Raw genomic sequence first — 72,089 nt, forward strand, 5'->3', positions numbered from 1 at the left:
TGGTAACGTCCACATAAAGTGTCTTAACTACCATAAAGTCTACTTAACTACAGGCCGTTGCAGTGCAGAGTGCCTTTTGACCTCCTGGTAGTCGAGTGAGTCTTCGTGGTCGAGTCCTTCAAGTCAGTCGAGTGAATCCCTCGTTGGTCGACTGGAAGGTGACCTCTTCTAAGGGTGTCCTTGGGCAGGGTACTTAGATCAGGTCTGTGACCCTACCCTAGGTACATGACTCCATCACTCCCCCTACCTCGTGGCCACCTCGTGTGCCCAACAAACTCTATTTTCTTGCACAATACTTCTTTTGGTCGGTAAAAATTCATTATATAATCTCCCGAAGGTTTTGACCACCGTACCACGACAAAATCCTCTGTTTTTGTTTTGGGTTGTTTTTGCCACAGATTTAGAGCAATATGTCGTCCCAGGATTCGGAAGGAGAAAGCTATGTGGTTGATCACCTTACAGACCCCAATGTATGCGGGGACTCGAAGCATTGTGGTTGGACCACGGAGGAAGAAGAAGACTATGATCCTAAGGGAAGGGAGGAGACAAGCTTAGATGAAGATGAAGTCCCACTACCTCAACCTGGGCACATGCATGTGGAGTTTAAAAAGTCAAGTCTCCCTGATAGAGCAAAGAAACCAAAGATCAAGTTTAGCCCTTTTCATCTCTTGCAAGAAAATAAACAAGAACTATATAAAAAAATACTAAGCCTGGAGCAGAAGATCGATGACTTAAGGGAGCAAAATTCTATCCTCATGCGCAAGCTAAGGAAGAAGCCTACTACATCAACAACTCCATCATCACCACCTCCTAAGAAAAGAACATAAATACATGGGTAAGGGCACTCCCCTTGGCAACTTCCAAGTTTGGGGGAGGTGCCCCGGTATCGTATCACCATCACACTTCTATCTTTACCATTTTTCTTAGTTCGATCCTTTTGGTTATATCTTGATCTAGTAGAATAAAGTTTTAGTATGATCTAGCTTTGAGTTTTGTTTCGATCTCTATCTATGTAATCAAGTCCGCGAGTTATATATATATATATATATATATATATATATATATATATATATATATATATATATATATATATATATATATATATATATATTAAAGAATAGTTTTGAGTTGAGGGCTTTTGCTATCTTGCTATGATTTTGGGGGAATTAAAGAAAGAATAAAAAGATCATATTGATCTTATGGAGAATAATGACTTCACATATAAAGAGTATGAATAAAAGTTATTGAGAGTAACATAGGTTTGGTCATCGTTGCAATTAATAGGAAGTAATAAATAAAGAGAGGTTTTCACATATAAATATACTATCTTGGACATCTTTTATGATTGTGAGCACTCATTATAATATGACATGCTAAAAAGTTGATGTTGGACAAGGAAGACAACGTAATGGGTTATGTTGTATTATATCCAAATATGTTATATTGTCATGGATCATCCAACATGTTGAGCTTGCCTTTCCCCCTCATGCTAGCCAAATTCTTTGCACCAAGTAGAGATACTACTTGTGCTTCCAAACATCCCTAAACCCAGTTTTGCCATGAGAGTCCACCATACCTACCTATGGATTGAGTAAGATCCTTCAACTAAGTTGTCATCGGTGCAAGCAATAAAAATTGCTCTCTAAATATGTATGATTTATTAGTGTGAAGAAAATAAGCTTTATACGAGCTTGTGATATGGAAGAAATAAAAGCGACGGACTGCATAATAAACGTCCTTATCACACGTGGCAATATAAAGTGACATTCTTTTGCATTAAGATTTTGTGCATCCAACCGTAAAAGCGCTTGACAACCTCTGCTTCCCTCTGCGAAGGGCCTATCTTTTATTTTTATCTTCTACCCTCATACAAGAGTCATGGTGATCTTCACCTTTCCTTTTTACACTTTATCCTTTGGCAAGCACTATGTGTTGGAAAGATCCTGATACATATATCCACTTGGATGTAGGTTTTCATAAAGTATTATTGTTGACATTACCCTTGAGGTAAAAGGTTGGGAGGCGAAACTATAAGCCACTATCTTTCTCTGTGTCTGATTGAAACCCCGTACCCATAAGTATCACGTGAGTGTTAGCAATTGTAAAAGACTAAATCATGGTTGAGTATGTGGACTTGCTGAAAAGCTCTTATATTGAATTTTTTCGATGTTATGATAGATTGCAATTGCTTCAATGATACAGATCATAGTTTGTTATTTTTCAATGAAGTTTATGATTCATACTTTACCATGTGAATAGATTGTTACTTTAAGAATAAGAAATCATATGACAATATTTGTTGTTGTTCTAAAGATGATCATGATGCCCTCATGTTCGTATTTTATTTTATCGACACCTCTATCTCTAAAAATGTGGACATATTTTTTGATATAGACTTTCGCTTGAGGACAAGCAAGGTCTAAGCTTGGGGGAGTTGATACGTCCACTTTGCATCATGCTTTTATATCAATATTTATTCCTTGGGGGAGTTGAGACTGCTGCTTCCATTTAGCTAATAATTTCTTAAGATCAGATCTATCATTGCAAGCAAGAATTTCCATAGCAGCTTTTTCATTCATCACATAACCCGTAGGAACAACTGGTAAAACATAATCATTGGGGGAACGTTCATCATCACTATCATCAATAGCATCTTCAATATTTTCATTCCCCCTAACTCTAGCAAGTTATTCATCAAGAAATTCACCTAATGGCAAAGTTGTATCACGCACAGAAGTAGTTTCATCATGCATAGCAGAAGTGCCATCATCAATAACATGCGACATATCAGAATTCATAGCAGTAGCAGGTTTAGGTGTCGCAAGCCTACTAATAACGGAAGGAGAATCTAGTGCAGAGCTAGATGGCAGTTCCTTACCTCCCCTCGTAGTTGAGGGAAAAATCTTGGTCTTAGCGTCTTTCAAGTTCTTCATAGTGATCAACAGATATAAATCCCAAGTGACTCAGAGAATAGAGCTATGCTCCCCGGCAACGGCGCCAGAAATTAGTCTTGATAACCCACAAGTGTAGGGGATCGCAACAGCTTTCGAGGGTGAAGTACAACCCAAATTTATTGATTCGACACAAGGGGAGCCAAAGAATATTCTTGAGTATTAGCAGTTGAGTTGTCAATTCAACCACACCTGGAGAACTTAGTATCTGCAACAAATTATTTAGTAGCAAGAGTGGTATGATAGTAATGGTAACAGTAGCAACAGAAAAGGTAAATGTTTTTGGGTTGTTGTAGTAGTTGTAACAGTAGCAACGGAAAAGTAAATAAGCGAAGAACAATATGTGAAAAGCTCGTAGGAAATGGATCAGTGATGGATAATTATGCCGGATGCGATTCCTCATGCAACAGTTATAACATAGGGTGATATAGAACTAGCTCCAATTCATCAATGTAATGTTGGCATGTATTCCGTAAATAGTCACACGTGCTTATGGAAAAGAACTTGCATGACATCTTTTGTCCTACCCTCCCGTGGCAGCAGGGTCCTAGTGGAAACTAAGGGATATTAAGGCCTCCTTTTAATAGAGAACCGGACCAAAGCATTAACACATAGTGAATACATGAACTCCTCAAACTACGATCATCACCGAGAAGTATCCCGATTATTGTCACTTCGGGGTTGTCGGATCATAACACATAATAGGTGACTACAGACTTGCAAGATAGGATCAAGAACACACATATATTCATGAAAACATAATAGGTTCAGATCTGAAATCATGGCACTCGGGCCCTAGTGACAAGCATTAAGCATAGCAAAGTCATAGCAACATCAATCTCAGAACATAGTGGATACTAGGGATCAAACCCTAACAAAACTAACTTGATTACATGGTAAATCTCATCCAACCCATCACCGTCCAGCAAGCCTACGATGGAATTACTCACGCACGGCTGTGACATTATGAAACTGGTGATGGAGGATGGTTGATGATGACGACAGCGTCGAATCCCCCTCTCCGGAGCACCGAATGGACTCCAGATCAGCCCTCCCGAGAGAGATTAGGGCTTGGCGGCGGCTCCATGTCGTGAAACGTGATGAAACTTTCTCCTTGATTTTTTTCTCCCCGAGACGGTATATATGGAGTTGGAGTTGAGGTTGGAGGAGGTCCGGGGGGCCCACGAGATAGGAGGGCGCGCCCCTAGGGGGGCGCCCCCTGTCTCGTGGACAGCCCGTGGCCCCCTGACCTTGATTCTTTCGCCAAAAATTCTTATTAAATCTGAAAAGTGCCTCCGTGGATTTCCAGGACATTCCGAGAACTTCTCTTTTTTACACATAAAATAACATCATGGCACTTCTACTAAAAACAACGTCAGTTCGGGGTAGTTTCATTCAAATCATGCAAGTTAGGGTCCAAAACAAGGGCAAAAGTGTTTGGAAAAGTAGATACGTTGGAGACGTATCAAGGGCATCCCGTAGGGCTTCTTGTAGAGGTGGTCGCGCTTGGGGTTGCAGTTGGCCACGGGAGTGACCGGTGACGGTGATGGCGCGCTCTCCGGCGTGCTTGCGGGAGAGGTCTAGAGGGCGGGAGAGAGAATGAAGGCCTAAGGGGCGGCGAGCTGCGGCATCAAGGGAGGCCAGCAACAGCACAATGCGAGCTAGCAGCAGCGGCGGCGACCAGGCTAGGGCTTGTGGTTCGCCGGAGGTGAGAGATGCCGCGATGGAGGAAGAGAGATAGAGGTGGGAGAGATTTTTTATTTTCTTTTTTGTAGGCCCACATGTAAGTGATACAAAGAGAGAGGTTAGAGAGAGTTTTTTAGTGAAAGGGCCCAGCTCTCAGGAGGGGTAAAATTGTCTAGTAAACATCAGGTAGACGGTCAAAGGCCTTTGACCAGACGGAAATGGAATGGAAGGACATTTCTGTAAGGCCACTTAACGACGTAGGGGCAAATTTGAGCATGCTTCAAAATTAGGGGCAAATCTGACTAGTGGGTTCGAGTTAGGGGCACAAATGTAAATGGCCCTACTTATAATGTTGATCCAGTTGTTCCAACTTCTTATATTGAGGAACCACATTTTCCTATTAGGATAAAAGAACATGCTAAAGCTTCAGCTGTGGTTCATAATAGTTATACTAGAACACCTACACACCCTGAAAAAATTAAAGTTGAACCTAGTATTGCTATGGTTAAGGATCTCTTGGTCGATAATATTGATGGGCATGTTATTTACTTCTGTGATGAAGCTGCAAGAATTGCTAGACCTGACAATAAGCATAAACATAGACATGTGGTTGGCATGCGTGTTGTTTATGTTAAGATAGGAGATCATTGATATCATGGCTTATATGATTTGGGTGCTAGTGTGAGTGCAATTCCTTTTAATTTATACCAAGAAATTATGAATAATATTGCACCTGCTGAAATAGAAGATATTGATGTTACTATTAAGCTTGCCAACAGAGATAATATATCACCAATTGGGATTGTTAGATATGTTGAAGTCTTGTGTGGGAAAATAAAATACCCTACTAATTATCTTGTTCTTGGTTCCCCACAAGATGATTTTTGTCCCATTATATTTGGTAGACCTTTCTACACTGTTGATGCAAAAATAGATTATGAGAAAGAAACTGTCAGTGTAAGTTTCACGGATGTGTCTCATGAGTTTAACTTCTCCAAATGAGTTTAACTTCTCCAAATTTCATAGACGATCCCATGATAAAGAATTGCCTAGTAAAGATGAAATTATTGGTCTTGCTTCTATTGTCGTGCCTCCTACTGATCCTTTAGAACAATATTTGTTAGACCATGAAAATGATATGTTTATGAATGAAAGAAAGGAGTTAGATCAGATATCTTTAAACAAATGACTGTTTTGAAACACAATTTTCCTGTTGAGACTCTTGGAGATCCTCTACCACCCAAGAGTGATCATGTGTTCGATCTTAAACAATTGCCTGATACTCTGAAATATGCTTATCTTGATGAAAAGAAGATATATCCTATTATTATTAGTGCTAACCTTTCAGAGCATGAAGAAAATAAAATATTGAAAACTCTGAAGAAGCACTGTGCCGCTATTGGATATAGTATGGATGGTATTAAGGGCATTAGTCCCACTCTATGTCAGCATCAAATTAGTATGGAACCTGATGCTAAACCAGTTGTTGATCATCAACAGCGGTTAAATATTAAGATGAAAGAAGGCAAGAAATGAAATATTAAAACTTCTGGAAGCAGGTATAATTTATCCTATTGCTAATAATAGATGGGTAAGTCATGTTCATTGTGTCCGTAAGAAGGGAGGTATTAGTGTTGTTCCCAGTGATAAAAATGAATTGATTCTGCAAAGAATTGTTACAGGTTATAGAATGCTAATTGATTTTAGAAAATTAAACAAAGCAAGTAGGAAAGACCATTATCCTCTACCTTGTACTGATCAAATGCTAGAAAGATTATCCAAACATACACACTTTTGCTTTATAGATGGTTATTCTGGTTTTTCTCAAATAGATGTATCACATGAGGATCAAGAAATAACTAATTTTACTTGCTCTTTCAGTACCTTTGCTTATAGACGTATGCCTTTTGGTTTATGCAATGCAATTGCTACCTTTCAAATATGTATGATTGTTATATTCTTTGACTTTTGTGAAAAGATTGTTGAGGTTTTCATGGATGATTTCTTCGTTTACGTAACCTCTTTTTGATGATTTCTTTAGTAACCTTGATCGACTTTTGCAGACATGTGAAGAAACTAATCTTGTCTTGAATTGGGAAAAGTGCCACTTTATGGTTAATGAAGGTATTTCCTTGGGGCATAAAATCTCCGAAAGAGGTATTGAGGTTGATAAAGCTAAAGTTGATCCTATTGAAAAAATGTCGTGTCCTAAAGATATCAAAGGTATAAGAAGTTTCCTTGGTCATGCGGGTTTCTATAGGAGATTTATTAAAGGCTTATTTGAAATTTCTAGGCCTCTTACTAATCTCTTGCAAAAGGATGCTCCACTTGTTTTTGATGATGATTGTGTAGAAGCCTTTGAAATTCTTAAGAAAGCCTTAATTTCCACACCTATTGTTCAACCACCTGATTGGAACCTACCCTTTGAAATATGTGCGATGCTAGTGATTATGTTGTTGGTGCTGCTTTAGGACAAAGAATTGATAAGAAATTTAATGTTATCCATTATGCTAGTAAAACTCTAGACAATGCTCAAAGAAATTATGGTACTACTGGAAAAGAATTTTTAGCGACTATGTTTGCTTGTGATCAGTTTAGATCTTACATTGTTTATTCTAAAGTAACTGTTCACACCGATGATGCTACTATTAAATATCTCATGGAAAAGAAAGATGCTAAAGCTAGACTCATTAGGTCGGTTCTCTTGATACAAGAATTTGATTTGCATATTATTGATAGAAAGGGGGCTGCAAACCCCGTAGCAGACAACTTGTCTAGGTTAGAAAATGTTCTTGATGACCTACTACCTATTGATGATAGCTTTCCTGATGAACAATTAACTGTCATAAATGTTTCTCATAGTGCTCCATGGTATGCTAATTATGCTATTATATTGTTGCTAAATTCATACCACCTAGTTTCACATACCAACAAAAGAAAAAGGGATGACCCAAACCTTTATAAAGGAGTAGATGGTGTTATTAGACGTTGTGTACCTGAGCATGAATAGGAACAAATCCTACGCAAGTGTCACTCCAAAGCCCATGGAGGACACCATGCTGGAGATAGAACTGCACACAAGGTATTACAATCTGGTTTTATTGGCCTACTCTCTTCAAAGATGCTCATAAGTATTTCTTGTCTTGTGATGAATGTCAAAGAATTGGTAATATTAGTAGACGTCAGGAAATGCCTATGAACTATTCACTTGTTATTGAACCATTTGATGTTTGGGGTTTTGATTATATGGGACCTTTTCCTTCCTCTCATGGGTATACACATATTTTAGTTGCTGTTGATTATGTTATTAAGTAGGTAGAAGCTATTTTAACTAGTAGTGCTGATCATAACACTTCTATTAAAATGCTTAAAGAAGTTATTTTCACGAGGTTTGGAGTCCCTATATATTTAATGACTGATGATGGTTCACACTTTATTCATGGTGCTTTCCGAAAATTGCTTGCTAAGTATGATGTCAACAATAGAATTGCATCTCCATACCACCCTCGGTCTAGTGGTCAAGTAGAGTTAAGTAACAAAGAAATAAAATTGATCTTGCAAAATACTATTAATAGATCTAGGAAGAATTGGTCTAAGAAAGTTGATGATGCATTATGGGCTTATAGAACTGCATATAAAGACCCTATGGGTATGTCTCCATATAAGATGGTTTATGGAAGAGCATGTAATTACCTCTTGAACTAGAACATAAAGCTTATTGGGCAATTAAGAGCTCAACTATGATTTCAAACTTGCTGGTGAGAAGAGGTTATTTGACATTAGCTCACTTGATGAATGGTGAACCCAAGCATATGAAAATGCCAAACTGTTTAAAGAAAAAGTTAAAAGATGGCATGCCAAATGGATACACTACAAAAAAATACACTTTCGTTATGATACATGTTTGTCACAGTAGGTCGCGTTTTTTCATGCATGTACATCCATGACGATTTTATGACAGAATCAAGATAGTCATGTGCTGTCGTAGAAGTGTTCCATGACATTACCAAAATTATCATCACGGAAGTGTCCACTTCCATGAAGATAAATCGCGCGTCACACAAGTGCTTTCATCAAGGGTGACCGACACGTGGCATCCACCGTAACGGAACACCGTTAAGCTATCGGGTCGGGTTTGGGATCCGATAACCCGTTAACAGCCCGGACCTACGGGAAATTTCCACGTGTAAAATTCTGATTGGCCGAAGGGAACACCTGTCAGCTCGTCAGTGGGCCAGATGTCGCCCGTCCATTGGAGGAGACATGCCTATGATACGTCGACACGTGGCTGGGCCCAACAGAGGCCCATATAGGTTAAAAATGCCGGCCCAGTCAAAGCCCGTAGTACTTAATCAGGTACTAGTGGGCCAGCCCAATAACGGCCTGCTTAATAAAGGCCCATTTATGCCCGAAGCCAGATCTGGCCCGTTAATTGTTCGCCCAATATTTGGGCCCATTTACGGCCCGAAGCCCGAACTGGCCCGTTAATTGTTCGCCCAATATTTGGGCCCATTTGCGGCCCGGAGCCAGATCTGGCCCGTTAGTTGTTCGCTGAATATTTGGGCCCAACTACAGCCCAGTGACTTTCAGCCTGTTAAAGGCCTGATGTAGACATGGGCCCATTTCAGCCCAGTGTGACTTTCGGCCTGGCAATGGCCCATGATACCCATGGGCCATATATGGTCCGACGGGACATCGGGCACACTAACGGCCCGTGCTAAAGGTGGCAACAGTTAAGCCCAACGTGACTTTGGGCCTGTTAAAGGCCTGCCGCGGAATTCGGCCCGTTGATGCATGCCCTAAGCTTTCGGCCTCTTAAAGGCCCATGATATCAGTGGGCCAACTAAGGCCCGAGATATGTTTCGGCCTGGTAACGGCCCGTGAGCTAACTGGACCCAAAAAGGCCTAGCTACATTTCAGCCTGCTGAAGGCCCGTCGACGACTAGTGAAAATTGAGGCCCAACATGCATTTTGGCCTGCTAAAGGCCCGTGGTTTCATCTCGGCCGTAATAGGCCAGTACAATATTCAGCCTGTTAATGGCCCAACGCTACATGTGCCAAACTAAGCACTGGGTCGACAAAAGGCCCAACTAAAATATAGGTCGGTGTAAGTTTGGGCCTGGCGCAATGTGTGAAGGCCCCAATCATTCGGGCCCAAGAAAGACGCAGGCCGGCCCAATTGTGGCCCGCTAAAAACCAGGCCCGTTAGAGTCGAATGTTTCGGCTCGGTCGACTACATCTGATTTTTTTTCAGATAGCGAATGATGGGAGTAACTAGTAGGAATTAAGAACAAACCTACTATATACAATAAAGAAATTACGACATAGTAACTAAGAATAAACCTACAATATACAATAAAGGATTTAAGGTATATTACATCCAATGGGCATCGAAGTTCGCCACCAGTGATCATAAAGCGCAACGAAGAAGCAGATTACAAAAACTGGGCACCATTGCAGCGTAACAAAATAATACTGAACCGAGACCACTTCGAAGATAGTTTAAGAAAGGTTAGCCTTGCGGGGGAACTACTGCGCAAGCTTCTGAGCAAGGCTGTGAGATAGGCCTAGCATGTCGGTCATAGCTTCTAGGTGTAGTTGTTTAGCGATGAGGTCCTCATTGGTGTTCTCCGCAATCTTTCTTAGAGATAGGACTTCAAGTCGAAGTTGAGTTGCAGAATGCCTTTCTGCTAGAACTTGGGATTGAAGAAGTCGAACTGATTCAGACAACAAATTCTGTGAGCTTGTCTGACTGCTAGTCTCAAGTAACTTGAACACTGCATCTAGACAAGACTTTGGGGTTGTCTCGCTATCTTCAAGATGTTTTGCCTTCTTTGCTGCAATATATGTTGGGTTTATCTCACAGGCTTCAGCAGACTTGTACATGCCATCGGGCATATCACCCTGAAACAAAGCAAAGAGATGACAGGTTTTGCACGTGTATAAACAAAGATGACAACTGTGCTGTCAATTTCATCCAATTTCAAATTAGAAAATAAAGAGTAAGTTCAAAATATCAATAGCATAATTTGGCATTGTCATAATGCGGGGAGCTTCACCACACTACTGGATTACCATGTCAACATAACAAGCATAGATGAAGGGCAAAGAAAATCATTGTATCTATTTTGGATAATGTGCATGGAATGTTGTTCGTATCATCAGCCACATCAGTAAGATAAAACAGGAGATGACAAGGTGCAAACGTGGGCTGCTTCACCACACACTAGATTATAGATCCACAAAAACAAGCATACATATAGGGAGTATTAAGTAATGTGCATGGTATGAATAAGGATTTTAGTTTTACAAGTAAAACTTAGAACTTACGGTTCTTGCGAACATGCATTTTGGTAGAAACAGCAACCTAAACAGCAATAAACGATAGGGGGTATGAGCAAATTAAATAGCAGTTGAGGATAAAGGCTTTAGAAGGACTGACTTACATGTATGTCTTGCCGTGCTTATCTATGGTGACAATGGGATTTCACGTGCCACGTGATGTATGTTTTGGTGATCAACTTGCGGGTTCCGCCCATGAACCTATGCATAAGGGTTGGCACACGTTTTTGTCTTGACTCTCCGGTAGAAACTTTGGGGCACTCTTTGAAGTACTTTGTGTTGGTTGAATAGATGAATCCAAGATGGTGTGATGCATATCGTATAATCATGCCCACGGATACTTGAGGTGACAATGGAGTATCTAGGTGACATTAGGGTTTTGGTTGATTTGTGTCTTAAGGTGTTATTCTTGTACGAACTCTTGAATAGATTGATCCAAAAGAATAACTTTGAGGTGGTTTCGTACCCTACCATAATCTCTTCGTTTGTTCTCCGCTATTAGTGGCTTTGGAGTGACTCTTTGTTGCATGTTGAGGGATTGTTATATGATCTATCTATGTTATTATTGTTGACAGAACTTGCACTAGTGAAAGTATGAACCCTATGCCTTGTTTTCTATCATTGCAATACCATTTACGCTCACTTTTATCATTAGTTACCTTGCTGTTTTCATTATTTCAGATTACAAAAACCTATATCTTCCAGCCATATTGCACTTTTATCACCATCTCTTCGCCGAACTAGTGCACCTATAGAATTTACCATTGTATTGGGTGTGTTGGGGACACAAGAGACTCTGTTATTTGGTTGCAAGGTTGTTTGAGAGAGACCATCTTCATCCTACGCCTCCCACGGATTGATAAACCTTAGGTCATCCACTTGAGGGAAATTTGCTACTGTCCTACAAACCTCTGCACTTGGAGGCCCAACAACGTCTATAAGAAGAAGGTTGTGTAGTAGACATCAAGCTCTTTTCTGGCGTCGTTGCCAGGGAGGTTAGTGCTTGAAGGTATATCTTTAGATCTTGCAATCGAATCTTTTTGTTTCTTGTTTTATCACTAGTTTAGTTTATAAAAGAAAACTACAAAAAAATGGAGTTAAGTTTGTCTCATACGCTTCATCTTTTTAATATCTTTCGTGAGTATGATGGAAAGGAAAATTGCGCTCAAGTGCTAGAAGAAGAATGCATTAAAATGCTTGGTACTAAATCTTTGAATGATGAGCATGATTGCAATGTTGTTAGTATGAACTCCTTGAATATCCATATAGTACTAATGATGATTGCACTAGTTATGATGAAAATGTCTCTTATAAGCATGTCGATTTTTGTGGAGAGCATTGGGTTTGCATAGATACACCAAATAGAGAAGATAAATATTGCAAGAGACATAAGCATGTAGAAACTAAATTGTTACAAGAAAGGCTAGATAAGAGTGCTGAAAAATTATATTTCCTTGGCCGTACTTGTGAACTTTGCAATGGAAGTGGTCATTTACATCTTCGATGAAAGTTGTTTCATGATCGAATCGTGTCCAAAAATTGTGATGATTTGATTTCCCTTGCACATTATAATGAACTTAGTTTGCTTATGGGTTATGAAGAAATGAATCGTTTAATTAAGCACCTTCCAGAATTTGCCCGTTATAACCTTCTTGATTTTGATCTAGAGACGATTTATATGTTTTGTGCGGAGAATTGCATTGAAAATCCTTATATTGCCAATTACCTAAAGAAAAGAAAGCAAATAGAAGAATAAGAGAACACTAATGAAAGGGAAGAGATTTCCCAATATCCTCCTATTATTTCTTATGATGAATCAGGTAACGAGGAGGAGCTTTCTATTCAACCAATCTCGTCAATAAGGAGCTCAAAGAGGAAGGTTGAACCCACACATAATGTGAAGAAGAAAAAGAAAAGAAGGAGCAACAAAGGTAGAAAGGTATCCCTCCCAAATGATGTTGCTCCTACTACTCATTGTGAGGATGATAATTGCTATACTATTGGTGCTATCCATATTTTTAATGATGAGAGTGATTATGCTTATGATATGATAGGGCCCAAGCCTGGGGTAGCTATGTTTGATGAGGATGAAATATTTGAGAATATATTTGCTGAAATTAATGTTTGTCCCAAGCTTGGGGATGCTATGTTTAATGAAGATGATATTTTTAGCATCCCAAGTTTTGATATGCAAACTTGTTATGATGATAGCATGCCTCTTACCTATGATGATTATATTGATGAAAGTGAGTTTGGAAGAGTGTCAACATTAGGAACTAGTGATCCCACTATTTTGGAGGATGTTGAATTTTATTGTGATGAATACGAAAGTGGATTTGGAAGAGTGTCAACTTTATTTAGTGATTCCACTAACTTGGGAGAGGTTTCAATCGATTATGATGAGATTGAAGTTGCTACTTATGATGATTATTGTGATGAAACTTATGCTATAAAAAGTAGTGATGATTATATTTATAAAACTTGTCATGATTATGATTACCCTTTTTCTAAACATTACTCTTTTAATGTGGAAACAATTTATAGTATTGAAGTCTTTTATGATACTCCCACTATTCCGAATAAGAAGAATTTTGCTTATGTGGAGAGTAGTAAATTTTCTATGCAAGTAGATCATGAAAAGAATGCTTTAGGTGCTGGTTATATTTTTGAATTCATTCATGATGCTACTGAAAATTATTATGAGGGAGGAACATATGCTTGTAGGAATTGTAATAATATCAAGTTTCCTCTCTATGTGTGCTTAAAATTTTGAAGCTATGCTTGTTTTGCCTTCCTATGCTAGTTGATTATTGTTCCCATAAGTTGTTTGCTCACAAAATCCCTATGCATAGGAAGTGGGTTAGACTTAAATGTGCTAGTCATATGCTTCATGATGCTCCCGTTATGTTTCAATTCTTATCTTTTACGTGAGCATCATTGTCATCATCATGCCTAGCTAGAAAGGCATTAAAGAAAAGTGCTTGTTGGGAGACAACTCAATATCTATCCTTACTGTTTATGTGTGTCCACATGATTATGCTACTGTAATAATCATGTTTTATAGCTTTTGTTTCAATAAAGTGCCAAGTAAGACCTTTAGGATAGCTTACGGTGATAGTTGTGTTGATCCTGGTGAGCATCAAAAACTTTTGCACCCAGTAAATTAGTCTTGTTAATTCTCAGAAACGTGCTTCTGCTCTGATTCTTTTTGCTATGGATTGGTACATAAATTTCTTAGGACTTCCCAATTTGGTCGGATTTTTGGAGTTCCAGAAGTATACGTTTGATATAGATTACTACAGACTATTCTGTTTTTGACAGATTCTGTTTTCTATGTGTTGTTTGCTTATTTTGATGAATCTATGAGTAGTATCCGAGGGTATGGACCATAGATAAGTTGGAGTAAATTAGATATTACACAATTATGAATTTAGAATGAGTACATTACAGTACCTAAGTGATGGTTTTATTTTCTTATACTAACGGAGCTTATGAGTTTTCTGTTGAGTTTTGTGCTGTGAAGTTTTGAAGTTTTGGGTAAGGATTCGATGGACTATGGAATAAGAAGTGGCAAGAGCCTAAGCTTGGGGATGCCCAAGGCACCCCAAGGTAATATTCAAGGTCAAACAAGAGCCTAAGCTTGCGGATATGGTGTTTATGTAGAAGCCTTCCTTGGTCGATTCCCCCTCTGGCGGAGCGCCGGTGAAGGCTCCAAGATGGGATCTCGCAAATACAGAAGGTTGCAGCGGTGGAATTAGGTTTTCGTGGTCTGTTCTGATGTTCTCGGGGTACGTGGGTATATATAGGAGGAAGAAGTAGGTCGGTGGCCCCCCGAGGGGCCCACAAGATAGGGGGGCGTGCCCTGTAGGGCTGGGCGCGCCCTCCACCCTCGTGGTCGCCTCGACTGCTTCTTGACTTGCACTCCAAGTCCTCTGGATCACATTCGTTCCAAAAATCATGATCTCGAAGGTTTCATTCTGTTTGGACTCTGTTTGATATTCCTTTTCTGCGAAACACTGAAATAGGCAAAAAACAGCAATGCGGGCTGGGCCTCCGGTTAGTAGGTTAGTCCCAAAAATGATATAAATGTGTAAATTAAAGCCCACAAACATCCAAAATGGGTAATATAATAGCATGGAACAATCAAAAATTATAGATACGTTGGAGACGTATCACACGGGCGCGTGAAATTCGGCGGGTGATGACCCACAAGTGTAAGGGATCTATCATAGTCCTTTCAATAAGTATGAGTGTCGAACCCAACGAGGAGCAGAAGGAAATGATAAGCGGTCTTCAGAAAGGTTTTCTCTGCAAGCACTGAAATTGTAGGTAATAGATAGTTTTATGATAAGATAAATTGTAATGCATAACAAGCAATGAAAGTAAATAAAGTGCAGCAAGGTAGCCCAATCCTTTTGTAGCAAAGGATAAGACTGGACAATTTCTTATAATGAGAAAAGAGCTCCCGAGGACACATGGGAATTATCGTCAAGCTAGTTTTCATCACGTTCATATGATTCACGTTCGATACTTTGATAATTTGATATGTGGGTGGACCGGTGCTTGGGTACTGCTCTTACTTGGACAAGCATCCCACTAATGATTAACCCCTATTGCAAGCGTCCGCAACTACAAAAGAAGTATTAAGGTAAACCTAACCACATCATTAAACATATGAACCCAAATCAGCCCCTAACGAAGCAACGCATAAACTAGGGTTTAAGCTTCTGTCACTCTAGCAACCCATCATCTACTTATTACTTCCTAATGCCTTCCTCTAGGCCCAAATAATGGTGAAGTGTCATGTAGTCGACGTTCACATAACACCACTAGAGGAAAAGACAACATACATCTCATCAAAATATCGAATGAATACCAAATTCACATGACTACTAATAGCAAGACTTCACCCATGTCCTCAGGAACAAACGTAACTACTCACAAAGCATATTCATGTTCATAATCAGAGGGGTAATAATATGCATTAAGGATCTGAACATATGATCTTCCACCAAGTAAACCAATTAGCATCAACTACAAGGAGTAATCAACACTACTAGCAACCCACAGGTACCAATTTGTGGTTTGGATACAAGATTGGATACAAGAGATGAACTAGGGTTTTGAGAGGAGATGGGGCTGGTGAAGATGTTGATGGATATTGACCCCCTCCCGATGAGAGGATGGTTAGTGATGACGATGGTGATGATTTCCCCCTCCCGGAGGGAAGTGTCCCCGGCAGAACAGCTCTGCCGGAGCCCTAGATTGGTTCCACCAAGGTTCTGCCTCGTGGCGGTGGAGTTTCATCCCGTAAGCTTGCCCACGATTTTTTCCAGGGTAAAAGCCTTCATATAGCAGAAGATGGACACCGGGGGGTCACCAGGGGGCCCAAGAGACAGGGGCGCCCCCCTCCTGGGCAGGGTGTGGGCCCCCTGATGTATTTCTTCCGCTCAATAATTCTTATTAATTCCAAAAACAAGTTTCGTGGAGTTTCAGGATTTTTGGAGTAGTGCAGAATAGGTTTCCAATGTTTGCTCCTTTCTAGCCAGAATTCCAGCTGCCGGTATTCCCCCTCTTCATGGTAAACCTTGTAAAATAAGAGACAATAGCCATAAGTATTGAGATATAATGTGTAATAACAGCCTATAATGCAATAAATATTGATATAAAAGCATGATGCAAAATGGACGTATCAACTCCCCCAAGCTTAGACCTCGCTTGTCCTCAAGCGGAAGCAGGAATCGAAAAATATGTCCACATGTTTAGAGATAGAGGTGTCGATAAAAATAAAATACGGACATGAGGGCATCATGATCATTCTTATAATAGAAACATATGTAGATTTTGTCATATGATTTCTCATACTCAAGTAACAATCAATTCACAATGTCAAGTATGGTTCAGAAATTTCATTGAGAACTAACAAACTATAATTTTAGTCATTGAAGCAATTGCAATTTATCATAACATCAGAAAGAGTCAACAATAGAGATTTTCAGCAAGTCCACATACTCAACTATCTTGTAGTCTTCTACAATTGCTAACACTAACGCAATACTTGTGGTTATGGAGTTTCAGCCGGACACTGAGAAAGATAGGGGCTTATTGTGTTGCCTCCCAACGTATTCACCTTTAGGTGATGTCAACAATAATAGCCCATGCTAAATTACATGCAATTGGATGTATATATATATATATATATATATATATATATATATATATATATATATATATATATATATATATCATGATCTTGCAAACACAAGGAGCTTGCCAAAGGATAAAATGAAAAAGGGAAAGGTGAAGATCACCTTGACTCAAGCATAAAGTGAAAACATAAAGTAAAACATAGGCCCTTCGTAGAGGGAAGCACATGTTGTCATGTGCGTTTAGGTTTGGATGCACAAAATATTAATGCAAAAGAACGTCACTTTATATTGCCCCTTGTATGTGGACCTTTATTATGCAGTCCGTCGCTTTTATTACTTCCACAACAAGATCGTCTAAAGTTTATTTTCTCTGCACTAATAAGTCATACATATTTAGATAGCAATTTTTATTGCCTGCAACATGACAACTTACTTGAAGTATCTTACTCAATCCATAGGTAGGTATGGTGGACTCTCATGGCAAAACTGGGTTTAAGGATATTTGGAAGCACAAGTAGTATCTCTACTTGGTGCAAGGAATTTGGCTAGCATGAGGGGGAAAGGCAAGCTCAACATGTTTGGAAGGTCAATGAAAATATACTTTAACTGAGATGTGAGAAAGCATAAACCATTACGTTGTCTTCCTTGTCCAACGTCAACTCTTTTAGCATGTCATACTTAAGGAGTGCTTCACAATCATAAAAGATGTCCAAGATAATATATTTGTATGTAAAACCCCTCTTTCCTTATTACTTCCTATTAATTGCAATGATGACCAAAACTACGTTCATCAACTCTCAACAACTTTTATGCCTCATACTTTCTATGTGTGAAGTCATCACTAACCATAAGATCAATATGAACTCTTTTATTCTTTCTACTTTCTCAAGATCATAGCAACACAGAAAAGCCCTTGACTCAACACTAATCTTTATTATAGATAGCTCATGGAATTGATTACATAAAGAGATCACAAAGCAAAACTCAAAACTATTTGATATCAAAACTTCAATCTACTATATCAAGATACTACTAAAAGGATCGAACTAAATAAAACGGTAAAGATAGGAGCGTGATGGTGATACGATACAGGGGCACCTTCCCCAAGCTTGGCAGATGCCAAGGGGAGTGCCCATACCCATGTAATTATGTCCTCGGAGGTGGTGAAGTAGGAGTTGTTGATGATGTAGGCTTGTCGTCCATCTTCCAAGGCATAGGCTCACCATCATAGAAGGATGATCGAGTCTCCGGGATCCTTAAATCTGCAGCCAAACTCATCCTCTTGAATCTATTCATACTCACAATTCTAATTTTACAGGTCATAGATCTGGGCTTGGAGGTACTCGATTTTCTCTTGAAGCTTGAAGATGGTCTCCCCAATGACTTTGGCATCTAGCTTGTGGTTGTTGGTGAACTCCGTGATCATCATCTGGTTGGCGTTGAGTCCACGCTCCACCATCCCTTGGCACTTGAAAACTTGCTGCTCCACGGCTTCGAGCTTTGTCTCCACGCTTCCGGTACGCCCTGGTCCCTCCACATCGCGAATGTGCAGCACCCCCTCACGCATCTCAATGGTTTGAGGGTGTTGCAGCACCTCCGCGAGATAGGGGTTGATAACCCTCTCGAAAAGCTTGTCCTTGGGAGCGCTTGGAGACGCCATGATGCTCTAGATCTGAAACAGAAACATCTCAAAACGAAAATAGAGGATATTTGCATGATACGGTGGTCAAAACCTTCGGGAGTTTATATAATGATTTTTTACCGACCAAGATACGTAACGTGCAAGAAAACGGAGTCCGGGAGGCACACGAGGTGTCCACGAGACAGGGGGTGCGCCCAGTAAGGGTGGGCGTGCCCTCTACTCTCGTGGGGGCCTCGTGTCCCTCTCAGACTACTTCTTTCTTCTGAAAATTCTTAAATATTCCAAAACTGATAAAAATTGCCATGGGAGTTGTTTTGGAGTCGGTTTACTTACCGTACCACATACCTATTCCTTTTCGGAGTCTGGAACATTCTGGAAAGTGTCCCTTATGTATTCCTCCGGGGTTACGGTTTCAATAATATTAGTTTCAACATTGATAGGGTTACCTGAAATATAATGTTTAATTCTTTGACCGTTCACCACCCTCGGACTTGTGCCTTCAAAGTTGTTGATTTTTATGGCACTAGAACGATAGACCTCCTCGATAACGTAAGGACCTTCCCATTTAGAGAGAAGTTTTCCTGCAAAAAATCTTAAACGAGAGTTGAATAACACATAATCCCCTACGTTAAACTCATGCTTTTGTATCCTTTTGTCATGCCAGTGTTTGGCTTTTTCTGTGAATAGCTTGGCATTCTCATAGGCTTGGATTCTCCATTCATCAAGTGAGCTAATGTCAAACAACCTATTCTCACCGGCAAGTTTGAAGTCATAGTTGAGCTCTTTAATAGCCCAATATGCTTTATGTTCAAGTTCAAGAGGTAAATGCCAAGCTTTTCCATAAACCATCTTATAAGGAGACATACCCATAGGATTTTTGTATGCAGTTCTATAGGCCCATAGTTCATCATCAAGTTTTTTGGACCAATTCTTTCTAGATCTATTCACAGTCTTTTGCAAAATTAATTTGAGCTCTCTATTTCTCAACTCTACTTGACCACTAGACTGCGGATGATAAGGAGATGCGATTCTATGATTAACATCATACTTAGCAAGCATCTTACGAAAAGCACCATGAATAAAATGTGAACCACCATCGGTCATAAGATATCTAGGGACTCCAAACCTCGGAAAAATAACTTCCTTAAGCATTTCAATAGAAGTGTTATGATCAGCACTACTAGTTGGAATAGCTTCTACTCACTTAGTAACATAATCAACAGCAACTAAAATATGAGTGTAACCATTAGAGGCGGGAAAATGTTCCATATAATCAAAGACCCAAACATCAAACGGTTCAATAACAAGAGAGTAATTCATAGGCATTTATTGACGTCTACTAATGTTACCAATTCTTTGACATTCATCACAAGATGAGACAAACTTACGAGCATCTTTGAAGATAGTAGGCCAATAAAAAACAGATTGCAGTACCTTGTGTGCAGTTCTACCTCCAGCGTGGTGTCCTCCATAGGATTCAGAGTGACACTTGCATAGGATCTATTCCTGTTCATGCCCAGGTACACAACGTCTAATAATACCATCTACTCCTTCTTTATAAAGGTGTGGGTCATCCCAGAAGTAATGTCTTAAATCATAAACGAACTTTTTCTTTTGCTGGTATGTGAAACTAGGAGGTATAGATTTAGCAACAATATAATTAGCATAATCAGCATACCAAGGAGCAGTACGAGAAGCATTAACGACCGCTAATTGTTCATCAGGAAAGCTATCATACATAGGCAGTGGGTCATCAAGAACATTCTCTGACCTAGACAAGTTGTCTACAACGAGGTTTTCAGCTCCCTTTCTATCAATAATATGCAAATCAAATTCTTGGAGCAAGAGAACCCATCTAATGAGTCTAGGCTTAGCATCTTTCTTTTCCATAAGATATTTAATAGCAGCATTATCAGTGTGAATAGTAACTTTGGAATCGACAATATAAGGTCTAAACTTATCACATGAAAACACAACTGCTAAGAATTCTTTTTCAGTAGTAGCATAATTTCTCTGGGCAGTATCAAGAGTCTTACTAGCATACTGGATAACATTCAATTTCTTATCAACTCTTTGCCCTAGAACAGCACCTACAACATAATCACTAGCATCACACATAATTCCAAAGGGTAAATTCCAATCATGTGGCTGAACAATAGGTGCAGTGATCAAAGCTTTCTTAAGTATTTCAAATGCTTCTACACAATCATCATGAAAGACAAAAGGAATATATTTTTGCAATAAATTAGTCAGAGGCCCTAGAGATTTTAGAAAAGTCTTTAATGAACCTCCTATAAAAACTGACATGACCTAGGAAACTTCTTATACCTTTTATGTCCTTGGGACATGGCATTTTTTCAATAGCATCAACTTTAGCTTTATCAACTTCAATACCTCTCTCGGAAATCTTATGCCCCAAAACAATGCCTTCATTAACCATAAAGTGACACTTTTCCCAATTCAAGACGAGACTAGTGTCTTCGCATCTCTGCAAGACTCGATCAAGGTTTCTCAAGCAATCATCAAAAGAGGATCCATAAACGGAGAAATCATCCATGAATACCTCACAAATCTTTTCACAAAAGTTAGAGAATATAGCCATCATACATCTTTGAAAAGTAGTAGGTGCATTACATAAATCAAAAGGCATATGTCTATAAGCAAAAGTACCGAAAGGGCAAGTAAAAGTAGTTTTAGATTGATCCTTAGCTGACACAGGTATTTGAGAGAAACCAGAATAACCATCTAGAAAGCAGAAATGTGTGTGTTTGGATAGTCTTTCTAGAATTTGATCAATAAAAGGTAAAGGGTAATGATCTTTCTTAGTAGCTTTATTTAATTTACGGAAATCAATTACCATCCTATAACCTGTAATAATTCTTTGCGGGATCAATTCATCTTTATCATTAGGAACAACGGTAATACCTCCCTTTTTAGGGACACAGTGGACAGGGCTTACCCACTCACTATCAGCAACGGGATAAATTATACTTGCCTCAAGGAGCTTTACTATCTCTTTTCTTACCACTTCTTTCATCTTGGGATTCAGTCGTCGTTGAGGATCTCTAACTGGTTTAGCATCGGCTTCCACATTAATTTTGTGTTGGCATAACGTGGGACTAATGCCCTTAAGATCATCCAGAGTATATCCAATAGTCGTGTGGTGCTTCTTCAGAGTTTTCAATAGTCTTTCTTCTTCTTGCTCTGAAAGGTTAGCACTAATAATAACATGATATATTTTCTTTACATCAAGATAAGCATACTTAAGATTATCAGGTAATGGTTTGAGTTCAAACACGGGATCACCCTTGGGTGGAGGGGGATCCCCAAGAATTTCAACGGGAAGGTTGTGTTTCAGCATAGGTTCCTGTTTAAGGAACACTTCATCTATTTCCCTTCTTTCCTTCATAAACATATCGTTTTCATGGTCTAGCAAATATTGTTCTAACGGATCAGTAGGAGGTACGGCAGTGGAAGCAAGACCAATAATCTCATCCTTACTAGGTGATTCTCTATCACGAGGTTGTCTATGAAACTTAGCAAAATTAAACTCATGAGACATACCCTCTAAGCCAATTGTAACAGTATCCTTTTCACAATCAATCCTAGCATTAGCTGTATTTAAGAAGGGTCTACCCAATATAATGGGAAAAAAGTCATCTTGTGGGGAACTAAGAACAAGAAAATCAGCAGGATATTTAACCTTCCCACACAAGACTTCAACATCTCTTACTATCCCAACTGGTTTAATGGTGTCTCTATTAGCAAGCTTAATAGTAACATCAATGTCTTCCAATTCAACGGGTGCAATGTCGTGCATAATTTCTTTATATAAATCAGAGGGTATCGCACTAGCACTAGCACCCATATCACATAAGCCATGATAACCATGATCTCCTATTTTAACAGAATTAACAGGCATGCCTACCACAGGTCTATATATCTTAGTATCTGGTCGCAATATTAGCAGTCTCACCACAGAAATAAATAACATGCCCATCTAAATCATCATCCAAGAGATCTTTAACCATAGCAATACTAGGTTCAACTTTGATTTGCTCAGGAGGTGTATAAGTCCTAGTATTACTCTTACGAACAACAGTCGAAGTTTTAGCATGATCCTTTATCCTAACAGGAAAAGGAGGTTTCTCAACATAAGTAGTAGGAACAATAGGATCACTATAGGTGACAGTCTTTTCTTCAACTGTAATAGGTGCAACTACCCTTACTTCTCTTTAGGGAGATCAACATGAGTAGCAAAAGATTCATAGAAAGAAGCTACTATCTCAGAGTCAAGTCCATATTTAGCGCTAAATCCATGAAAAGCATCGGTATCCATAAAAGATTCAACACAATCAAACTTAGGTGTCATACCTGACTCCTTACCATTGTCGGAACCCCAATCTTCAGAGTTGCGTTTAATTCTTTCCAATAAGTCCCATTTGAAATCAATAGTCTTCAGCATATAAGAACCAGAACAGGAAGTATCGAGCAGGTTGCGATCATTGAGAGAAAGCCGAGCATAAAATTTTTGAATAATCATTTCTCTGGAGAGCTCATGATTGGGGAATGAACATAACATTGACTTAAGCCTCCCCCAAGCTTGAGCGATGCTTTCTCCTTCGCGAGGCCAGAAATTATATATGTAATTACGATCACGATGAACAAGATGCATAGGGTAGAACTTCTGGTGAAATTCCAACTTCAATCGCTTATAATTCCAAGATCTCATATCATCACATAGACTATACCATGTCAACGCATCTCCCTTCAAAGATAAAGGGCAAACCTTCCTTTTGACAACATCATCGGGAATACCTACAAGATTAAATAATCCACAGACTTCATCCACAAAGATAAAGTGTAAATCAGGATGCAATGTTCCATATCCTACAAATGGATTAGCTAGCAGTTTCTCTATCATACCCGAAGGAATCGCAAAGTAAATATTTTCAAAAAGTTCAGTAGGTTGAGGAGCAACTCTTTGCTCTTCTGGTCGGTGTCGTGGAATTAACACTCAGATGTCCTAGCAGAAGGACTTAGTCGTGGAGCCATCACAACGAGGTTAGCTTAAAGAGGTTAAACCGAAACAAAGGACACATGAAGTTTATACTGGTTCGGCCCCTTGCGGTGAAGGTAAAATCCTACGATCTAGTTGTTGTGGGATTGATTGATCTCGATGAGTAGGGAGCGAATCCGCTTTACCTATCTCTCGAGCTGTTTTTTTTGTCCCTGAACCGCCGCCGGGTCGTCCCTTTATATACACAGGTTGACGCCCAGCCGGTTTACAGAGTCCCGAGGCCGGCTCATACAAGTGTCTGGCTCGGTCTCTTCCTTTCCCTAACCTACAATACAAGTTATACATCTATGGTGGTTTACTACTATGGGCCCTAATCCGCCTTTGGGCTCCAGGCCTCTTAAGCTTCCATAGTTAAAGCGCCATAGCCTTCATCTTCATGGGCTTCAATATAGATGAGCGTGAACCGGCCCCTCCTTGGCGGTTTACACTCAGTAACTGTATCCCCAACATTAGGCCCTAGATTGATTTGAACTTGTTCATGTCAATCTCCAACTTAGAAAAATTCTGATCTGAAATATCTTCATTTTAACCTTAAACCGCCATGACATGATCTTCGGAAATCACCATAAACTGCCATGATGTGATCTACATAAAAAACTCATAAAGATTTCCTTTCATTAACTGACTCCGAAGATCGAGGCGACAGTTGTGCCCCATTTCACTGCTTCGGGCTCCTCGATTCTTGCGCTTGCCTACTTTACCCATTCGCCTTATAAATAGGCCCAGGGTCCTTCCCTTTTCCCCTTCCACACTTCTTCTTCCTCTCGACGCTCAAGCCCGACATCTCCGCCGCCGTCGTCGACCTTCAAGTGTTGCATCATCCCTGGCCGCTGCATCAACCTGAACGCACCAGAGATCCACGGCTCTCCTTCGCTACTCCTGTGAACTCGGCAAACCTTCTTCCCTCAACCCTAGATCTGCATTAGGGTTTCGGTGCTCATCTGTGTTCATCAGTGTTCGTCCGTGCTTATTGTTTCGCCTTTACTACTTCATCTGGATCAACTTGACCTTTTTCCTCTGCGGCCGAAGCTATTGTTTAGTTCACCTCACCATAGCATCATTTTGACTACGAACAAACCTCATCTAGATCCTTTCTGTTCCGCTATCGCCATTTTAGGGCTTTAATATGTTTCCTTTTCCTGAACTGTGCTAGATCCATAATAATAATCCTTAGCTTGTGAAACCTGTTTGTGTAGCACTTAGCAATTTTCAGGTCTGGTATCCTTCGTACCAGTGTAGGCGGTTTAACCTGTAGAAAACGACAATCCGGCAGGTACCATTAGCCCTTACATAAACCGTCGCCTTTTCCTGAACATCCATATCTAGTTTAATGTACACACACGCTTTGATTAGATCCTCCGGTTTGATGCCGGTTTGTGCATATCAATCTTGAACCGTGAACCGACGTTTGCATTTCCTTTACAGTTTGTCATCAAAAATGGCCAAGCAATTTTCCTCTTGCAACTGGGTTCCTTCCCGGATCAGAGAAGAACAACTCACTGGATATGTTCTAACTGGCGCTTTAGCAAAGAAGGAAGTCATTCATTGGAGAGTCCTTGGTGTCGAAAATCCTCCTAAACCTCAAGATGGAGAAGTGGTTGTGTTTATGCAGCATCTGGACCGAGGGTTTAGCCTTCCCGGATCAAAAAAATTCCGAGATGTACTTGCCAACTTCCAACTCCATCCTCAAGACATTAGACCGAACTCTGTGTCCAACATCTGCAATTTCCAAGTGTTCTGTGAAGTTTACCTTCAAGAAGAACCGACTGTTGAACTCTTCAGGGACTTCTTCCACTTGAACCACCGCACTGAATTTTCTGACGGCCCCAATACTGAACTTGGCGGAGTGTCAATTCAGAAAAGGAAAGAAGTAGATTTTCCTCATGCCAAACATCACAGCCAACCCAAGGATTGGAATCAAACATGGCTCTACTGTCAAAACACTGCTCCTGCTAATGAAAATCCTTTGCCGGGTTACCGTGCTTATCGACTCAGCAATAGGCATCCACTGCCTCAACGGCTTACTGCCAAAGAACGACAAACATATGCACCTCAACTTGCTAAGCTCTGGGCTCTTCTAGCAAACGTCTTAACCGACATTGACCTATCCGTTGCTGGGATTCATGGGGTATCCTGCCCTTAAGCCGCCGCCCCAGGTTGATGCATGAGTATACCGGGGATGTCAAGGACCCTCAACGACACACTGAAATACATATGAACGATGATGAAGTTATTGAGTCTGTCAAAAATATGCTAGATGGACCGATTCAGTGAGTGCAGCAAGACTGGGCTGCGTCCCTTTTATGCCTCCAGCAAATCGCCAACGGTAAATTTTTACCCTTCTGCTTTTCAATCCGTGTTTGCTTTAACATTTTTCTGATAGCCTTTTGTTTATGCTTACAGGCCAAAGATCCTTTCTGGAAGAGGAAAACTCAAGACAAACCGACAAAATCTCAAGAAAAATCGGTGAAAGCTCAAGACAAACCGGCAAGGGCTCCTCGTGGCAAGAGCAAGGCCACAAAGAGGCCAGCCAAGAAGAAAACCGCCGAGTCCTCTGATCCGCCCTAAGATTTTGATGATTCGGAGCAAGTGGTAGAACTTGACTCCCTTGGTTCATTTTTCATACATCTTATTGACAACGACCATTACCAGGATGATGCAGAAGCTAAATGTGCTGACCATGTAGAGGTAATCTCCCTTTCCTCCAATTCCGATCTTGTGCCAGTAAGAAAAATCCGTCGCGCAGTCCTGAAAGTGAAACGCTCACATCCTTTCACTCATTTGGATCCACAGCATCCTGAAGCTCGTCACACAACCCGGCATAGTGGCCAGCAAGTCACTTCCTCCGGTTTACCAGACACCCCAATCCGGAAGTGCCGTGTCGAGGTCTCTTGTAATTCTAACAAGTCTTATCCCTTGGCGGGTTACTTCCGATACCCTCTTAATCCGTCTGACTCAAATTATCAGGTAACTTCCAATTCATCCTCTGGCCATTCGTCAACCACGCAAATGCCTCCCCTCAAGACCGTCCTTGGGTAAGTATAATAATTTTAGCTTTGTCTTCTTGCGCCGGTTTACCATATTAACCTCTGTTTGCCATTTTATAGTGCCAAAGCCCGACTTAGCAAGAAAGCAAAGACCAATGCCCCCACTGATGAGATTGAACCGGAGAGGACTTCAGAAGGTGCTGGTGGAGATGCTGATACTGCTATGGATGATCCTGTGCCACAAGGTCAGGACACTTATGTTGATCCGCCAGAGGTTAACCTGGCCAGTCCTCATGTCGATCCACCAAGCCCAACTGCCAATCCTCCAAGTCCAGATGCTGATCCGCCGAGCCTAGTGAAACCCTCGGATAAACCGACGAGCCCAAACAAAGCAACTGATGATTTTGTGATTACCAGGTTTCGCCATACTTCTCCTGGCAACCCTGTTGCTTTGTCAAAGCACAGTGCCAAAGTGGAATCTGTTGCCGAAGAGAAAGGCAAATGGAAGACTGATCTGTCAAGCTATGCTCATCTCCCTGCTTAAGAACTTCACTCTGGATACCTAAACCGCCTATATACAAGCCGTGATTATGAGGCCGGTTTAGTCAACATGATGAAGGGGCGCTATGAGGTAACTTCCAAACACTTTAAATTTTCTTGTATTGTATATCAACTCCATTGTAGCTCCCAAGGGCCGGTTTATCTCTTCAAGATGAACCAGGACTTTGGATAAAAAAGACTTCAACTGTGTAGCCCCCAAGGGCCGGTTTACCTCTGCAAGATGAACCAGGAATTTCTGTTCAAAACCTGTCCTTGTTGAATTCCTTGACCTTTGATTTGTCTGATCAATTACACATTAGCTCCCAAGTGCCAAGATTAATACTTGTATTGAGCCTTGGGACTTTGAATAATAGTCAAAAAAGAAGCAATCCGCATTAGCCCCCAAGTGCCAAGCGTATAACTTGTTATGTGCTTGGGACTTTGAGAAACAATCTTAACATCTTCATCATCTGTCTTTTGCAGGCTGACTTGAGCAACAAAGATTCCCAGATTGCCGATCTTCAAGAAAACATTAAGTCCCAGCAAGCAGAAACCTCCAAGGCCAAAGATGAACTGAAGGGCGCTTTAACTGCCATGGAGCAATTAAAGGATGGTTTCAAAAGTGAGCGGGCGGATTGGGAAACCGAGAAGGCTGCTCTATTAAAGCGGGCTAAAGATGCTGGAGCAGCTCTTAAACCGGTGGCAGAGGAGCTAACTGGGCTAAAGCATCAAGTCAATGCTATGACGCCGGCAATATTTGGTAAGTACTCTTTGTAAGAACCTTGTTTAAACATCTTTGAAGTTGTCGGTTTAACAGCAAACTCTTAAACCGTTGCAGGTAGTCGTATTGCTCATCTAGGCTTGGATATGTGGATGAAGTTGAATGCAGCATATACGTTGACAGAACAATTGTATACTGGTGCTCAACGAGTCATCTGTGCGGAATCCTTCAAAAAACCGGCACCAACTTGATAAAGGATACGTTGGCCAAATTATGTATGACCCCGGCCCAGATGGAAGAGGTAAAGCGATCTGCTGCAAGAGCTGGCGCTTTAACAACACTGACTCGGGCCAAAGCTTGGATTGCTTATCTTGATCCGGCAGATATTGCAAAGGGCTATCCTAGTCAACAAGAAGACGGATCAGACTTTGATAACGAGGCCCTCAAAGCCTTGACAAAAGAGATGCGCCCACTGGCAAGCCAATTAGCTGAAGAGGTTGACTTGTCTGTCTATCGGTCCAGCTATGACGCAGACAACAAATGGGTTGACACAACTATGAAAGAAGCACAGAATCTTATCCCTCAAATCCGTAAGCACACCTATGCCCCTGACGTTGAACCGTCCAATCTTATAAGCAATGAAGCTATCTTCCAAGCCTTAACCCGGATTGATTGGACCACCCTTGGCTTCCAGCCACTGGGTGAGTAGGAGGAAGTTGAGCCGACGCGAGATGATCCTTCAACTTCACGTCAGCCTGGTGATGAATCATAATCCGGCAGCCGGTTTGATTTTCACATATAGCATTGTGGCAACACACAATTATTCTTTTGGGCCTCAAAGCGCCTTGTAATAGGCTAGGTTAAATACTTTGATCTTCTGCCATCGTGCACTGCTACCTGTTAATGTAATCCGGCATGATTGTTGCTATGCTTGATTTATTTGCCTTGGTGTTTCTTATAAAATACTGCCTTCTGTATTTGAAAAACTTAAACATGTCCTAGCGGTTTACCGCCGGACGGGTTATGATACCCAATACAGAACCAGAATTCAAATAACCAAGGTTATTGAATAATGAAATATGTAATATATCATACTTGTGATATTAAATCACCTTTGTTGGTTTACCAACTTGCATAGTAAGGGTGATAACCCAAATTTGAGTGTTTGAAAAGTCCCACCATGCTGTGCTGGTGCATAATAAGCCATGTCGGGTTATGACAAACATCGGATGATCATCCTGGCGACTTATAGTCAATGCCAGACCGGATTAAGAGATGCCGGTTCATAATTGATTATGTGTTAACAGCTGATAACTATAAGCCACACCGGGTTAAGAAACACCGGGTTGATGTAATGACATATAGTTGGGTCGGGTCAATAGACGTCGGTTTAACTTAGAACCTTATCAGAAGAAATAAAACTTTGCAAAAACAAAATAAAAAAAAACTTGTAGTCGAGGCTTTTCAAGGGCTGCCAGGCCCAAATTCGAGGCTTTTCATGGGCTACCAGGCCGCTGAGTTAAACCATTTGGCAAAGCCTTTTAAGATGGGCCTCCAACTAACCAATCATTGTTTTAACTTTGACAAGTTCAGGGTCTGTATAAGATTGACTTGTCAAACGTTCGGCGGGTCATGCCAGGATTACCTGGATAGGAGCGGCTTACTTGATGAAGGCAGGTTAACCCGGGGTTTTAGGTGAATACACCAGGCTTCCAAGCCGTGGCTTGATAGCCAATTACAAGGGTCCTTTCAAACTCTTTGTTGCTTTGCACAAAGAGCCCCCAAGTAACTTTGTGAGCTGTGCTCAATGGGTGCCTATGTTTGAGTTGTGCTTTTAGCAACAATACTCTCTTTGGCCCCTTGGGTGTGAAGCTCCCAAGCTTTATTGTGGCATGATAGCCAGTTTAATGGACAAACAGGACGTCGCTTTGTAAGTAGAAGGCCCCTTCTAACCAAAAAATATTGGAAGAACGGCAGAGGCCCCGCGTGTAGCAAGGATGCCGGTTTATTATATTGATCATAATATACATTTTCAAAATATGTACATAATGAGAGCGATATTCCACAGCCGAGGGTCTCCTCCTCCAATTTGCTTGAGTCTTTGTGCTCGCGAACGTCGATGAGGTAGTATGATCCGTTGTGCAAATTCTTGCTGACCACAAAGGGCCCTTCCCAAGGTGGGGATAACTTGTGCATATCGGTCTGATCCTGGATGAGTCGAAGCACTAAGTCCCCTTCTTGAAAGGTTCTTGTTTTAACCTGGCAGCTGTGATAATGCCGCAGGTCTTGCTGATAAATCGCCGAACGTGCCAACGCCATCTCCCGTTTTTCATCTAACAGGTCCAGTGCTTCTTGACGTGCTTGCTCATTGTCCGCTTCAACATAATTGGCAACCCGTGGCGAGTCATGACGAATATCACTTGGGAGTACCGCCTCTATCCCGTAGACCATGAAGAAAGGTGTATAACCTGTAGATCGGTTTGGGGTGGTGTTTATGCTCCATAACATAGATGGTAGCTCCTCCACCCAACAACCCGACGTCCTCTTCAAAGGAACCATAAGACGGGGCTTGATGCCCTTTAAGATTTCCTGATTGGCTCTCTCAGCTTGACCATTAGATTGGGGGTGAGCCACAGATGACACATCAAGCCGGATGTGCTCTCGTTGACAAAAGTCCTCCATCTCGCCTTTGGAGAGGTTTGTGCCATTATCTGTGATGATGTTGTGTGGAAAACCAAAATGGAAGATCACCTTTTTGATGAATAGAAGCAACGTGGCTGCGTCACACTTGCTTACTGGCTCCGCTTCAACCCATTTAGTAAACCTATCAACCGCCACCAACAGGTGGGTCTTCTTATCTTTGGATCGCTTGAAAGGCCCTACCATGTCGACCCCCAAGTAGCAAACGGCCAAGTGATGGGAATCATTCATAGCTCCTGAGCCGGAACATGAGCTCGTCGTGAGAATTTCTGACAACCATCGCACCGCCTCACCAAGTCCTCAGCATCAGCGTGTGCCGTCAGCCAATAGAAACCATGACGAAAAGCTTTAGCAACCAAGGATTTTGAATCGGCGTGATGGCCACAGTCTCCTTCGTGGATCTCTCGTAGAATATCATGGCCTTCTTAAGGAGAAATGCGGCGCTGGAACACACTAGAAACACTGCAACGGTGTAACTCACCATTGTGAACAACCATGGACTTGGATCGCCGGACTATCTGTCTGACCAAAACTGAATCCTCTGGCAACTCGCCCCGGTTCAAATACGCCAAGTATGGAACCGTCCAATCCGGAATAATGTGTAAAGCGGGCACCAATTGTGCCTCCGGATCAGGAATAGCGAGGTCCTCCTCTGTAGGCAACTGAACTAACGGGTTGTGCAAGACATCCAGAAAGGTATTAGGTGGCACCGGTTTACGCTGAGATCCCAGCCGGCTTAAAGCATCAGCTACCTCATTTTTGCGCCGATCAATGTGCTCCACTCGATAACCCTTGAAGTGACCAGCGACAATATCCACCTCTCGACGGTAAGCCGCCATGAGTGGATCCTTAGAATCCCAAGTGCCTGAAACTTGTTGGGCCACTAGGTCTGAGTCTCCAAAGCATCATACCCATCTTAAGTTCATTTCCTTAGCCACTCAAAGACCATGGAGTAAGGCCTCATATTCAGCTACATTGTTAGTACAAGGGAACATTAAGCGAAGAACATAATGAATTTTATCACCTAGAGGGGAAGTAAGGACAACTCTAGCCCCCGAGCCCTCCAATTGCCTGGACCCATCGAAGTGAATAGTCCAGTATGTGATGTTCGGTTTATCTTCCGGTGCCTGCAACTCTGTCCAATCATTGATGAAATCCACAAGGGCCTCGGACTTGATGGCTGTTCGAGGCATATACTTCAAACCGTGTAGTCCAAGCTTAATAGCCCACTTAACAACCCGGCCAGTTGCCTCCCTATTCTGTATTATATCCCCCAAAGGAGCAGAGCTGACCACTGTGATGGGTGGCCTTGCAAATATTGTTTAAGCTTCTGACTTGCCATTAAAACCCCATACACCAGCTTCTGCCATTGCGGATATCTTTGCTTTGACTCAATGAGTAGTTCGCTGATATAATAAACCGGCCTTTGATTCGGGTATTCCTTTCCAGCCTCCCTGTGCTCCACCACAATATCTAAGCTGACAGCTCGAGCATTAGCAGCCACGTATAACAACAGTGGCTCCTTATCAACTGGAGCAGCAAGAACCGGCGGTTCAGCCAACTGCTTCTTTAAGTCCTCAAACGCCGCATCAGCAGCATCATTCCAGAGAAAATTGTCTGTCTTCTTCAACATCTGATACAGAGGGATCGCCTTCTCTTGCAACCTGATGATAAACCGGCTCAGAGCCGCAATGCGACCTACCAGACATTGAACATCATTGATACACGCCGGTTTAGCGAGGGACATAATAGCTTTAATCTTTTCTGGATTAGCCTCGATACCCCTGTTAGATACCAGAAACCCTAAGAGCTTTCCTGCCAGAACACCGAAGACGCACTTGTCCGGATTGAGCATCATCTTATAAACCCGTAGATTATCAAAGGTCTCCTTGAGGTCATCTATCAGTTTCTCCTTTTTCCTGGATTTTACCACAATATCATCCACATAAGCATGAACATTGCGCCCAATCTGAGTATGAAGACAATTCTACACACAACGCTGATAAGTTGCCTGGGCACTCTTGAGCCCAAAGGGCATAGACACATAACAAAAGGCACCAAAGGGAGTGATGAAAGCTGTCTTCTCCTGGTCCTTAACTGCCATCTTGATCTGATGATAACCAGAATAAGCATCCAAGAAAATCAAACGCTCACAACCCGTTGTAGCATCAATGATTTGATCAATACGAGGGAGGGCAAAAAGGGATCAGCTGGGCAAGCCTTGTTCAAATCTGTGTAATCCACACACATACGCCAAGTGCCATTTTTCTTAAGTACCAGCACTGGATTAGACAACCACTCTGGGTGAAATACCTCCACAATAAACCCTGCTGCCAACAGCCGGGCTTCCTCTTCACCAATGGCCTTGCGCCTCTCTTCATTAAAACGGTGAAGAAACTGTTTGACCGGTTTAAACTTCGGATCAATGTTAAGAGTGTGCTTAGCAAGTTCCCTTGGTACACCTGGTATGTCAGAAGGTTCCTATGCAAAGATGTCCCGGTTCTCACGGTTGAACTCGATGAGCGCGCTTTCCTATTTTGGTTCCAAGTTGACACTGATGCTGAACTGCTTGGATGAATCGCCAGGAACAAAATCAACCAATTTAGTCTCTAATAACCCACGAGTGTAGGGGGTCGCAATAGCTTCGGAGGGGTAAATTATTCAACCCAAAATTATTGATTCGACACAAGGGGAGCCAAAGAATATTCTTGAGTATTAGCAGTAGAGTTGTCAATTCAACCACACCTGGATAACTTAGTATCTGCAGCAAAGTATTTAGTAGCAAAGTAGTATGATAATAAAGGTAACAATAGCAAAAGTAATAGATAATAGTTTTGGGTTTTTGCAGTAGTTGTAACAGTAGCAACGGAAAAGTAAATAAGTGAAGCACAAGATGTGAAAAGCTCGTAGGCAATGGATCAGTGATGGATAATTATGCCGGATGCGATTCCTCATGTAATAGCTATAACATAGGGTGACACAGAACTAGCTCCAGTTCATCAATGTAATGTAGGCATGTATTCCGTAAATAGTCATACGTGCTTATGGAAAAGAACTTGCACGACATCTTTTGTCCAACCCTCCCGTGGTAGCGGGGTCCTAGTGGAAACTAAGGGAAATTAAGGCATCCTTTTAATAGAGAACCGGAACAAAGCATTAGCACATAGTGAATACATGAACTCCTCAAACTACGGTCATCTCCGAGAAGTATCCCGATTATTGTCACTACGGGGTTGTCGGATCATGACACATAATAGGTTACTATAGACTTGCAAGATAGGATCAAGAACACACATATATTCATGAAAACATAATAGGTTCAGATCTGAAATCATGGCACTCGGGCCCTAGTGACAAACATTAAGCATAACAAAGTCATAGCAACATCAATCTCAGAACATAGTGGATACTAGGGATCAAACCCTAACAAAACTAACTTGATTACATGGTAAATCTCATCCAACCCATCACCGTCCAGCAATCCTATGATGGAATTACTCATGCACGGTGGCGAGCATCATGAAATTGGTGGAGGATGGTTGATGATGACGACGGTGAAGAATCCCCCTCTCCGGAGCCCCGAACGGACTCTAGATCAGCCCTCTCGTGAGAGATTAGGGCTTGGTGGCGGCTCCGTATCGTAAAACACGATGAAACTTTCTCTCTGATTTTTTTCTCCCCGAACGTGAATATATGGAGTTGGAGTTGAGGTCGGTGGAGGTCCAGGGGGCCACGAGATAGGGGGCGCACCCAGGAGGGGGGCGCCCCCTTGTCTCGTGGACAGGGTGTGGGCCCCCTGGTGTACTTCTTTCGCCCAATAATTATTATTAATTCCAAAAAGTGCCTCTGTGGATTTTCAGGACATTCTGAAAACTTTTCTTTTCTACACATAAAACAACATCATGGCACTTCTGCTGAAAACAACGTCAGTCCGGGTTAGTTTCATTCAAATCATGCAAGTTAGAGTCCAAAACAAGGGCAAAAGTGTTTGGAAAAGTAGATACGTTGGAGATGTATCAACTCCCCCAAGCTTAAACCTTTGCTTGTCCTCAAGCAATTCAGTTGATAAACTTAAAGTGATAAAGAAAAACTTTTACAAACTCTGTTTGCTCTTGTTGATGTAAACATGAAAAGCCAGCATTCAAGTTTCAGGAAATATTATGAACTAACTATACTCACAATAACACCTAGGTCTCACAATTACTCATATCAATAGCATAATCAGCTAGCGAGCCATAATAATAAAACTCGGATGACAACACTTTCTCAAAATAATCATAACATGATATAACAAAATCGTATCTCACTAGCCATTTCTGAGACTGCAAAACATAAATGCAGAGCACCTTTAAAGATCAAGTACTGACTAAACATTGTAATTCGTGGTAAAAGAGATCCAGTCAAGTCATACCCAATATAAACCAATAGTAATGAATGCAAATGACAGTGTGCTCTCCAGCGGGTGCTTTTTAATAAGAAGGGTGATGACTCAACATAAAAGTAAATTGATAAGCCCTTCGCAGAGGGAAGCAGGGATTTGTAGAGGTGCCAGGGCTCGATTTTAAAATAGAGATTGAATAACATTTTGAGCGGCATACTTTCACTGTCAACGCAACAACTATGAGATGGATGCATCTTCCATACTACATGCATTATAGGCAGTTCCCAAACAGAATGGTAAAGGTTTATACTCCCCCAACCACCAACAAGCATCAATCCATGGCTTGCTCGAAACAACCAGTGCCTCCAACTAACAACAGCCCTGGGGAAGTTTTGTTTAATTACTTTTTAATTGCTTTGATCTTTATGGATCATGGGACTGGGCATCCTGGTTACCGGCCCTTTATCTTGAATGAGGAGCGGAGTCCACTCCTCTTGAGAATAACCCACCTAGCATGGAAGATATAGGCAGCCCTAGTTGTAACATGAGTTGCTCGAGTATACAAAACATAATTTCACTTGAAGGTTTGGAGTTTGGCACATACAAATTTACTTGGAATGGTAGGTAAATACCGCATATAGGAAGGTATAGTGGGCTCATATGGAACAACTTTGAGGTTTAAGGAGTTTGGATGCACAAGCAGTATTCCCGGTTAGTACAGGTGAAGGCTAGCAAAAGACTGGGAAGCGACCAACTGAGAGAGCAACAACAGTCATAAACATGCATTAAAATTAATTCACACCGAATAAGATCATGAGTAGGATATAATCCACCATGAACATAAATATCATGAAAGCTATGTTGATTTGATTCAACTACATGCATGAACATGTGCCAAGTCGAGTCACTTGATAACCCACAAGTGTACGGGATCGCAACAGCTTTCGAGGGTAAAGTATTCAACCCAAATTTATTGATTCGACATAAAGGGAGCCAAAGAATATTCTTGAGTATTAGCAGTTGAGTTGTCAATTGGACCACACCTGGATAACTTAGTATCTGCAGCAAAGTGTTTAGTAGCAAAAGTGGTATGATAATAGTAACGGTAGCAAAAGTAAAGATAAATGTTCTTGGGTTTTTGTTGTAGTTCTAACAGTAGCAACAGAAAAGTAAATAAGCGAAGAACAATATATGAAAAGATCATAGGCAATGGATCAGTGATGGATAATTATGCCGGATGCGATTCCTCATGCAATAGTTATAACATAGGGTGATATAGAACTAGCTCCAATTCATCAATGTAATGTAGGCATGTATTCCATAAATAGTCATACGCGCTTATGGAAAAGAACTTGCATGACATCTTTTGTCCTACCCTCCCGTTGCAGCGGGGTCCTTACGGAAACTAAGGGATATTAAGGCCTCCTTTTAATAGAGAACCGGACCAAAGCATTAACACATAGTGAATACATGAACTCCTCAAACTACGGTCATCACCGAGAAGTATCCCGATTATTGTCACTTTGGGGTTGTCGGATCATAACACATAATAGGTGACTATAGACTTGCAAGATAGGATCAAGAACACACATATATTCATGAAAACATAATAGGTTCAGATCTGAAATCATGGCACTCGGGCCCTAGTGACAAGCATTAAGCATAGCAAAGTCATAGCAACATCAACCTCATAACATAGTGGATACTAGGGATCAAACCCTAACAAACTAACTTGGTTACATGGTAAATCTCATCCAACCCATCATCGTCCAGCAAGCCTATGATGGAATTGCTCACGCATGGCGGTGAGCATCATGAAATTGGTGATGGAGGATGGTTGATGATGACGATAGTGACGAATCCCCCTCTCAGGAGCCCCGAACGGACTCCAGATCAGCCCTCCCGAGAGGGTTAGGGCCTGGCTATGGCTCCGTGTCGTAAAATGCGATGAAACTTTCTCTCTGATTTTTTTATCCCCGAGACGGAATATATGGAGTTGGAGTTGAGGTCGGAGGAGGTCCAGGGGGCCCACGAGATAGGAGTTCGCGCCCTAGGGGGGCGCCCCCTGTCTCGTGGACAGGCTATGGGCCCCCTAACATTAATTCTTTCGCCAAAAATTCTTATTAATTCCAAAAAGTGCCTCCGTGGATTTCCAGGACATTCCGAGAACTTCTCTTTTCTACACATAAAACAACATCATGGTAGTTCTGCTGAAAACAGCGTCAGTCCGGGTTAGTTTCATTCAAATCATGCAAGTTAGAGTCCAAAGCAAGGGCAAAAGTGTTTGGAAAAGTAGATACGTTGGAGAAATATCAACTCCCCCAAGCTTAAACCTTTGCTTGTCCTGAAGCAATTTAGTTGATAAACTGAAAGTGATAAAGAAAAACTTTTACAAATTCTGGTTGCTCTTGTTGTAACATGAAAAGCCATCATTCAGGTTTCAGCAAATATTTTGAACTAACCATACTCACAATAACACATAGGTCTCACAATTACTCATATCAATAACATAATCAACTAGCGAGCCATAATAATAAAACTCGGATGGCAACACTTTCTCAAAATAATCATAACATGATATAACAAAATGGTATCTCGCTAGCCCTTTCTGAGACCGCAAAACATAAATGCAGAGCACCTTTAAAGATCAAGGACTGACTAAACATTGTAATTCATCGTAAAAGAGATCCAGTCAAGTCATACCCAATATAAACGTATGATAATGAATGCAAATGACAGTGTGCTCTCCAGCGAGTGCTTTTTAATAAGAAGGATGATGACTCAACATAAAAGTAAATAGATAGGCCCTTCGCAGAGGGAAGCAGGGATTTGTAGAGGTGCGAGAGCTCGATTTGAAAATAGAGATTGAATAACATTTTGAGCGGCATACTTTCATTGTCAACGCAACATCTATGGGATGGTTGTATCTTCCATACTACATGCATTATAGGCAGTTCCCAAACAGAATGGTAAATGTTTATACTCCCCCAACCACCAACAAGCATCAATCCATGGCTTGCTCGAAACAACGAGTGCCTCCAACTAACAACAGCCCTGGGGGAGTTTTGTTTAATTAATTTGATTTGCTTTGATCTTTTTGGATCATGGGACTGGGCATCCCGGTTACCGGCCCTTTCTCGTGAATGAGGAGCAGAGTCCACTCCTCGTGAGAATAACCCACCTAGCATGGAAGATATAGGCATCCCTAGTTGTGACATGAGCTGCTCGAGCATACAAAACAGAATTTCATTTGAAGGTTTAGAGTTTGGCACATACAAATTTACTTGGAACGGCAGGTAAATACCGCATATAGGAAGGTATAGTGGACTCATATGGAACAACTTTGGGGTTTAAGGAGTTTGGATGCACAAGCAGTATTCACGCTTAGTACAGGTGAAGGCTAGCAAAAGACTGGGAAGCGACCAACTGAGAGAGCGACAACAGTCGCAAACATGCATTAAAATTAATTCACACCGAGTACAAGCATGAGGAGGATATAATCTACCATGAACATAAATATCATGAAGGCTATGTTGATTTGATTCAACTACATGCGTGAACATGTGCCAAGTCAAGTCACTCAATTCATTTAAAGGAGGATACCATCCCATCATACCACATCATAATCATTCTAATAGCATGTTCGCACGCAAGGTAAACCATTTTAACTCATAGCTAATCAAGCATGGCACAAGCAACTATAATCTCTAAATGTCATTGCAAATATGTTTACTTCATAATAGCTTACTCAGGAACGATGAACTGATCATATTTACAAAAACAAGAGAGGTTGAGTTCATACCAGCTTTTCTCATCTCAATAAGTCCATCATATGTCATCATTATTGTCTTTCACTTGCATGACCGAACGATGTGTATAATAATAAGAGTGCATGTGCATTGGACTAAGCTGGAATCTGCAAGCATTCAACTCAAGAGAGAAGACAAGTAATATGGGCTCTAAGTTAAATAAACAATCATGCATATAAGAGCCACTAAGCATTTTCAATATGGTCTTCTCGACCCCCAAAGGAAAGAAAATAAAATAAAACTATTTAGATGGGAAAGCTCCCAACAAGTAAAAAGAAGAACGAGAAATCTTTTTGGGTTTTCATTTTAATTTCTACTACAAGCAAGGAAATTAAACTAACTATTTTTTTTCTTAAGATTTTTCAAACACACAAGAAGAAAAGTAGAAAAAGAAATTTAAACTAGCATGGATAATACAATGAAAGAGTATGAGCACCGACGACTAGTGTGTGAACATGAATGTAAAGTCGGTGAGAAATACATACTCCCCCAAGCTTAGGCTTTTGGCCTAAGTTGGTTTAATACCAAGGACCGCCTGGCTGATATCCATAAGTGAAACTCGGGTAGTACTGAGATGCAGAGGCGACCGCCTCCTGAGCAGCAGCGTGTTGGCGAGCTGCCTCCATTCCCCTCTCGTATTCAGCTGCTTCTTCCCTGGTGACAATATATCTTCCTCTGGCCTGATAATCAAAAAGGTAGGGGGTAGGAAGAGTAACAAGGACGACGTTGCGTCTATCATAGATTAGTCGATAATGGAGGAATTGTTCATTCCTCTCAAGAAAATGATGATCAAACATAGCTTCTTTATCTAAATAAACAGGAGGTACAATCATATCCCCCTCTCGTGGAGCTATATTAAGAAAATTAGCCACACGGGTTGCATAAATTCCTCCAAGGAAATCTCCCCTTCTGCTATTATTCTGCAACCTACGTACAACTATTGCCCCCAAGTTATAACCTTTATAACCTGACACAGCACTCTTGAGGACACTAAGATCAGGGGCACACATGTGACATACCTCGTCCTTACCGTTAATGCGTCTACCAATAAAGAGAGCAAAGTAATGTATAGCAGGAAAATGAATGCTCCCTATGGTAGCTTGTACTACGTCCCTAGATTCTCCCACAGTAATACTAGCAAGAAATCTCTAAATGCAGATTTGGGAGGATCATTAATATTACCCCACTCCGGGAGTTTGCAAGCAGTTGTGAAATCCTCTAAATCCATGGTATCAGATGTATCATAGATATCAAACATGACACTAGGAGAATTACGCGCAGAAATATATTCGAACCTCCGCACAAAGGAATCGGTCAATTGATAATATTGAGGACACTTATCTTGTAAGAAGTCCTCCAGCTCGGCATTACGCACATACGCGTCAAATTCCTCCTTGAAGCCTGCTTCGACCATGAAATCATCGGATGGCCACTCACAAGCCCGTACATTTGCATCCCTTGGCAAATTAACATCTTGTTCTCGTATAGCAATTCTTGGCCCTTTCTTTGCCGAGGAACCTCCTTGGTACATTCTTCTAAGCATATTTCTTTTCTGAAAATTTCTGAAATTTTAGTAACTTCAAAATAAAAGTGGATAAAACTAAACAAGATTGATAGCAACTACTCCTACAAGTGCCTAGAGCCTATATCATGCATTGGAATTGCTTGGGACCTCAAAAATTTAACATGCAAGCTCAAGAACAGGGTCACCTATGCAGAAAAAATTTGCAATGAATAAAGCACTAGAACAAAAACTAATTGGACCAAAGGAGGAGTCACATAACAAGCAACAATCTCCCAAAGCAGTTTTGTGAATGTAGCTTTGAGCTAAGAGAGCGAAAATCACAGCAAAACGAGCTAGAACTCGTGCTTGAGCTGGATGGGGATTTTTTGGGTAGAAGATGAAGTGTGTGGGTGCTGGCATAAGTGGAGGGAAGCCACCAGGGGCCCACGAGACAGGGGGGCGCTCCCTATCGAGGGGGGCCTCCTCTCTCGTGGCCTGGTGCTTGCCCCTCCTGCAGTGTTTTCAGTGCCTAAAATCCCCAAATATTCCAGAACAAATCATACTAAATTTGCAGGGCATTTGGAGCACTTTTATTTTCGGACTATTTTTTAATGCACTCATAATTCAGAAAATAGACAGATAATACTATTTTTGCTTTATTTATTCTAAATAACAGAAAGTAAAAAGAGGGTACACAAGGTTGTGCCTTCTAGTTTCATCCATCTCGTGATCATCAAAATGAACCCACTAACAAGGTTGATCGAGTCTTGTTAACAAACTCATTCCGAATAACACGGAACCAGAGAAATTTCGAATAACACTAAGTTACCTCAACGGGGATATGAAAATCCCCAACAATAAGAATATCATACTTTTTCTTGACAGTAGGAAGAGGAAATTCAAATCCTCCAAAAATGATAGTTGGAACTTTTTCAATAGAATTGATGCTGTGAACTTGAGATTGTTTCCTCGGAAAGTGTACCGTATGCTCATTACCATTAACATGAAAAGTGGCATTGCCTTTGTTGCAATCAATAACAGCCCCTGCAGTATTAAGAAAAGGTCTACCAAGGATAATAGACATACTATCGTCCTCGGGAATATCAAGAATAACAAAGTCTGTTAAGATAGTGACATTTGCAACCACAACATCACATCCTCACAAATACCGACAGGTATAGCAGTTGATTTATCAGCCATTTGCAAAGATATTTCAGTAGGTGTCAACTTATTCAATTCAAGTCTACGATATAAAGAGAGAGGCATAACACTAACACCGGCTCTAAGATCACATAAAGCGGTTCTAACATAATTTCTTTTAATGGAGCATGGTATAGTTGGAAACCCGGATCTCCAAGTTTCTTTGGTATTCCACCTTTAAAGTGTAATTAGCAAGCATGGTGGAAATTTCAGCTTCCGGTATCTTTCTTTTATTTGTGATGATATCCTTCATATACTTAGCATAAGGATTCACTTTCAGCATATCAGTTAAGCGCATACGTAAGAAAATAGGTCTAATCATTTCAACAAAGTGATCAAAATCCTCATCATCCTTTGACTTGGATGGTTTAGGAGGAAAGGGCATGGGTTTCTGAACCCATGGTTCTCTTTCCTTACCGTGCTTCCTAGAAACAAAATCTCTCTTATCATAACATTGATTCTTTGATTGTGGTTTATCAAGATCAACAGCAGGTTCAATCTCTACATCATTGTCTTTGCTAGGTTGAGCATCAACACGAACATTATCATTAACATTATCACTAGGTTCATGTTCATCACCTGATTGTGTTTCATCATCAGAGATAGAAATATCATTGGGATTCTCAGGTGTGTCTACAGTAGGTTCACTAGAAGCATGCAAAGTTCTATCGTTTTTCTTTTTCTTCTTTTTAGAAGAACTAGGTACCTCTAAATTATTTCTCTGAGAATCTTGCTCGATTCTCTTAGGGTGGCCTTCAGGATACAAAGGTTCCTGGGTCATTCTACCAGTTCTAGTAGCCACTCTTACAGCAAAGTCATTTTTATTATTTAATTCATCAAGTAAATCATTTTGAGCTTTAAGTACTTGCTCAGCTTGAGTAGAAACCATAGAAGCATATTTGCTAACACGGTGAACTTCATCTTTAACTCTAGCCAGATTATCACCTACGCGTCCTATCTCGAAAGCATTATTCTTTAACTCTCTACCAACATAAGCATTAAAACTTTCTTGTCTAGCCATAAAGTCATCAAATTCATCTAAGCATGGGCTATGAAATTTAGTAGAGGGTATTTCAACTTTATCATATCTATAGAGAGAATTTACCTTTACTACCTGTGTCAGGTTATCAAGACGATGAGGTTCTTCAAGCGGTAAATTAAGACCATGTATTTCTTCAATGGGAAGGTAAATTCTTAACATCTTCAGCTTTAATACCTTTTTCTTTCATTAATTTCTTTGCCTCTTGCATATCTTCAGGACTGAGAAATAAAACACCTCTCTTCTTCGGAGTGGGTTTAGGAATAGGCTCAGGAGTTGGCTCAATTGGTTCAGGAATTACTTCAGGAACTGGCTTGGGGAGAGTCCAATTATTTTCATTAGTCAACAAATTATTCAATAGTATTTCAGCTTCATCGACTGTTCTTTCCCTGAAAATACAACCAGCACGACTATCCTAGTAGTCCTTGGAAGCTCAGTTAGTCCATTATAAAAGATATCAAGTATTTCATTTTTCTTAAGAGGATGATCAGGCAAAGCATTAAGTAACCGGAGAAGCCTCCCCGAAGCTTGTGGGAGACTCTCTTCTTTGATTTGCACAAAATTATATATTTCCCGCAAGGCAGCTTGTTTCTTATGAGCAGGGAAATATTTAGTAGAGAAGTAATAAATCATATCCTGGGGACTACGCACACAACTAGGAGCAAGAGAATTATACCAAAGCTTAGCATCACCCTTTAATGAGAACAGAAATATCTTAAGGATATATAAATAGCGAGACTTCTCATCATTTGTAAACAAGGTGGCTATATCATTCAACTTGGTAAGATGTGCCACAACAGTTTCAGATTCAAGGCCATAAAAAGAATCAGATTCAACTAAAGTAATAATATCAGGATCAACAAAGAATTCATAATCCTTATCAGTAACACAAATAGGTGAAGTAGCAAAAGCAGGACCGGGTTTCATTCTAGCATTAAGAGACTGCTGCTTCCATTTAGCTAATAATTTCTTAAGATCATTTCTATCATTGCAAGCAAGAATTTCCATAGCAACTTTTTCATTCATAACATAACACTTAGGAACAACAAGTAATACATAATCATTGGGGGAACGTTCATCATCACTATCATCAGTAATAGGATCTTCAGTAATATCATTCCCCCTAACTCTAGCAAGTTGTTCATCAAGAAATTCAACTAATGGCAAAGTAGTATCACACACAGAAGTAGTTTCATCATGCATAGCAGAGGTGGCATCATTAATAACATGCGACATATCAGAATTCATAGCAATAGCAGGTTCAGGTGTCGCAAACTTACTCATAACAGAAGGAGAATCTAGTGCAGAGCTAGATGGCAGTTCCTTACCTCCCCTCATAGTTGAGGGATAGATCTTTGTTTTAGCGTCTTTCAAGTTCTTCATAGAGATCAGCAGATATAAATCCCAAGTGACTCAGAGAATAGAGCTATGCTCCCCGGCAAAGGCGCCAAAAATTAGTCTTGATAACCCACAAGTGTAGGGGATCGCAACAGCTGTCGAGCGTAAAGTATTCAACCTAAATTTATTGATTCGACACAAGGGGAGCCAAAGAATATTCTTGACTATTAGCAGTTGAGTTGTCAATTCAACCACACCTGGATAACTTAGTATCTGCAGCAAAGTGTTTAGTAGCAAAACTGGTATGATAATAATAGTAACGGTAGCAAAAGTAAAGATAAATGTTTTTGGGTTTTTGTAGTAGTTGTAACAGTAGCAACGGAAAAGTAAATAAGCGAAGAACAATATATGAAAAGCTCATAGGCAATGGATCAGTGATGGATAATTATGCCGGATGCGATTCCTCATGCAATAGTTATAACATAGGGTGATATAGAACTAGCTCCAATTCATCAATGTAATGTAGGGATGTATTCCGTAAATAGTCATACGTGCTTATGGAAAAGAACTTGCATGACATCTTTTGTCCTACCCTCCCGTTGCAGCGGGGTCCTTACGGAAACTAAGGGATATTAAGGCCTCCTTTTAACAGAGAACCGGACCAAAGCATTAACACATAGTGAATACATGAACTCCTCAAACTACGGTCATCACCGAGAAGTATCCCGATTATTGTCACTTCGGGGTTGTCGGATCATAACACATAATAGGTGACTATAGACTTGCAAGATAGGATCAAGAACACACATATATTCATGAAAACATAATAGGTTCAGATCTGAAATGATGGCACTCGTGCCCTAGTGACATGCATTAAGCATAGCAAAGTCATAGCAACATCAATCTCAGAACATAGTGGATACTAGGGATCAAACCCTAACAAAACTAACTTGATTACATGGTAAATCTCATACAACCCATCACCGTCCAGCAAGCCTACGATGGAATTACTCACGCACGGCGGTGAGCATCATGAAATTGGTGATGGAGGATGGTTGATGATGACGACGGCGATGAATCCCCCTCTCCGGAGCCCCGAACGGACTCCAGATCAACCCTCCCGAGAGATATTAGGGCTTGGCGGCGGATCTGTGTCGTAAAACGCGATGAAACTTTCTCTCTGATTTTTTATCCCCAAGACGGAATATATGGAGTTGGAGTTGAGGTCGGAGGAGGTCCAGGGGGCCCACGAGATAGGAGGCCGCGCCCTAGGGGGGCGCCCCCCTGTCCCGTGGACAGGTTGTGGGCCCCCTGACATTAATTCTTTCACCAAATATTCTTATTAATTCCAAAAAGTGCCTCTGTGGATTTCCAGGACATTCCGAGAACTTTTCTTTTCTACACATAAAACAACATCATGGTAGTTCTGCTGAAAACAGCATCAGTCCGGGTTAGTTTCATTCAAATCATGCAAGTTAGAGTCCAAAACAAGGGCAAAAGTGTTTGGAAAAGTAGATACGTTGGAGACGTATCATCACTCAATTCATTCAAAGGAGGATACCATCCCATCATATCACATCTTAATCATTCTAATAGCATGTTGGCACGCAAGGTAAAGCATTATAACTCATAGCTAATCAAGCATGGCACAAGCAAGTATAATCTCTAAATGTCATTGCAAATATGTTTACTTCATAATAGCTGACTCAGAAACAATGAACTCATCATATTTACAAAAACAAGAGAGGTCGAGTTCATACCAGCTTTTCTCATCCCAATAAGTCCATCATATATCGTCATTATTTCCTTTCACTTGCACGACCGAATGATGTGTATAATAATAAGAGTGCACGTGCATTGGACTAAGCTGGAATCTGCAAGCATTCAACTCAAAAGAGAAGACAGGTAATATGGGCTCTAAATTAAATAAACAATCATGCATATGAGAGCCACTAAAGATTTTGAATATGGTCTTCTCGACCCCCAAAGGAAAGAAAAGAAAAGAAAACTATTTACATGGGAAAGCTCCCAACAAGTAAGAAGAAGAACTAGAAATCTTTTTGGGTTTTCATTTTAATTTCTACTACAAGCATGGAAATTAAACTAACTATTTTTGTTTTTGTTTTTCTTAAGGTTTGACAAACTCACAAGAAGAAAGCTAGAAGAAGAAATTTAAACTAGCATGGATAATACAATGAAAGAGTATGAGCACCGACGACTAGTGTGTGAACATGAATGTAAAGTCGGTGAGAAATATGTACTCCCCCAAGCTTAGGCTTTTGGCCTAAGTTGGTCTAGTACCAAGGACCGCCGCTACTCACCCAAGTGTAATGGGAGGTGAAATCAGGATACCACTGGCTGGTCATCTCCGGATCCCACTGGACAGATGATGCACGATAAGGGTCCAGTTCAGGTTCCGGCTCAGGTTTAGGTTCTGGAGTAAAAGCCTGGGCTCGATGATTGTTCACCGCTTTCGGTGTGACAAGAAAATTTTCTGCAAGCAAATCAAACAACAGAGGCGCAGGAAAAATAATAATCTCAAAGTGTTTCTTATTAAATCTAAGTTTATACAAGAGCATCCTCTCTTCGTTGTCAACAATAAACTTGTGTGCTACCATGCTCTTGTAAACTAAAATGTGAGGAGGCAATTTTGTCTCCTCTTTCTCATGGTACCTAATGGGTATCTGAAAATGTCTAGCAAGACGTGCAGAATAGATACCTCCAAATATGGGGCCTTTTGTATGATTCAAGGCTAGCCGTTTAGCAAGGACGGCACCCACACTAAAAGTATTGTCTCCAAGCAAGGTATGTTGAAGAATGATAATATCAGGAACACTAAAGTTTCCACTATTTCCACGACCAATCAAGCATCTACTAGCAAATATGGCAAAGTAGCGTAAAACAGGAAAGTGTATGCTAGAGATTTTTGCCTCGGAACCCTTCTTTGGCTCCTCTACAGCGATAGTATTAACAAAGCCATCCACATCTTTATGATAGGGTTCCTCTAATTCTCCCTCATAAGGTATCCTACATACCACGCAAAAATTACGTAAAGACATTTCTCTAAATTCATCATATAAATGAAATGATACTGCAGGCGGTGACTTCTTAGGATAATAATAAAAGTTTTGGACGAAAGTATTAGTGAGTAAGAGATACTGATCGATCCGGTCGTTGATGAAACCGGTGAGGCTTGCAGTCTCGATCAAAGAATAAAAATCTTCATGAATTCCAGCTTCTTTCAAGAAATCATTGCATGGCCATTCAGACGACCGACTTCCGCTAAGCAAGAAAGATTATACTTGGCTTTTTCCTTCTCTTTGGCTTGTTTTTCCTGAGAGCCTTGGCTAGAAGAGCCCCTCAAAAATTTCCTTAACATTTTCTGAAAATTTCTGAAATTTTAGTAACTTCAAAATAAAAGTGAATAAAACTAAACAAGATTGGTAGCAACTACTCCTACAAGTGCCTAGAGCCTATATCATGCATCAGAATTGCTTGGGACCTCATAAATTTAACATGCAAGCTCAAGAACATGGTCACCTATGCAGCAAAAATTTTCAATGAATAAAGCACTAGAACAAAAACTAATTGGACCAATGGAGGAGTCACATACCAAGCAACAATCTCCCAAAGCAGTTTTGTGAATGGAGCTTTGAGCAAGGAGATCGAAAATCGCAGCAAAATGACCTAGAACTCGTGCTTGCGCTGGATGGGGATTTTTTGGGTAGAAGATGAAGTGTGTGGGTGCTGGCATAAGTGGAGGGAGGCCACCAGGGGCCCACGAGACAGGGGGCGCGCCCAGGTGGGGTGGGCGCACCCTCCACTCTCGTGGCCTGGTGCTTGCCCCTCCTACAGTGATTTCAGTGCCTAAAATCCTCAAATGTTCCATAAAAATCATACTAAAATTGCAGGGCATTTGGAACACTTTTATTTTCGGGATATTTTTTAATGCACGGATAATTCAGACAACAGACGGATAATACTATTTTTGCTTTATTTATTCTAAATAACAGAAAGTAAAAAGTGCGTACAAAAGGTTGTGCCTTCTAGTTTCATCCATCTCATGATCATCAAAATGAATCCACTAACAAGGTTGATCAAGTCTTGTTAACAAACTCATTCCGAATAACACGGAACCGGAGAAATTTCGAATAACACTAAGTTACCTCAACGTGGATATGAAAATCCCCAACAATAAGAATATCATACTTTTTCTTGACAGTGGGGAGAGGAAATTCAAAACCTCCAATAATGATAGTCGGAACTTTTCCAATAGGATTGATGCTATGAACTTCAGATTGTTTCCTCGGAAAGTGTACCGTGTGCTCATTACCATTAACATGAAAAGTGACATTGCCTTTGTTGCAATCAATAACAGCACATGCAGTATTCAAAAAAGGTCTACCAAGGATAATAGACATACTATCGTCCTCGGGAATATCAAGAATGAAAAAGTCCGTTAAGATAGTGACATTTGCAACCACAACAGGCACATCCTCACAAATACCGACAGGTATAGCAGTTGATTTATCAGCCATTTGCAAAGATATTTCAGTAGGTGTCAACTTATTCAATTCAAGTCTAAGATATAAAGAGAGAGGCATAACACTAACACCGGCTCCAAGATCACATAAAGCAGATCTAACATAATTTCTTTTAATGGAGCATGGTATAGTTGGTACCCCCGGATCTCCAAGTTTCTTCGGAATTCCACCCTTAAAAGTGTAATTAGCAGGCATGGTGGAAATTTCAGCTTCTGGTATCTTTCTTTTGTTTGTGATGATATCCTTCATATACTTAGCATAAGGATTTACTTTGAGCATATCAGTTAAGCGCATACGTAAGAAAATAGGTCTAATCATTTCAGCAAAGCGCTCAAAATCCTCATCATCCTTTGTTTTGGATGGTTTAGGAGGAAAAGGCATGGGTTTCTGAACCCATGGTTCTCTTTGTCTACCGTGCTTCCTAGCAACAAAATCTGTCTTATCATAACGTTGATTCTTTGATTGTGGGTTATCAAGATCAACAGCAGGTTCAATCTCTACTTCAATGTTTTTGCTGGGTTGAGCATCAACATGAACATTATCATTAACATTATCACTAGGTTCATGTTCATCACCTAATTCTGTTTCAGCATCAGAAATAAAAATATCATTGGGATCCTCAGGTGTGTCTACAGTAGGTTCACTAGAAGCTTGCAAAGTTCTATCGTTTTTCTTTTTCTTCTTTTTAGAAGAACTAGGTGCCTCTTAATTATTTCTCTGAGAATCTTGCTCGATTCTCTTAGGGTGGCCTTCAGGATACAAAGGTTCCTGAGTCATTCTACCAGTTCTAGTAGCCACTCTAACAGCAAAGTCATTTTTATTATTTAATTCATCAAGCAAATCATTTTGATCTTTAAGAACTTGCTCAGCTTGAGTAGCAACTATAGAAGTATATTTGCTGATGAGTTTAAGTTCACCTTTAACTCTAGCCATATTATCGCTCATGCGTCCTATCTCGAAAGCATTATTCTTTAGCTCTCTACCAACATAAGCATTAAAACTTTCTTGTCTAGCCATAAAGTCATCAAATTCATCTAAGCATGGGCTATGAAATTTAGTAGAGGGGATTTCAACTTTATCATATCTATAGAGAGAATTTACCTTTACTACCTGTGTTGGGTTATCAAGACAATGTGGTTTTTCAACAGGCGGTATATTAAGACCGTGTGTTTCTTCAATAGGAGGTAAATTCTTAACATCTTCAGCTTTAATACCTTTTTCTTTCATTGATTTCTTTGCCTCTTGCATATCTTCAGGACTAAGAAATAAAACATCTCTCTTCTTCGAAGTGGGTTTAGGAATAGGCTCAGGAGTTGGCTCAATTGGTTCAGGAATTGGCTCAGGGAGAGTCCAATTATTTTCATTAGTCAACATATTATTCAATAGTAATTCAGCTTCGTCGATTGTTCTTTCCCTGAAAACACAACCAGCACAACTATCCAAGTAGTCCTTGGAAGCATCGGTTAGTCCATTATAAAAGATATCAAGTATTTCATTTTTCTTAAGAGGATGATCGGGCAAAGCATTAAGTAACCGGAGAAGCCTCCCCGAAGCTTGTGTGAGACTTCCTTCTTTGATTTGCACAAAATTATATATTTCCCACAAGGCAGCTTGTTTCTTATGAGCAGGGAAATATTTAGCAGAGAAGTAATAAATCATATCCTGGGGACTACGCACACAACCAGGAGCAAGAGAATTATACCAAGTCTTAGCATCACCCTTTAACGAGAACGGAGATATCTTAAGGATATAATAATAGCGAGACTTCTCATCATGAGTAAACAGGGTAGCTATATCATTCAACTTGGTAAGATGTGCCATAACAGTTTCAGAATCAAGGCCATAAAAAGGACCAGATTCAACTAAAGTAATAATCTCAGGATCAGCAGAGAATTCATAATCCTTATCAGTAACACAGATAGGTGAAGTAGCAAAAGCAGGGTCAAGTTTCATTCTAGCATTAAGAGACTGCTGCTTCCATTTAGCTAATAATTTCTTAAGATCATATCTATCATTGCAAGCAAAGATAGCTCTAGCAGCTTCTTCATTCATAACATAACCCTCGGGAACATAAGGCAATTCATAATCATTGGGAGAATTTTCATCATCACTATCATCAATAATAGCATCTTCAATAATTTCATTCCCCCTAACTCTAGCAAGTTGTTCATCAAGAAATTCACCTAATGGCAAAGTAGCATCACGCACAGAAGTAGTTTCATCATGCATAGCAGAAGTGGCATCATTAATAACACGCGACATATCAGAATTCATAGCAGTAGCAGGTTTAGGTGTCGCAAGCTTACTAATAACGGAAGGAGAATCTATTGCAGAGCTAGATGGCAGTTCCTTACCTCCCCTCGTAGTTGAGGGCAAAATCGTAGTTCTGTCGTCTTTCAAGTTCTTCATAGTGATCAACAGATATAAATCCCAAGTGACTTAGAGAATAGGGCTATGCTCCCCGGCAACGGCGCCAGAAATTAGTCTTGATAACCCACAAGTGTAGGGGATCGCAACAGCTTTTGAGGGTAAAGTATTCAACCAAAATTTATTGATTCGACACAAGGGAAGCCAAAGAATATTCTTGAGTATTAGCAGTTGAGTTGTCAATTCAACCACACCTGGATAACTTAGTATCTGCAGCAAAGTATTTAGTAGCAAAGTAATATGATAATAAATGTAACAGTAGCAAAAGTAATAGATAATAGTTTTTGGGTTTTTGTAGGTGTTGTAACAGTAACAACCGAAAAGTAAATAAGCGAAGCACAAGATGTGAAAAGCTCGTAGGCAATGGATCAGTGATGGATCATTATGCCGGATGCAATTCCTCATGTAATAGATATAACATAGGGTGACACAAAACTAGCTCCAGTTCATCAATGTAATGTAGGCATGTATTCCGTAAATAGTCATACGTGCTTATGGAAAAGAACTTGCATGACATATTTTGTCCTACCCTCCCGTGGCAGCGGGGTCCTAGTGGAAACTAAGGGAAATTAAGGCCTCCTTTTAATAGAGAACCGGAACAACGCATTAGCACATAGTGAATACATGAACTCCTCAAACTACGGTCATCACCGAGAAGTACCCCGATTATTGTCACTTCGGGGTTGTCGGATCATAACACATAATAGGTGACTATAGACTTGCAAGATAGGATCAAGAACACATATATTCACAAAAAAATAATAGGTTCAGATCTGAAATCATGGCACTTGGGCCCTAGTGACAAGCATTAAGCATAGCAAAGTCATAGCAACATCAATCTCAGAACATAGTGGATACTAGGGATCAAACCCTAAAAAACTAACTTGATTACATGGTAAATCTCATCCAACCCATCACCGTCCAGCAAGCCTACAATGGAATTACTCACGCACGGTGGTGAGCATCATGAAATTGGTGATGGAGGATGGTTGATGATGACGACGGCGACGAATCCCCCTCTCCGGAGCCCCAAACGGACTCCAGATCAGCCCTCCCGAGAGAGATTAGGGCTTGGCGGCGGCTCCGTGTCGTAAAACGCGATGAAACTTTCTCTCTGATTTTTTTCTCCCCGAACGTGTATATATGGAGTTGGAGTTGAGGTCGGTGGAGGTCCAGTGGGCCCACGAGCTAGGGGGCGCGACCAGGGGGCGCGCCCCCTGTCTCGTGGACAGGGTGTGGGCCCCCTGGTGTACTTCTTTCGCCCAATATTTCTTACTAATTCCAAAAAGTGTCTCCGTGGATTTCCAGGACATTCCGAGAACTTTTCTTTTCTACACATAAAACAACATCATGGCAGTTCTGCTGAAAACAGCGTCAATCCAGGTTAGTTTCAATAAAATCATGCAAGTTAGAGTCCAAAACAAGGGCAAAAGTGTTTGGAAAAGTAGATACGTTGGAGACGTATCAGTCTCGTCAGCCGATTTAAACTTCAAAGCCGGATCATGCTCTGTAGTGGGCTTCTTTAGAGAAGTCATATCTGCCGGATCAACATTGTCCTTATAAAACTTCAACCCCTCCATTGCACAAACTGACTCAGCATAAGCCGCATCACCTTCCTCACACTCCAGAGCAATCTTGCGGCTACCGTGAACCGTGATGGTCCCCTTATGGCCCGGCATCTTGAGCTGTAGATAAACATAACACGGCCTCGCCATGAACTTCGCATAAACCGGCCGTCCAAACAGGGCATGGTACGGACTTCTGATTTTAACCACTTCAAAGGTCACCATTTCTGATCTTGAATCATGATCATCACCAAAAACCACCTCCAGAGCTATCTTACCAACTGGGTAAGCCGATTTACCAGGCACCAACAACAACAACAACAAAAACAACAAAGCCTTTAGTCCCAAACAAGTTGGGGTAGGCTAGAGGTGAAACCCATAAGATCTCGCAACCAACTCATGGCTCTGGCACATGGATAGCAAGCTTCCACGCACCCCTGTCCATAGCTAGCTCTTTGTCGATACTCCAATCCTTCAGGTCTCTCTTAACGGACTCCTCCCATGTCAAAATCGGTCGACCCCGCCCTCTCTTGACATTCTCCGCACGCTTTAGCCGTCCGCTATGCACTAGAGCTTCTGGAGGCCTGCGCTGAATATGCCCAAACCATCTCAAACGATGTTGGACAAGCTTCTCCTCAATTGGTGCTACCCCAACTCTATCTCGTATACTATCATTCCAGACTCGATCCTTCCTCGTGTGGCCACACATCCATCTCAACATACGCATCTCCGCCACACCTAACTGTTGAACATGTCGCCTTTTAGTCGGCCAACACTCCGCGCCATACAACATTGCGGGTCGAACCGCCGTCCTGTAGAACTTGCCTTTTAGCTTTTGTGGCACTCTCTTGTCACAGAGAATGCCAGAAGCTTGGCGCCACTTCATCCATCCGGCTTTGATTCGATGGTTCACATCTTCATCAATACCCCCATCCTCCTGCAACATTGACCCCAAATACCGAAAGGTGTCCTTCCGAGGTACCACCTGGCCATCAAGGCTAACCTCCTCCTCCTCACAGCTAGTAGTACTAAAACCGCACATCATGTACTCGGTTTTAGTTCTACTAAGCCTAAACCCTTTCGATTCCAAGGTTTGTCTCCATAACTCTAACTTCCTATTTACCCCCGTCCGACTATCGTCAACTAGCACCACATCATCCGCAAAGAGCATACACCATGGGATATCTCCTTGTATACCCCTTCTGACCTCATCCATCACCAATGCAAAAAGATAAGGGCTCAAAGCTGACCCCTGATGCAGTCCTATCTTAATCGGGAAGTCATCGGTGTCGACATCACTTGTTCGAACACTTGTCACAACATTATTGTACATGTCCTTGATGAGGGTAATGTACTTTGTTGGGACTTTGTGTTTCTCCAAGGCCCACAACATGACATTCCGCGGTATCTTATCATAGGCCTTCTCCAAGTCAATGAACACCATATGCAAGTCCTTCTTATGCTCCCTATATCTCTCCATAAGTTGTCGTACCAAGAAAATGGCTTCCATGGTCGACCTCCCAGGCATGAAACCAAACTGATTTTTGGTCATGCTTGTCATTCTTCTTAAGCGGTGCTCAATGACTCTCTCCCATAGCTTCATTGTATGGCTCATCAGCTTAATTCCATGGTAATTAGTACAACTCTGAACATCCCCCTTGTTCTTGAAGATTGGTACTAATATACTTCGTCTCCATTCTTCTGGCATCTTGTTTGCCCGAAAAATGAGGTTGAAAAGCTTGGTTAGCCATACTATCACTATGTCCCCGAGACCTTTCCACACCTCAATGGGGATACAATCAGGGCCCATCGCCTTGCCTCCTTTCATCCTTTTTAAAGCCTCCTTCACCTCAGACTCCTGGATGCGCCGCACAAAACGCATGCTGGTCTCATCAAAGGAGTCATTCAGTTCAATGGTAGAACTCTCATTCTCCCCATTGAACAGCTTGTCGAAGTACTCCCGCCATCTATGCTTAATCTCTTCGTCCTTCACCAAGAGTTGGCATGCTCCGTCCTTGATGCATTTGACTTGGCCAATATCCCTCGTCTTCCTCTCCCGGATCTACCAGGCACCACACCGTGAAAAACGGTGTTAGACGGTTTAAGATTCTTATCTGTCAACCCCATACACAGGAAGGTTTCATAATACAAGATATTGATACTGCTCCCTCCGTCCATGAGCACCTTGGTAAACTTATAACCTCCAACCTGCGGTGCAACCACCAAAGCTAGGTGGCCCGGATTGTCAACCCGGGGCGGATGATCCTCCCGACTCCAAACAATAGGCTGTTCAGACCAGCGCAGATAACGGGGCACTGCCGGCTCAACAGAGTTTACTACCCTTTTATGAAGCTTCTGATCACGCTTGCATAGACTAGTAGTGAAGGCATGATACTGTCCACCATTTAACTGCTTCGGGTTGCTCTGGTAACCCGACTGCTGCTAATTCCCCTGATTACCGTGTTGATTGTGACCACCTTGGTTGTTCTGGTTGCCCTGATTATTCTAAAATCCTGAGCTTGAACCGCCGCCACCGTAACCCGGCCCGTGAAACCCTGGACCAGAACCGCCGGATGGACCTTGATCATACCGGAAGAGATCACAGTTCTTGAATTCCCTCATGATGAGACAATCCTTCCAGAGGTGCGTGGCCGGAACCTTCTTTGTCCCGTGCTTTGGGCAGGGCTGGTTTAACAAGCATTCCAAATTCATGCCTCTGCCGCGCTGGGGCGGTTTACCCTTACGGCGATGCATATTGCCTTGCATATTGGTGTTAGCCACAAAGTCTGAATTGTCCGCTTTACGCTTACCATTGTTCCCGTGGCCCACTTGGTTGTGTTGTCCTTTTGCACCGGCATTCTTCTTTCACTTCTCCTGCTTTTCTTCATCAGAATCGGGGTCCTTGGTATTATCAGAATCAACATACTTAACCAGAGCCGCCATGAGCGTTCCCATATCATTGCAGTGACGCTTGAGCCATCCTAACTTCATCTTCAGTGATTTAAACCGGCAATTACCCTCCAAGGTCACAATTGGCGTATCAGGATTAATACGGCCTGACGAATGCAATATTTCTGAAACTCAGCGCACCCAATGAGTTGTTGATTCGTTCTCTCCTTGGACACAAGCCGCCATATCCACAGTGGACATGGGTTGCTTGCATGTATCCTTGAAGTTTGCTATAAACTTGGCCTTCAACTCATCCCATGAATTGATCGAGTTAACTGGCAGGCCTTCAGCCAGGTACGAGCCGTTCCTTGCAACATCATGGTGAAGTATTTTGCACACGCCGCTTCATCCACATCTAGCATCTCCATTGCCATCTCATAACTTTCGACGCACGCCTCGGGGGGTTGATAGGCGGTATAATTAGGCACTTTAGGTGGACCCTTGAAATCCTTGGGTAGCCGCACATTACGCAGAGCCGGGGTGAGGCACGGTACTCCCCAAGAGCTAAAGGTCAAACCACGTTCAATTGATGCCGCTGGCTGAACCGGAGCGGGTTGATTCTGGTACTGTGCTGCCAACTGTGTCGCTAACTCTGCTTTGCGCCGTGCTCTGCCGTTGTTCACCACTTCCTAAGCATTCAAACCGCCGTGCACCGGATTAGGCCCTCGAGGGCATCACGACGCCACACACTACTTGACACGGCAGGTTCGTCCATGTGCCTGCTATAACTCTTGCTCGGACGGGGGGTTGAATGTATTCTATCTCGGCTGTAAGAATAAGCCTGCTGCTGCACAATAGCGGTTTGAAGAAGATCCCTGGCCCGTCGTGTCTCAACCGCCGCCAGTGAGTCACCCTCCATCGGAATAGCTGCCAAACACGACATTGCAGCAATCATGTTATCCAAAGGGCTAGAGAAGTGACCTGGTGGCGTTGTTACGTATTGCGGCGGGTTGTCCGTCCGTCAAGGCGGGTCCATTACCCGTGGCTGATCCGGCGCCGCCCCAGGTGCCTCAGTCCGGTTTACTGCTGCCGGATTACTGGGCCCGGCTCCTGGCATATTGAAGAGATTCATACCCTCGTAAACAGAAGGCAGACGAGACCGGTACTTCCTTCTCATTACTTTGTTTTACCCATTCTAATCCAACATAAGCCGGTAGTTCTGCGCCTGGATCTGCTGTGATTGGGCATCTAAAGCGGACCGCTCTTCAGCCATCCTGGCCTCCTCAGCCGCCAAGTCTGCCTTGGCCTGAGTTATCTGATCCTTTAGTTTTGTAACATCCGCATTATGCTGATCTTGGGTCTCCGGGGTGACTAAAGTCGGCCGGCGCGCACAGTTCATCAAAGCATCCAGCAAACCGGCAAGAACTTGAGTCGGCCGGCGCGTAGGGCCTCCTACCATGGCTGCCGATCCGGAGATCATTGCTGCTGTAGATGAAGATTGCACGCTGGGCCGCGTACCGGCCATGAAGATTGAAACCTGGTTTGGCGGTTCAAATGGGCCCGGAATACTATCGCCATCGGAATATCCCCCAATCCGGCCATCTTGCAATTGGTACAGCGACTCGGTTTCGCCAGTGGATGATTCACCATCTGAGTAGATGGCCGTCTCACCGTCGGACACCGGTTCAGATTCCGCACCATGGATGAACCCTACAAACGCACGCTTCATGGCAGGCTGAACCCAGGCAGGACTTGCATGCTGAGCCGTTTTGACGAGGTTGGTGGAGATGTCCGGCTCAGGGCCCGGTTCGCCGATCTTGCCGATGAAAACGTGAATTCCGCCGAAGGGGACCCGGTACCTGTACTCGATTGAGCCAGCCTCGGGGCTCCAGCCTGCGTCGTTGATGTAGAGCTTGCCGCGATGACTCTTGGTTATCCGGCCAACCACATACCCTTTGAGTCCTTCAAACTTGCCCTTTAAGAACTCGAAACCACCGTGCGATAGCCCCACGGTGGGCGCCAACTGACGTGGAATTAACACGTCATATGTCCTAGCAGAAGGACTTAGTCGTGGAGCCATCACAACGACGTTAGCTTAAAGGGGTCAAACCGGAACAATGGACACATGACGTTTATACTGGTTCGGCCCCTTGCGGTGAAGGTAAAAGCCTACGATCCAGTTGTTGTGGGATTGATTGATCTCGATGAGCAGGGAGCGAATCCGCTTTACCTATCTCTCGAGTTGTTGTTTTTTTTGTCCCTAAACCGCCGTTGGGTCGTCCCTTTATATACACAGGTTGATGCCCGGCCGGTTTACAGAGTCCCGAGGCCAGCTCATACAAGTGTCCGGCTTGGTCTCTTCCTTTCCCTAACCTACAATACAAGTTATGCGTCTATGGCGGTTTACTACTATGGGCCCTAATCCGCCTTTGGGCTCCAGGCCTCTTAAGCTTCCATAGTTAAAGCGCCATAGCCTTCATCTTCATGGGCTTCAATATAGATGAGCGTGAACCGGCCCCTCCTGGGCAGTTTACTCTCAATAACTATATCCCCAACAGTCGGGGTGAAGATACCCCGAACAAGCCCCTCAAAGGATTAGTTTCCATAGTGACAAGTAACAGAAAATTTCAGCACACTATATAAATGTTTCCTTACCAAGTTCCACTCACCAAAAGCGCTACACTCCCCGGCAACGGCGCCAGAAAAGAGTCTTGATGACCCACAAGTGTAGGGGATCTATCGTAGTCCTTTCGATAAATAAGAGTGTCAAACCCAACGAGGAGCAGAAGGAAATGATAAGCGGTCTTCAGTAAGGTTTTCTCTGCAAGCACTGAAATTGTAGGTAATAGATAGTTTTATGATAAGATAAATTGTAACGAGTAACAAGCAATGAAATTAAATAAAGTGCAGCAAGGTGGCCCAATCCTTTTGTAGCAAAGGATATTCCTGGACAATTTCTTATAATGAGAAAAGAGCTCCCGAGGACACATGGGAATTATCGTCATGCTAGATTTCATCACATTCATATGATTCGCGTTCGGTGCTTTGATAATTTGATATGTGGGTGGACCGGTGCTTGGGTACTGCCCTTACTTGGACAAGCATCCCACTTATGATTAACCCTATTGCAAGCATATGGATCCAAATCAGCCCCTCACGAAGCAACGCATAAAGTAGGGTTTAAGCTTCTGTCACTCTAGCAACCCATCATCTACTTATTACTTCCCAATGCCTTCCTCTAGGCCCAAATAATGGTGAAGTGTCATGTAGTCGACATTCACATAACACCACTAGAGGAAAAGACAACATACATCTCATCAAAATATCGAACGAATACCAAATTCACATGACTACTAATAGCAAGACTTCACCCATGTCCTCAGGAACAAATGTAACTACTCATAAAGCATATTCATGTTCATAATCAGAGGGGTAATAATATGCATTAAGGATCTGAACATATGATCTTCCACCAAGTAAACCAATTAGCATCAACTACAAGGAGTAATCAACACTACTAGCAACCCACAGGTACCAATTTGTGGTTTGGATACATGATTAGATACAAGAGATGAACTAGGGTTTTGAGAGGAGATGGTTCTGGTGAAGATGTTGATGGAGATTGACCCCCTCCCAATGAGAGGATCGTTGGTGATGACGATGGTGATGATTTCCCCCTCCCGTAGGGAAGTGTCCCCGGCAGAACAGCTCTGCCCGAGCCCTAGATTGGTTCCGCCAAGGTTCCGCCTCGTGGCAGCGGAGTTTCATCCCGTAAGCTTGCCCGCGATTTTTTCCAGGGTAAAAGCCTTCATATAGCATAAGATGGACACCGGGGGGTCACCAGGGGGCCCAAGAGACAGGGGCGCGCCCAGTAGGGGTGGGCGCGCCCCCCACCCTCCTGGCCAGGGTGTGGGCCCCCTAATGTATTTCTTCCGCTCAATAATTCTTATTAATTCCAAAAACAGGTTTTGTGTAGTTTTAGGATTTTTGGAGCAGTGCAGAATAGGTTTCCAATGTTTGCTCCTTTTCCAGCCAGAATTCCAGCTGCCGGCATTCCCCCTCTTTATGGTAAACCTTGTAAAATAAGAGAGAATAGCCATAAGTATTGAGATATAATGTGTAATAACAGCCCATAATGCAATAAATATTGATATAAACACATGATGCAAAATGGATGTATCAGCGGGGACCTCGTGGAACCCCGTGGGATCAAGCTCGGCGACAATGTGCGGCTCCCAGCCCATCAATGCCACGGGGATGGGCGCTGGCGCAGTCGGGGCGATGGGAGCCGGAACAGGAGCGGGGACAGGCGCAGTGTCTTCCCGCAAGGCCAGTTCAAGCTCGTCCCAAAGCGCCTTGTGTTCTTGAGACTCTGGCTGGGTGTCTTCCTCAGGAAACTGGAACACTGAGGCCAGACCATCATGATGCGGCATGGCGTATGTTTAGGTCAGGCTAGTTGGAGGTAGACGACAGGAGAATTGGAGAGGAAGAGAGAAGATTGTAGCGATGCCGGGTAGTGCGGGGTTGATTTTAAATTGCGGCGCCGGCGACATTAAAAGTGGGAGCAGTTGGACGAAGGTGGGCGGCAGAGCCTGGTCAAAGGGCTCACCTCCCGGTGAGCCTGCACAACGGTCTGCTCGCACGCCTCCTTGTCAATCGGCACAGCGGTCTGCTCACACGCCTCCCGTCGATTCACACGCTTTCTCGGACGGCACCTGCCGATGAGAAGCAGGGACTCGTGGCGGCACATAAACGCCCACGGTTTCAATAGTGAAAGCGTTCGCCTTAACATGATAGGTCTTTGTTCCAAAATACCTTGGCTCTTCATTGTGCAACTTTTCATAAGCAGCTTGTCTCAAATTGAAGAAAAAACTTACGAAGTAATATTTGTGCCATATCACGTGACCATGCTCGGTTTCAAGAATTTATGCTCACTTTTGGATTTTCTGAAATTTAAGATCCAGGATTCGAAACAATATCATTACATGCATCATGCAATAATTTTCAAGCCGTACATCTGTCATGTTGTATTTCTTAAGAAAGGATTTGGTCAAACATTTTGCTTAGTTAGACTTCAGACAAGTTATATATGCAGAGTAAAAGGATAATCCCTCTGTACCAGTGCATTGCCTGATATACTAACTCAAGTACTAGGCACGAACAAACAGGCTCAATTCTGTGCTCATCCTGGTTTAGTAGTAGTAGTACTAGGCAATGCAGTTGACCGGTGACCTTGACGAGCGGCGGCCGAGGGAATTGAACCGTGCTCGGCACGGTAGGTAACGTTGTCTAGTTACTAAAGCATCCCTCCGTTGTTCATCCGTAGTCATTATGGACCGGGGACATGAGGGGAATTTCCTAGGGCTGGAATTCTGGCCACCAGATATTTCGACTTGAAACGCTGAGGCTCGACTGGTTGGGGTTGCCTAATGTTCGTACCACGCACGCCACCGAAGGACATGAGCCCGGTTTTTTATTTTTATTTTTATTTTTTTAGGATCAACACGAGCCAAGATCTGGCTGGTACGCCATTGGGTCCTACCATTCGAGAATACGAAAGGAACCTTTTAAATTACCGAACGAATCTATGTGTATTACAATACCCGTATTTTCCTTGCAAATACTAATCTCAACGTGGTAATTGATTTATGACGAGTTATTGAATTAGAGTGAGTTTGTGATATAGTGATCTCAACGTGGATTTCACATTTCATGGTATCCCTAGTAAGTTTTCCAATGCTAATTCAAATTTAAAAGATGAACAATATGGAGGTGAGAAAACTTTGTATGTATCAAGCATATGACCACACACACACACACGCACGAACACAACAACAATCCAATAAGTATGGTGGATCTATTTTTCCAAACCATGCATGTATGACACGAATTCATAAATACTCCTTATATTCCTAAATATTAGTCTTTTAGAGAGTTCAACAAGTGACTACATACAGAGCAAAATGAGTGAATCTAGACTCTAAAATATGTCTATATACATCCGTATGTGCCAGACCATTTGAAATCACTAAAAAGACTAATATTTAGGAACGAAGGGAGTAAAATGTAAGACATGCATGGTCCTCAGTTCAATATTTAAAATGAACATGAAACTGAAACATGAATATTAAGTCTAGTACTACAGTACATGCAAATGTTGTGTTTAGGCGGAGCTATGATTGTCGGGGGTCAACCGCTCGACCTTAGATAAAATTGTGGAGCTCTGTTTAGGGTTGTTTAGATTATATTTGTCCCCACCCTCCCAACCACCGATTGGTTGTGCACCCCCACCCCTCCTCCCCGGGAGAATATCATGTGCCCCCATACCTTAGATGCTATATGCCAATACGAGTTGCTTGGAGCTTGTAGATCTGAGATATAGCATCTCACATGATGTGTCTTAATATTTTTACAGGAAATCTTGATGAGTTTGAGAATTGCACACAATTTGTACAAAAACTAGTCAGATGCGCTTCGATCCCATATCCAACAACCTCGAAGCTCGTATCACCGTAGCATCTAAGATGAAGGAGGACATCATATTCTCCTGTATGTAAGAATATCATGTGCTACCACACCTTAGATGCTTTGGTGATACAAGCTCTTCGGAGCCGTTGGATTTGTGACCCAACACCTCCTCGGTGGTTCATATGGTTTTTTGCAGAAAAGTCCCAAAAGAGTTCGGCCATTGCTTACAAGCACAAAGACTGCTCAGATGCCATTGGATCTCAGATCAAACGACCTCGAAGCTCGTATCAGCGTAGCATCCAAGCTGCGATAGTACCTTATGATTTCTCGCACGGGAGAATATGAGGTGCTCCCGCACCATAGATTCTATGGTGATACGAGTTCACTGAGATCTAATGGCCCAAGGTAGGAGGTTTGAATGTTTTTGCAATATACGGCTGATAGAGTTTGGGAAATGCGCAGAAAGTACAAGTACTACGCATGTGCCATCTGATCACTGATCATACGACCTAGATGCTCATATCACCGTAGCGGGTAATTAAGCTACGAGGAGCACCTAATATGAGCAATGGGGAGCCGTTGGATCGAAGATGCAGGGGCACACACGAGGCCTGAATGTTTTATTTGCAAAAAAACCTTTGGAGAGTTTGGAAATTGCGCACAATTACAAAGAGTACTGCTAAGCCATTTGATCTCACTTCCAACGGTGTAAAAACTCGTATCACCATAGTATCTAAGCTGCGGGGTGTATGTGATATTCTATGCCACTGTCATTTTTGTTTGTAAACTTGCAAAATACGTGTAACTCGTGTCGTTGCTTGTCTAACCGCGCAAAGTGTTTGTTCAAAAAAAACATCCTACACTGAAATATCGGAACAACACACGGGGGTCCCACTTGTCATTAATCAAATTTGGACCTAAAACTAACAAATCTGAAAGACGAGATTCGAACTGGCAACCTGGACTACAAAGCGTAAGTCGATAGCCTGAAACAACAACGGTTGTTGGCTTTGTCCCATAACTTGATTTTATACAGTATTACATTGAGTAGAGTAGAGGGAGTGCCTCGTCAACACGTGCATGACCGTTGTCTCACTTACTGGTGGGTCCCAGGTCTGCGATCTCAATCTCTCTTCTCTCCATCGTCTAACCTTTGCACGGGCACACACGAAGAGCGGTGCTAGCATGCCGTGGTGTTATTACAACTAAAAAAAGCTTGGAAAATAGAAGAATCTCCTAAAACAAGAGATGTTGTGGCTGGTCGAGATGGAGCTAACCACAACTATCCTCCGTGCCACATTTGCATGATGAAGTTGTGTGGCTAGTGGGGTGTTTTCGACCGACTGGTATGGGTCCCGAGGTTGAACCATAGGTACTACAGATACTGCCGACATTTGATACAGTATAATTTTACACGCACATTTTTCCTCCATGTTGAGACGTGGCACACCCTACCGCGCGGTTTCGGGGTCCTCCCAGGTGGTGATGCATATATTTTTCCTGACGTGGGACACCCTACCGCGTGTTTTCTGGGTTCTCCTCAGTCGTAGCACCGAACCAAGTAAATGAATCGTCAAATCAAGAAAGACCACCTTTCCCACCGAGTACATCAGTGAAGCACGGTGGCTAGCTAGTTGGGCTAGTTCGACCGATTAGCTAGGTCGTTGCCTGCTACGTCTTGAGCTTGTGTTGGTTTTCCTTGAAGAGGAAAGGGTGATGCAGCAATAGGAGCGCAAGTATTTCCCTCAGTTTTTGAGAACCAAGGTATCAATCCAGTAGGAGGCTCCTCAAAAGTCCCACGCACCTACACAAACAAACAAAGAACTCGCAACCAACGCAATAAGGGGGTTGTCAATCCCTTCACGGCCACTTGCGAAAGTGAGATCTAATAGAGATAGTATGATAAGATAAATATATTTTTGGTATTTTATAAGATAGATGCAAAAATTAAAGATGCAAATAAAAGTAAATTGGAAGCAAAGATGATAAAATATAGACCCGGGGGCCATAGGTTTCACTAGTGGCTTCTCTCAAGATGGCATAAGTATTACGGTGGGTGAACAAATTACTATCAAGCAATTGATAGAAAAGCGAATAATTATGAGATTATCTAGGCATGCTCATGTATATAGGCATCATGTCCGTGACAAGTAGACCGACTCCTGCCTGCATCTACCTACTATTACTCCACACATCGACCGACTCCTGCCTGCATCTAGAGTATTAAGTTCATAAGAACAGAGTAACGCCTTAAGCAAGATGACATGATGTAGAGGGATAAACTCATGCAATATGATATAAAACCCATCTTTTTATCCTCGATGGCAGCAATACAATACGTGCCTTGCAACCCCTGCTGTCACTGGGTAAGGACACCGCAAGATTGAACCCAAAGCTAAGCACTTCTCCCGTGGCAAGAAAGATCAATCTAGTAGGCCAAACCAAACTAATAATTCGAAGAGACTTGCAACGATAACTCAATCATACATAAAAGAATTCAGAGGAGATTCAAATATTTCTCATAGATAAACTTGATCATAAACCCACAATTCATCGGATCTCGACAAACACGCCGCAAAAAGAGTTTACATCGAATAGATCTCCACAAGAGAGGGGGAGAACATTGTATTGAGATCCAAAAAGAGAGAAGAAGCCATCTAGCTAATAACTATGGACCCGAAGGTCTGTGGTAAACTACTCACAACTCATCGGAGGGGCTATGGTGTTGATGTAGAAGCCCTCCATGGTCAATTCCCCCTCCGGCGGAGCACCGGCAAAGGCTCCAAGATGGGATCTCACGGATACAAAAGGTTACGGCAGTGGAAATTGTGTTTCATTGGCTCCCTGGATATTTTTGGGGTACGTAGGCTTATATAGGAGGAAGAAGTACGTCGGTGGCCGTCCGTGGGGCCCACGAGACAGGGGGCACACCCTATAGGGGGGAGCCCTACCCTCTCGTGGCCGCCTCGGCTGCTTCTTGACTTGCACTCCAAGTCCTCTGGATCACGTTCGTTCCAAAAATCACGCTCCCGAAGGTTTCATACCGTTTGAACTCCGTTTGATATTCCTTTTCTTCGAAATACTAAAATAGGCTAAAAATAGCAATACAGGCTGGGCCTCCAGTTAGTAGGTTAGTCCCAAAAATGATATAGATGTGTAAAATAAAGCCCATAAACATCCAAAAGGGGTAATATAATAGCATGGAACAATAAAAAATTATAGATATGTTGGAGACATATCAAGCATCCCCAAGCTTAATTCCTACTCGTCCTCGAGTAGGTAAATGATAAAAAATGAATTTTTGGTGTGGAATGCTACCTAGCATAATTCTCAATGTAATTTTCTTTATTGTGGCATGAATGTTCAGATCCAAATGATACAAAATAAAAGTTCATATTAACATGAAAATGGTGATACTTCAAGCATACTAATCAAAGTAATCATGTCTTCTCAAAATAACATGGCCAAAGAAAGTTATCCCTACAAAATCATATAGTCTGACTGTTGCTCTATATTCATCACACAAAGTATTTAATCATGCACAACCCCGATGACAAGCCAAGCAATGGTTTCATACTTTAATAATCTCAAACTCTTTCAAGTTTCACGCAATACATGAGTGTGAGCCATGGACATAGCACTATATGTGGTATAGAATGGTGGTTGTGGAGAAGACAAAAAGGAGAAGATAGTCTCACATCAACTAAGCGTATCAACGGGCTATGGAGATGCCCATTAATAGATACCAACGTGAGTGAGTAGGGATTTCCATGCAACACTAGAGCTATAAATATATGAAAGCTCAACAAAAGAAAGTAAGTGGGTGTGCATCGAACTTGCTTGCTCACGAAGACCTAGGGCATTTTTAGGAAGCCCATCATTGGAATATACAAGCCAAGTTCTATAATGAAAAATTCCCACTAGTATATCAAAGTGACAACATATGAGACTCTCTATTATGAAGATCATGGTGCTACTTTGAAGCACAAGTGTGGAAAAGAGATAGTAGCATTGTCCCTTCTCTCTTTTTCTCTCATTTTTTTCTTTTTCTCTTTTTTTTCTTTGGCCTTTCTTTTTTTTGGCCTTTTCTTTTTTTTCTTATTTCTTTTTTTTCTTTTTGTAAAGTCCGAAGTCTCATCCCGACTTGTGGGGGAATCATAGTCTTCATCATCCTTTCCTCACTAGGACAATGCTCTAATAATGAAGATCATCACACTTTTATGGATTTACAACTCAAGAATTACAACTCAAAGCTAGAACAAGATATGACTCTATATGAATGCCTCCGGCGGTGTACCGGGATATGCAATGAATCAAGAGCGACATGTATGAAAAATTATGAAGGTGGCCTTGCCACAAATACAATGTCAACTACATGATCATGCAAAGAGCAATATGACAAAAGTAATGCGTGTCATATGAACGGAACAGTGGAAAGTTGCATGGAAATATATCTCAGAATGTCTATGGAAATGCCATAATAGGTAGGTATGGTGGCTGTTTTGAGGAACGTATATGGTAGGTGTATGATACCGGCGAAAGTTGCACGACACAAGAGAGGCTAGCAATGGTGGAAGGGTGAGGTGCGTATAATCCGTGGACTCAACATTAGTCAAAAGAACTCATGTACTTGTTGCAAAAATCTAGAAGTCATCAAAAACAAAAGTACTACATGCATTCTCCTAGGGGGATATATTGGTAGGAAAAGACCATCGCTCGTCCCCGACCGCCACTCATAAGGAAGACAATCAATAAATAAAATTGTGCTCGAACATCATCACAAAGCGGTTCACCATACGTGCATGCTACGGGAATCACAACCCTCAACACAAGTGTTTTTCATAATCACCTCAACTAGCATGACTTTAATATCACTACCTCCATATCTCAAAACAATTATCATGCATCAAATTGATCATAGCATCCAATTCTTTTCTATGATAGTTTTTATTATACCCAACTTGGATGCTCATCATTCTAGGACCAACTTTGTAACCATAGAAAATACCATGCTGTTCTAAAAGACTCTCAAAATAATATAAGTGAGGCATGAGAGACTAGCAATTTCTTCAAAATTAAGACACCACCGTGCTCTAAAAGATATAAGTGAAGCACTAGAGCAAAAACTATGAAGCTCAAAAGATATAAGTGTAGCACATAGAGTATTCTAGCAAATTCTAATCAAGTAGGCTTCTCCCAATAGGTGTGTACAGCAAGGATGATTGTGGTAAACTAAAAAGCAAAGACTAATATATTACACACGCTCCAAGCAAAACACATATCATGTGGCGAATAAAAATATAGCTCCAAGTAAAGTTACCAATGAACGAAAACGAAAGAGGGGATGCCTTCCCGGGACATCCCCAAGCTTAAGCTTTTGGATATCCTTGAATATCTTGGGGTGCCATGGGCATCCCAAAGCTTAGGCTCTTGCCACTCCTTATTCCATAGTCCATAAAAGCTTTACCCAAACTTGAAAACTTCACAACACAAAACTCAACAGGAAATCTTATAAGCTCCGTTAGTGAAAGCAAACAAAACCACCACATAAGGTACTGAAAATGAACTCATTATTTATTTATTTTGGTGTTAAACCTACTGTATTCCAACTTCTCTATGGTTTATAAACTATTTTACTAGCCATAGATGCATCAAAATAAGCAAACAACACACGAAAAATAGAATCTGTCAAAAACAGAACAGTCTGTAGCAATCTGTAACTAACGCAAACTTCTGGAACTCTAAAAATCCTACCAAAATAGGAAGTCCTGGAAAATTTGTCTATTGATCAGCAGAAAAAAGAATCAACGCAAAATCAAGTTTCTGTGATTTAAAAAAACTAAATTAGTGCGCGCAAAGTTTCTGTTTTTCAGCAGAATCAAATCAACAATCGTCATAGGTTATCCTATAGGTTCTACTTGGCACAAACACTAATTAAAAGATAAAAACACATCTAAACAGAAGGTAGATGCAAAATTTATTACTAAACAAGAACAAAAACAAAAAACACAAAGAAAATTGGGTTGCCTCCCAACTAGCGCTATCGTTTAAAGCCCCTAGCTAGGCATAATAGCGAAGATAGATCTAAGTAGTGCCATCTTTGGCACTAAATTCATAAGTAGCTAGCATGATAGATTCATAAGGTAATTTAACTTTCTTTCTTGGAAAATGCTCCATGCCTTTATTTAATGGAAATTGGAATCTAATATTCCCTTCCTTCATATAAATAATCACACCAATCGTTCTAAGGAAAGGTCTACCAAGAATAATAGGGCAAGAAAGATTGCAATCTATATCAAGAACGATAAAATCTACAGGCACCAAATTTCTATTTGCGACAATGAGAACATCATTGATCCTTCCCATTGGCTTTTTAATGGTGGAATCTGCAAGGTGCAAATTTAAAGAGCAATCATCAAGATCATGGAAACCTAGATTATTTTTTTCTCGAATACGCACGAGTGTGCGTACTATATTATAAAGAAGGGATCGGGGTAAAGAGCCCGTCCACGTTAGTGTTACAGATTACATATATACACTGAACACTAACTCCACTCTCCACCCTCCTCTCCTATGACTATGTACTCTCCCCTGCCCACTCCTCCACCTCTGCAAAGAAGGCGTCCATGTCTCCTCGTAATATACCCGCTTGCTTCCATATACGGCCCTCCCTGACTACTGCTCAGATGATCCTGTTCTTCGAAGGTGTGGCTCCGTCAAAGACGATCGAGTTGCGATGCTTCCATATCTGCCATAGCCCTAGAATGATGATTGCATTTGCATCCCTCTCGCCAGGCCTTCTTCCTCCCTTGTCTTGACACCACGCCCCGAGGCTTTCACTTCCAGTAGGTATCCGCTCCGGCTTGCGCAAGGGGTGGCAGATCACTGTCCACACTTCCCGCGCGACAACACACTCAAGTAGAACGTGGCTTATGCTCTCCTCTTCTTGGCTGCACATAGGGTAGCGCTCTTGATGGTCTAGTCCACGTCTTGCTAACCGATCGGATGTCCAGCACCTGTCTTGGGTTGCGAGCCATGTGAAGAAATGGCATGGCGCCGGTGCCCTTGATTTCCAAGTGAATTTGGCCGTGGGGACGACCTGCCTGCCCCAAAACTTGGCCGCATAGGCGCTCTGCGCTGAAAAGCATCCGCTAGTTTCCCATGCCCAAGAGATGGCATCACTCTGCGCTGGGACAAGCTTGACTCGTTGGATCATCGTCCACAATTGCAGGTATTCACGCAACGATTCAGCAGTGACCTCCGGGCTCACCTGGGTGACACAGTTGTCGTTCAGAAGCGCCTTGGAGACAGTGTATGTTCTTCTTATTTTCCTCCTGACTCGCCCGTAGGCCAAGGGTGCGATCTCACCAATCCGGTGGCCTTCAAGTCATCTATCTTCCCAAAAGAGTGCCGTATTTCCATCCCCTAGGGTCCAGCGAGCAGCCGCATTGAAGATTTGTGTTGAGGCTTTGGGCACCCTGATGTCAAACTCTGCCCATGGCCTTGTTGCGTCCGATCGTTGGATCCAGGGCCATTTTGCTTGCACCGCCTTGTTCATCCATCCTAGGTTGGGGATGCCTAGTCCACCCGCCCACTTGGGGGCGCATACCGAATCCCAAGCGACCGCACAGCTGCCACCGGATGAATTCGCCTCCGCGCACCAAAGAAAACTGCGGCATATTCTGTTCATTGCTGAGACTGTCTTCTGCGGGAGGTCGAGTGCCATCATCACATGTAGCAGTATCGCACACAGCACAGATTGTACAAGAAGCATTCTTCTACTCTTTGGCATCTTCACTGCTTTCCACTTTGGCAATGCCATGGCAAGTTGATCCACAAGGCCTGATAACTGAACATGGGACTGTTTTCGGAGGGTGAGCGGAAATCCAAGGTACTTGCACGGGAAGGCACCTCTCGGGCACCCAAGTGCCCGCTCCACTCGTTCCATGGTCTCGGCAGAGCACCGTATAGGATAGACCGCACTTTTTGCAAGATTGACACGGAGGCCTGATGCCTCACCAAACAGAGTAAGGAGTGATGCGCAGGTGTTCAAGTCCCTTTCATTTGTCTTGAGGAAGATCATTATGTCGTCAGCGAACATCGAGAGGCGGTGACGCAGTCCGGTTCTTGCCAAGGGAGCCAGCAAGCCCCTAGCGGTCACGAGCTCAAACATGCGGTGCAGGGGCTCCATGATAAGGATGAATAGCATTGGGGATAAAGGTGCACCTTGCTGTAAGCCCATGGTGTTGTATATTGGTTGACCCGGCGTACCATTGATCATGATCCTCATTGATGTGCTTGCTAGCAATCCACATATCCACGTGATCCATCGCTCCCCAAAACCGGCCTTGCGCAGTATTTCTAGTAGGAAAGGCCAATGCACCGAGTCGAAAGCCTTTGATATATCAAGCTTGAGCATAATTGCTGGGTCCCGCAGGGCGTGTAACCTCCTTGCCGTGCATTGGACTAGCATGAAGTTGTCGTGGATCGAACGTCCCCTCACGAAAGCGCTCTGGTGGTTCCCCACAATGGAAGGAAGATCCACAGACAGTCGTGTGGCCAGAGTCTTGTCAAAGATCTTGATCGCGCTGTGGACCAAGCTCACCGGCCGAAAGTCGCGGATATCCTCTGCTCCATCCTTCTTGGGAAGCAGGGATACAATCGCCTTGTTAATTGCATGCAGCCCTCTCATGTCTCCTTGGTGAAAAGCTTGAAGTGCCCTCATTAAGTCCTCCTTGATTATAGACCAGCAAGTTGCAAAAAATCGTCCCGTGAAGCCGTCTGGACCCGGCGCCTTGTCCAAGGGCATATTTTTCACAATCTTCTCCACCTCCTCCGTGGTGAAAGGCTGCTCAAGATGTGTCAGGTCCACGGTCGGCAGGTTTAGAAGGTCAAGGTCAATGGTGTGTGCCCTTCCTAGAGTGCTAGCAAACACATTCGTGTAGTAGTCATCCACTTCCGAAGTAATCTCATCATGCGTGCTGGCAGTGTTGTCCCCGTTGCGGATCGTCGTGATCATGTTCCTTCTTTGTCTTTGGCAAGCGCGTTGGTGGAAACCTAGAATATCACATAGTTTTCGGAATCGTGGAAACACTAGCACCCAAATCACACAAAGCAAAACACTCAAGATCTTTAATTATAATCTTTATAGTAGGTTCCCACTCATCATTAAGTTTTCTAGGTATAGAAACTTCCAAATTAAGTTTTTCATCATAAGATTGCATCAAGGCATCAATGATATGTTTGGTAAAAGCTTTATTTTGACTATAAGCATGAGGAGAATTAACAACGGATTGCAACAAGGAAATACAACCTTCTAAAGAACAATTATCATAATCAAATTCCTTGAAATCTGAGATAGTGGGTTCAATGCTATTTAAAGTCATGACCTCTCCAATCCCACTTTTACCAAATTTAGCATCAAGATCTAAAACCTCCGAATTCTTGGGACGCATTCTAGGTAAAGTTGACTCATCATCGGTCCCATAATTATCAAAATTCATATTTCAAAACAAATATCTAACAGGAGACGCATCAATAACTTTAAGATCTTCATCATTATTTTCATGGAAACTAGAAGAACACGCTTTTATAAAGCAATCTTTCTTTGCACGCAATCTAGCGGTTCTTTCCTTGCACTCATCAATGGAAATTCTCATTGCTTTGAGAGACTCATTGATATCATGCTTAGGGGAATAAGATCTAAGTTTAAGAGAATCAACATCAAGCGAAAGCCTATCAACGTTCCTAGCCAAATCATCAACTTTGAGCAATTTTTCTTCAAGCAAAGCATTAAAATTCTTTTGAGAGATCATAAATTCTTTCACACTATTCTCAAAATCAGAGGACATATTATTAAAATTACCATAAGAATTATTGTAGGAATTTCCATAATTATTAGAGGAATTACTAGGGAACGGTCTAGCATTAAAGTTTCCCCTATAAGCATTGTTTCCAAAACTATTCCTACTAACAAAATTCACATCCATAGATTCATTATTATTCTCAATCAAAGTAGACAAAGGCATATCATTGGGATCAAGAGGAGTATTTTTAGTAGCAAACAATTTCATAAGTTCATCCATCTTTCCACTCAAAACATTGATTTCTTCTATAGCATGCACTTT

The sequence above is a fragment of the Triticum dicoccoides genome, chromosome 1B (assembly GCF_002162155.2).
Source record: "Triticum dicoccoides isolate Atlit2015 ecotype Zavitan chromosome 1B, WEW_v2.0, whole genome shotgun sequence".
NCBI lineage: Eukaryota > Viridiplantae > Streptophyta > Magnoliopsida > Poales > Poaceae > Triticum > Triticum dicoccoides.